Source organism: Triticum urartu, chromosome 2A (genome assembly GCF_056163025.1).
Source record: "Triticum urartu cultivar PI428250 chromosome 2A, HENAU_Tu73, whole genome shotgun sequence".
Taxonomy (NCBI): Eukaryota; Viridiplantae; Streptophyta; class Magnoliopsida; order Poales; family Poaceae; genus Triticum; species Triticum urartu.
Genome location: NC_141874.1, coordinates 128,312,610 through 128,384,698, shown reverse-complemented (window position 1 = coordinate 128,384,698; position 72,089 = coordinate 128,312,610).

Here is a 72,089-nt window from a genome sequence, read left to right as displayed (position 1 = left end):
ACAGCATGAAACAAACATATATCTATGTAGTATGGTCACTGTATGGTCTATATCATTCTAGTTTATGTTGCCAAATCAAGATAGATACAGTTCGAATCATATGTATTTAAGACAAAGCAGCATAGACAGAATATAAATGTGGGAAACTACACAGTAATAACAACACTTGTAATGTGCATGGCATGAGAACATAACTGTTTATTCAATTGAAACTGAAATCAACATAGAGCAAGTTACAACAGCAAACAGCCAAACACGTTGAAGAAACAGGTTTAAAACATACCTGTTGCGCCATTGGAGTTTCAATTGCATCCTTGAAATTTGAAATTAGTTGGTATCAGTAAATGAAGGAAATATGCCCTAGAGGCAATAATAAAGTTATTATTTATTTCCTTATAATCATGATAAATGTTTATTATTCATGCTAGAATTGTATTAACCGGAAACATAATACATGTGTGAATACATAGACAAACAAAGTGTCACTAGTATGCCTCTACTTGACTAGCTCGTTAATCAAAGATGGTTATGTTTCCTAACCATGAACAATGAGTTGTTATTTGATTAACGAGGTCACATCATTAGTTGAATGATCTGATTGACATGACCCATACCATTAGCTTAGCACCCGATCGTTTAGTATGTTGCTAATGCTTTTCTTCATGACTTATACATGTTCCTATGACTATGAGATTATGCAACTCCGTTTACCGGAGGAACACTTTGGGTGCTACCAAACGTCACAACGTAACTGGGTGATTATAAAGGAGCATTACAGGTGTCTCCAAAGGTAGATGTTGGGTTGGCGTATTTCGAGATTAGGATTTGTCACTCCGATTGTCGGAGAGGTATCTCTGGGCCCTCTCGGTAATACACATCACATAAGCCTTGCAAGCATTACAACTAATATGTTAGTTGTGAGATGATGTATTACGGAACGAGTAAAGAGACTTGCCGGTAATGAGATTGAACTAGGTATTGGATACCGACGATCGAATCTCGAGCAAGTAACATACCGATGACAAAGGGAACAACGTATGTTGTTATGCGGTCTGACCGATAAAGATCTTCGTAGAATATGTAGGAGCCAATATGGGCATCCAGGTCCCGCTATTGATTATTGACCGGAGACGTGTCTCGGTCATGTCTACATTGTTCTCGAACCCGTAGGGTCCGCACGCTTAAGGTTACGATGACAGTTATATTATGAGTTTATGAATTTTGATGTACCGAAGGTTGTTCGGAGTCCCGGATGTGATCACGGACATGACGAGGAGTCTCGAAATGGTCGAGACATAAAGATTGATATATTGGAAGCCTATGTTTGGATATCGGAAGTGTTCCGGGTGAAATCGGGATTTTACCGGAGTACTGGGAGGGTTACCGGAACCCCCCGGGAGCTATATGGGCCATAGTGGGCCTTAGTGGAAAAGAGAAGGGGCTGCCCTAGATGGGCTGCGCGCCCCCCTTCCCCTAGTCCTATTAGGACTAGGAGAGGTGGCCGGCCCCCTCCTCCGCTTTTCCCCCTCCACGAATCCTATTCCGACTAGGATTGGGGGGGGGGAATCCTACTCCCAGAGGGAGTAGGACTCTCCTGCGCCCTCCTCCTTGGCCGGCCAGCCCTCCCCCTTGGATCCTTTATATACGGGGGTAGGGGACACCCCTAGACACACAAGTTGATCCACGTGATCTATTCCTTAGCCGTGTGCGGTGCCCCCCGTCACCATATTCCTCGATAATACTATAGCGGAGTTTAGGCGAAGCCCTGCTGCTGTAGTTCATCAAGATCGTCACCACGCCGTCGTGCTGACGGAACTCCTCCCCGACACTTTGCTGGATCGGAGTCCGGGGATCGTCATCGAGCTGAACGTGTGCTCGAACTCGGAGGTGCCGTAGTTTCGGTGCTTGATCGGTTGGATCATGAAGACGTACAACTACTTCCTCTACGTCGTGTCAGCGCTTCCGCAGTCGGTCTGCGTTGGGTACGTAGACAACACTCTCCCCTCTCGTTGCTATGCATCACATGATGTTGCGTGTGCGTAGGAAATTTTTTGAAATTATTGCGTTCCCCAACAGTGGTATCAGAGCCTAGGTTATTTATGTTGATGTTATATGCACGAGTAGAACACAAGTGAGTTGTGGACGATACAAGTCATACTGCCTACCAGCATGTCATACTTTGGTTCGGCGGTATTGTTGGACGAGACGACCCGGACCAACCTTACGCGTACGCTTACGCGAGACCGGTTCCCTCGACGTGCTTTGCACATAGATGGCTTGCGGGCGACTGTCTCTCCAACTTTAGTTGAACCAAGTATGGCTATGCCCGGTCCTTGCGAAGGTTAAAACGGAGTCTATTTGACAAACTATCGTTGTGGTTTTGATGCGTAGGTGAGATTGGTTCTTGCTTAAAGCCCGTAGCAGCCACGTAAAACTTGCAACAACAAAGTAGAGGACGTCTAACTTGTTTTTGCAGGGCATGTTGTGATGTGATATGGTCAAGGCATGATTTTTATTGTATGAGATGATCATGTTTTGTAAACGAGTTATCGGCAACTGGCAGGAGCCATATGGTTGTCGCTTTATTGTATGCAATGCAATCGCGATGTAATGCTTTACTTTATCACTAAACGGTAGCGATAGTCGTGGAAGCATAAGATTGGCGAGACGACAACGATGCTACGATGGAGATCAAGGTGTCGCGCCGGTGACGATGGTGATCATGACGGTGCTTCGGAGATGGAGATCACAAGCACAAGATGATGATGGCCATATCATATCACTTATATTGATTGCATGTGATGTTTATCTTTTTATGCATCTTATCTTGCTTTGATTGACGGTAGCATTATAAGATGATCTCTCACTAAATTATCAAGAAGTGTTCTCCCTGAGTATGCACTGTTGCGAAAGTTCTTCGTGCTGAGACACCACGTGATGATCGGGTGTGATAGGCTCTACGTTCAAATACAACGGGTGCAAAACAGTTGCACACGCGGAATACTCAGGTTATACTTGACGAGCCAAGCATATACAGATATGGCCTCGGAACACGGAGACCGAAAGGTCGAGCATGAATCATATAGTAGATATGTTCAACATAATGATGTTCACCGATGAAACTACTCCATCTCACGTGATGATCGGACATGGTTTAGTTGATTTGGATCACGTGATCACTTAGAGGATTAGAGGGATGTCTATCTAAGTGGGAGTTCTTAAGTAATATGATTAATTGAACTTAAATTTATCATGAACTTAGTACCTGATGGTATCTTGCTTGTTTATGTTGATTGTAGATAGATGGCTCGTGCTGTTGTTCCGTTGAATTTTAATGCGTTCCTTGAGAAAGCAAAGTTGAAAGATGATGGTAGCAATTACACGGACTGGGTCCGTAACTTGAGGATTATCCTCATTGCTGCACAGAAGAATTATGTCCCGGAAGCACCGCTGGGTGCCAGGCCTGCTGCTGGAGCAACACCAGATGTTATGAACGTCTGGCAGAGCAAAGCTGATGACTACTCGATAGTTCAGTGTGCCATGCTTTACGGCTTAGAATCGGGACTTCAACAACCTTTTGAACGTCATGGAGCATATGAGATGTTCCAGGAGTTGAAGTTAATATTTCAAGCAAATGCCCGGATTGAGAGATATGAAGTCTCCAATAAGTTCTATAGCTGCAAGATGGAGGAGAACAGTTCTGTCAGTGAGCATATACTCAAAATGTCTGGGTATAATAATCACTTGATTCAATTGGGAGTTAATCTTCCAGATGATTGCGTCATTGACAGAATTCTCCAATCACTGCCACCAAGCTACAAGAGCTTCGTGATGAACTATAATATGCAAGGGATGAACAAGACTATTCCCGAGCTCTTCGCAATGCTGAAAGCTGCGGAGGTAGAAATCAAGAAGGAGCATCAAGTGTTGATGGTTAACAAGACCACTAGTTTCAAGAAAAAGGGCAAAGGGAAGAAGAAAGGGAACTTCAAGAAGAACAGCAAGCAAGTTGCTACTCAGGAGAAGAAACCCAAGTCTGGACCTAAGCCTGAAACTGAGTGCTTCTACTGCAAGCAGACTGGTCACTGGAAGCGGAACTGCCCCAAATATTTGGCGGATAAGAAGGATGGCAAGGTGAACAAAGGTATATATGATATACATGTTATTGATGTGTACCTTACTAATGCTCGCAGTAGCACCTGGGTATTTGATACTGGTTCTGTTGCTAATATTTGCAACTCGAAACAGGGGCTACGGATTAAGCGAAGATTGGCTAAGGACGAGGTGACGATGCGCGTGGGAAACGGTTCCAAAGTCGATGTGATCGCGGTCGGCACGCTACCTCTACATCTACCTTCGGGATTAATATTAGACCTAAATAATTGTTATTTGGTGCCAGCGTTGAGCATGAACATTATATCTGGATCTTGTTTAATGCGAGACGGTTATTCATTTAAGACAGAGAATAATGGTTGTTCTATTTATATGAGTAATATCTTTTATGGTCATGCACCCTTGAAGAGTGGTCTATTCTTATTGAATCTCGATAGTAGTAATACACATATTCATAATGTTGAAGCCAAAAGATGCAGAGTTGATAATGAAAGTGCAACTTATTTGTGGCACTGTCGTTTAGGTCATATCGGGGTAAAGCGCATGAAGAAACTCCATACTGATGGACTTTTGGAACCACTTGATTATGAATCACTTGGTACTTGCAAACCGTGCCTCATGGGCAAGATGACTAAAACACCATTCTCCGGTACTATGGAGAGAGCAACAGATTTGTTGGAAATCATACATACCGATGTATGTGGTCCGATGAATATTGAGGCTTGTGGCGGATATCGTTATTTTCTCACCTTCACAGATGATTTAAGCAGATATGGGTATATCTAATTAATGAAACATAAATCTGAAACATTTGAAAAGTTCAAAGAATTTCAGAGTGAAGTTGAAAATCATCATAACAAGAAAATAAAGTTTCTACGATCTGATCGTGGAGGAGAATATTTGAGTTACAAGTTTGGTGTACATTTGAAAAACTGTGGAATAGTTTTGCAACTCACGCCTCCCGGAACACCACAGCGTAATGGTGTGTCCGAACGTCGTAATCGTACTTTACTAGATATGGTGCGATCTATGATGTCTCTTACTGATTTACCGCTATCATTTTGGGGTTATGCTCTAGAGACAGCCACATTCACGTTAAACAGGGCACCATCAAAATCCGTTGAGACGACGCCTTATGAACTATGGTTTGGCAAGAAACCAAAGTTGTCGTTTCTGAAAGTTTGGGGCTGCGATGCTTATGTGAAAAAACTTCAACTTGATAAGCTCGAACCCAAATCGGAGAAATGTGTCTTCATAGGATATCCAAAGGAAACTATTGGATACACCTTCTATCACAGATCCGAAGGCAAGACTTTTGTTGCTAAATTCGGAAACTTTCTTGAGAAGCAGTTTCTCTCGAAAGAAGTGAGTGGGAGGAAAGTAGAACTTGACGAGGTAACTGTACCTGCTCCCTTGTTGGAAAGTAGTACATCATAGAAAACTGTTTCTGCGACACCTACACCAATATGTGAGGAAGTTAATGATAATGATCATGAAACTTCAGAACAAGATACTAGTGAACCTCGTAGATCAACCAGAATAAGATCCGCACCAGAGTGGTACGGTAATCCAGTTCTGGAAGTCATGCTACTAGATCATGATGAACCTACGAACTATGAAGAAGCGATGGTGAGCCCAGATTCCGCAAAGTGGCTTGAAGCCATGAAATCTGAGATGGGATCCATGTATGAGAACAAAGTATGGACTTTGGTTAACTTGCCCAATGATCGGCAAGCAATTGAGAATAAATGGATCTTCAAGAAGAAGACTGACGCTGATGGTAATGTTACTATCTACAAAGCTCGACTTGTCGCGAAAGGTTTTTGACAAGTTCAAGGGGTTGACTACGATGAGACTTTCTCACCTGTAGCGATGCTTAAGTCTGTCCGAATCATGTTAGCGATTGCCGCATTTTATGATTATGAAATTTGGCAGATGGATGTCAAAACTGCATTCCTGAATGGATTTCTGGAAGAAGAGTTGTATATGATGCAACCGGAAGGTTTTGTCGATCCAAAGGGAGCTAACAAAGTGTGCAAGCTCCAGCGATCCATTTATGGACTAGTGCAAGCCTCTCGGAGTTGGAATAAACATTTTGATAGTGTGATCAAAGCATTTGGTTTTATACAGACTTTCGGAGAAGCCTGTATTTACAAGAAAGTGAGTGGGAGCTCTGTAGCATTTCTAATATTATATGTGGATGACATATTGCTGATTGGAAATGATATAGAATTTCTGGATAGCATAAAGGGATACTTGAACAAAAGTTTTTCAATGAAAGACCTCGGTGAAGCTGCTTACATATTAGGCATAAAGATCTATAGAGATAGATCAGGACGCTTAATTGGACTTTCACAAAGCACATACCTTGACAAGATTTTGAAGAAGTTCAAAATGGATCAAGCAAAGAAAGGATTCTTGCCTGTGTTACAAGGTGTGAAGTTGAGTAACACTCAATGCCCGACCACTGCAGAAGATAGAGAGAATATGAAAGATGTTCCCTATGCATCAGCCATAGGATCTATCATGTATGCAATGCTATGTACCAGACCCGATGTGTGCCTTGCTATAAGTCTAGCAGGGAGGTACCAAAGTAATCCAGGAGTGGATCACTGGACAGCGGTCAAGAACATCCTGAAATACCTGAAAAGGACTAGGGATATGTTTCTCGTATATGGAGGTGACAAAGAGCTCACCGTAAAAGGTTACGTTGATGCAAGCTTTGACACTGATCCGGACGATTCTAAATCGCAAACCGGATACGTGTTTACATTAAACGGTGGAGCTGTCAGTTGGTGCAGTTCTAAACAAAGCGTCGTAGCGGGATCTACATGTGAAGCGGAGTACATAGCTGCTTCAGAAGCAGCAAATGAAGGAGTCTGGATGAAGGAGTTCATATCCGATCTAGGTGTCATACCTAGTGCATCGGGTCCAATGGAAATCTTTTGTGACAATACTGGTGCAATTGCCTTGGAAAAGGAATCCAGATTTCACAAAAGGACCAAACACATCAAGAGACGCTTCAATTCCATCCGGGATCTAGTCCAGGTGGGAGACATAGAGATTTGCAAGATACATACGGATCTGAATGTTGCAGACCTGTTGACTAAGCCTCTTCCACGAGCAAAACATGATCAACACCAAAGCTCCATGGGTGTTAGAATCATTACAGTATAATCTAGATTATTGACTCTAGTGCAAGTGGGAGACTGAAGGAAATATGCCCTAGAGGCAATAATAAAGTTATTATTTATTTCCTTATAATCATGATAAATGTTTATTATTCATGCTAGAATTGTATTAACCGGAAACATAATACATGTGTGAATACATAGACAAACAAAGTGTCACTAGTATGCCTCTACTTGACTAGCTCGTTAATCAAAGATGGTTATGTTTCCTAACCATGAACAATGATTTGTTATTTGATTAATGAGGTCACATCATTAGTTGAATGATCTGATTGACCTGACCCATTCCATTAGCTTAGCACCCGATCGTTTAGTATGTTGCTAATGCTTTTCTTCATGACTTATACATGTTCCTATGACTATGAGATTATGCAACTCCCGTTTACCGGAGGAACACTTTGGGTGCTACCAAACGTCACAACGTAACTGGGTGATTATAAAGGAGCATTACAGGTGTCTCCAAAGGTAGATGTTGGGTTGGCGTATTTCGAGATTAGGATTTGTCACTCCGATTGTCGGAGAGGTATCTCTGGGCCCTCTCGGTAATACACATCACATAAGCCTTGCAAGCATTACAACTAATATGTTAGTTGTGAGATGATGTATTACGGAACGAGTAAAGAGACTTGCCGGTAACGAGATTGAACTAGGTATTGGATACCGACGATCGAATCTCGAGCAAGTAACATACCGATGACAAAGGGAACAACGTATGTTGTTATGCGGTCTGACCGATAAAGATCTTCGTAGAATATGTAGGAGCCAATATGGGCATCCAGGTCCCGCTATTGGTTATTGACCGGAGACGTGTCTCGGTCATGTCTACATTGTTCTCAAACCCGTAGGGTCCGCACGCTTAAGGTTAGATGACAATTATATTATGAGTTTATGCATTTCGATGTACCGAAGGTTGTTTGGAGTCCCGGATGTGATCACGGACATGACGAGGAGTCTCGAAATGGTCGAGACGTAAAGATTGATATATTGGAAGCCTATGTTTGGATATCGGAAGTGTTCCGGGTGAAATCGGGATTTTACCGGAGTACTGGGAGGGTTACCGGAACCCCCCGGGAGCTAAATGGGCCATAGTGGGCCTTAGTGGAAAAGAGAAGGGGCTGCCCTAGATGGGCTGCGCGCCCCCCCTTCCCCTAGTCCTATTAGGACTAGGAGAGGTGGCCGGCCCCCTCCTCCTCTTTTCCCCCTCCACGAATCCTATTCCGACTAGGATTGGGGGGGGGGGGAATCCTACTCCCAGAGGGAGTAGGACTCTCCTGCGCCCTCCTCCTTGGCCGGCCAGCCCTCCCCCTTGGATCCTTTATATACGGGGGCAGGGGACACCCCTAGACACACAAGTTGATCCACGTGATCTATTCCTTAGCCGTGTGCGGTGCCCCCCGTCACCATATTCCTCGATAATACTGTAGCGGAGTTTAGGCGAAGCCCTGCTGCTGTAGTTCATCAAGATCGTCACCACGCCGTCGTGCTGACGGAACTCCTACCCGACACTTTGCTGGATCGGAGTCCGGGGATCGTCATCGAGCTGAACGTGTGCTCGAACTCGGAGGTGCCGTAGTTTCGGTGCTTGATCGGTTGGATCATGAAGACGTACAACTACTTCCTCTACGTCGTGTCAGCGCTTCCGCAGTCAGTCTGCGTTGGGTACGTAGACAACACTCTCCCCTCTCGTTGCTATGCATCACATGATCTTGCGTGTGCGTAGGAATTTTTTTGAAATTACTGCGTTCCCCAAGAGTTAATAAAATGATGCAAGAGCAAAGCAGTATGAACCATAGCTACGGAACCTGACCTGAGAACAATTCTTCTTCTGCTTTAAGCATTGACTTCGGGTTTGGAGTGGTGGTCCTCGTGATTTGGGCACTGCAGTTACCTTACTAACTGCTCGTGTTTGGGTGCTCTGTGGTGGAGACGGTGCTGTGTCAACGGGAACTGGGTGTCTATCTGCTGGGGTTGGGGTTAGAAGGGGTGTAGCTGGTTCTTTGTCCAACTGGGTAGGGGTACAATCTGCATGAGTGTGGGTTATGTGTGGTGGGGCTGGTTCTTGGGCAAGTACAACCGTGGTTCTATGTGCATCGACAGGTAGCATGATCTTTTCTGAAGACCGTGTTTTTACTCCCACAGATACTGCCATCACTCCCTCCAATTGAAATGGCTGATAAACAAGAAAAGTAATTGAATGTACAGACATTGTAAGATAGACAGGTGCAATGGATAGTAGGGAAGAAAACAGGGCATGAAATAATTCACATTTATGTTGTCTAAGCAAACAGAATAGCAGGACATAATTTCACATATATGATGGCTAATTAAACAGGATAGCATGACACAATTTCACATGTATGATGGCTAACTAAACATGATAGAATGACATACTTCAAAATATGATGACTATCTAAACAGGATGACATGATATAACTATATGATGTGTCTATTAAAGTGGTTGGCATGCCATAAATCACAAACATGCCGTCGATGGAAACATGATGGAATGATATAATTCACGGATAGAATGACATAATTTAAAATATGATGACTATGTAAACAGGATGAGATGATATAACTATATTATGTCTTTAGAAAATGGGTTGGCATGCCATAATTCAGATACATGCTGTCTATGTAAACATCATGGCATGACATAATTCAAATATATGATTTATATACTAAGGAAGTGAGCAGAGGGCAATCGCATATATGATGTGTCAACTAAGGAGATGGCATTCAATATTGTGTATATGATGTAAAAACTAAGCATTGCAATACAACATATGCATTATATGAGTAATATAACCCTGCCAAGTTTGAGCATACACCTCAGGGGGATAATAGGACTGGTCATCTGCCTCTGAATCCTCCTCTGAAGAGCTATCTGTAACCAGCAAGATATCAGCTTTAGCAGGTAGCATTGTCTGCTCTGAAGACCTTGTTTTCACTCCAGATTTCTCCATCACCAATTCAAATGGCCGATGCACAGGAAGAGCAGTTGAATACACAAACAATGTCGACAAAAGCAATGAGAAATACAAAAAAGGATGGCATGATATAATTCACATATATGACGCTTGCCTAAACAACATGGCATTGCATAATTCACATACATAATGGCTCCTTTAATGTTTGCTTGCACCCAACATGAAACTCATAGTAGACACCGGAGATTAACCAGATAGTAGACAGATAGTACTGATTGCTGCCCCAATATGTACCCCACAACCATTTAAAAACTCAAGTTTCAACATTAGTTTGGACCTGACTTGGAGTCTAATAGGTGAACACGACAATAATGTAGCATGTCATCATATTAAGCGACGCATAATGTAAGCAGACACGGAAGAGTGCGACCTCTCTTGCGGACCCGTGTAGTCCTCAAGGTCATCTGCTCAGTTGATGATGGTAATGCAATTGCCGTTGCTGCCGGCGGTGGGGAAGAAGATCTGAGGTGGCGAAAGATAGTCTGGAGAGCGGATCCCTGCTGTGGTGAACCCTTCCGTCATTGGAGCAGCTGAGCTGGGGTGGAACACAGCGCCGCAGGAACAGGACAAAACACACAAGGTTTTCTTTGACACATATCTGTAACAGAAGTAATTGAGTAAGGGCTTGTTTGAATTTGAGGATTCTAACAATGCAGGGATAGGAAATAGACAGGAATAGCATAGGAATGCACGTGCAAAACAGAGAATTAAAAAACACGGGATTTCTGCCAATCTGGGTGTTTGATTCACAACAATTGGAAGATCAAAGGGTGCAAAAAAGCATGGTGAGATTAAGTCAAACCACAAGAAAATGTACGGTTATAATGCTATTATGCTACTATCTCTTAGTTTTGTGCTTGATGAATAGGAATATGAAAAGGAGGAGAAGTGGAAATTAGAATTCCTACGGTTTTTCTTTGAAGGAGACACTAAAGGAACAAATCCTATTATTTTCCTTTGCTCCATTCCTTTGCACCAAATTCATGAAAAGTAGTACCATAGGAAACTTTCCAATTCCGATGTTTTTCATTCACTTTTCCTTTCAAGCACTGGCGATTCTAGTAGGCAGGCTTGAGCAAGGAAAATCCTACACTAAAAAAATGCTTTTGTGCTACTTCTATTACTTTGGACCCAGGCCACTGCCATACTAGCTCAACTCCCAGGCCCATCGACAAATGCACTGCTCAAACGCGCAATGATAAATAATGATGGCGTTCAAGAGAGTCCATCACGGATAGCTAAGTTGCCTGGTACCTCACTGCTTGTCATATAGTAGGATCAAATAATCATATTTCCCGTTACTATGAGTGCTCAGTGGACAATATATATAACATGTAGAGTAAAAAAGAGATGCAACAAGTGTACAACCTCTTTGGCGAAGCCATGTCGATCTTAGCGTGATTGGGTTGGCCGGTGAGGATGCTCCGGCTGACTTGGCTGTCAGAGGAGGGGAAGAAGATCTTAGGCGTCTGGAGATGGAGCCCGAGGTACTGCTCCGCTGTGATGGAGGGTTTCGTCGTTGGAGCAGCTCCGGTGAGTTGTACGACGCCGAGGCTGAAGCAGGACAAGAGAGACAACGAACAACGTTAACCTGAGTGGAATTCTAATAGCATCTCCAATACATGACGTAAAATACATAACCACAGAGTGCTAGATGTAAAATACATCAGCCGCTCATCTCTGAACTTAACTGTCGAAACTGAATTTAACTGTCGAAACTGAACTTAACTGTCGAAACTGAACTTAACTGTCGAAACTGAATTTTGCTGTCGAAATTGAACACACTAGCAAGGTGAGGCTACACGTCGGTCGACTGACTTTTTCATCTCTGGTCAGTCGATTTTGCAGCCGTTGGATACGAAATCAAGGGCCTGCGGTTCATCTTCAACCTCCACCCCCCTGAGCCGCCAGCCACCACCGGCCAAACAACAGGCCCCCACCGCCCGCGGCCGGCGGTGCACCGCCCCGCCCGCCCCAAAAACACTCCCCACCGCCGGTCCGCCGCCGCCCCGGCCATCCCTCTAGGCCCCCCCGTGCCGAGCTTTTTCTCCGGCGATCCCTGGGCCACCGCCGCGCCAACGCCCCGCCACCGCCGGCGACCACCGCCCCCATCCTGAACCCTAAGATAGATAGTGGGGTACCTCTCCGGCGAGCCCCCCTCCCCGCTGCGGCTGGTTCTTCCTTCACCCCGGCGAGCCCCCCCACCCCTTGAAAATCGACTGACCCAAAAGTCGATTCAGTCGACTGAAGTGTAGCTAAATCGGAGCAGCATCACAAGCAAGAGCAAGAGCGAGAGCAGCGGCGCGAGCAAGAGCAATAGCAAGAGCAGACCAGGCAGGGGACCGAGAGCAAAGAGCAGCAGTGCGAGCGAGAGCTAAAGCAGCAGCAACTCATACTGATGTGGACGTCGCCGCCGAGGGAGCGACGTCGTGGAGGAAGTGGCGTGTCGGCTCGGGACCGAGCGCCGGCAACACCGTGAGATCGAATCAAGAAGAAACTGCGGCGATTAGTGTACTACCCCTTTGGTGGCGCCGATTAGGCCGCAGCTTCATCCGAGGAAACGTTGATGATGATGCTCTTCCGGTGGTGCAGGTGAAGACGGTGGTGTGGGAATGGAGGTGGCGCGGCTTGAATTTTCGGCATAACAAGGCGCGACTTGAAATTTCGGAAGAACAAGCTTAACGTGTACCCAAAAAAAGACAATTTGCACCTCAACACGCACAACACACACAAACACCAAGGTACACGTGCATTGCACGCATGAGATTTGGCAACCAAATTATGAATAAATAGCACATTATAGTATGCAAGCTTTGAGTCATATATGCATGATGTAGATGTTCGTTTAATTCTTATAGTTCATTTCATTCAAAATAATCTAGTTTTTATAAGAAAGCTAATCTATTTTAAGATTCATGGAATTGTGTGTCATAAGACATAAAGTAAAAACAAATAATGGCAAATAATGTAGAAAAACATTTGGGCAATTATGATACGGAAGATTCTAGAACAAATAAGAAGTGCTTGTGTTTTGATGTTTGTGCATTATGCTTAAGTTCAACCATGGAGTCTTCTAGATTATACATGTGGCGAAATCTGGTGGAATCTAGATGTTATCCAACGGCCAGTAGTGCTCAAATTTGCTATCTTTGGACCATCGGATTGGCCTCATCCAACGACCATCTTTCAAAGTTATAGTTATCCGCACACTATATAAAAAATATATAATATAATATATATAGGGGTATAGATATAGATATGTGATGCGAAAGCCGCCCATCATCTCCAATTAGAATAGTGTGTCCATGCATGGATGCGACGTGGCCAAATGATGTCTGCCATCGGTATCTCAAATTCAAATCAGTCTGACCTTGTTCAATGTGTATACATTACAACATTCTCGTTTCCAAACCACATCGCGCAGATCTCCATTATATTCATGCATGCATGGGTTTCAAACATCAGGATCTCTTATTCAAATATTTGAATTCAACTTTACATTGATTATGACCTCACCTATTTTTTACACCCACACAGTAGTCTTCTCTTTATAATTGTACCACTAACTTTATCTCGTGCATGCATGCACACACACTACCAGTCGGCATTATCCATCGCATGCATGCAATCTTTTTCTTCAGGCCGGTCTCCCATGAAGGCACACACCCACACACATCCCCCTCTCCATCATATCGGGCATTCTTTATCTGTCACGCGTGCATGCGCAACGATCGATGTTCCTCTATGTATGTGTGTATATAGTTAGGTCTTTCATAGTTTTCCACACAAACTGATCAATCGATATATCCAGTGAGGTCTCACCCTCTTTCCCACGTCCACATCGATCAATCTATACCTCTCTATATAGGATTAACATATATAGCTAATACACCCACATTAATTATATATCCAATGTCCCCCTCTCATCATCCATGCCTTCCGCTTCATCTCTCAGACGCGTGCACAATGGCGAAGACAGGGGCAGTAAGGGCCATGCCCCCTCCCCCTAACATCACTATATATCGAGGCTAATATGAATGTAATCATTAGACAATTGCTGCTAAAAATGGTTTAAGTTCATGAATTGACCCTCCTCATAAAGGATTAGCAATGCTTGGTCCCCTAGCTCATTTATTTTTCATGGATCCACCACTGCGCGCAACAGCGCACGTGTTCGCCCCCTCTCTCTAAATATCGATCTCGCACTTGTGCATTCCTTCATAGTCTCCCTCCACTCGGCCCCTCACACCATCTTCTAGCCCCCACCGGATTTTGCCACATGTACAATCTAGCAGACTCCATGGTTGAACTTAAGTATAATGCACAAACCTCAAAACAACAGTGGTTCTCTTTTGTTCTAGAATCTTCCGTATCATAACTGCCCAAACTTTTTTCTAGTTGAATTGCCATTATTTGTTTTTACTTTATGCTTTACAACACACAATTCCATGAATCATAAAATAGATTAAGGGCTTCTTTGATTCAAAGGATTCTCGAAGGAATTTTGGAGGATTCTAATCATCAGGAATTTTTCCTATCTTGGTTGTTTGATTCGTAGGATTGTAAACCATAGGAATTTTTCCATATGATTCATTTGCACTATATTTCATAGGAAACATCCCATCCACTCAAACCACTTTGAAAGAATTCTGCGTTTTTTCTATGCACAATCAAACACTCGTACAATCCTATAGGATTCAAGACGACATTCCACTATAATCCCATGTTTTTCCTATTCCCGCGTTCTTAGCTTTTTTATAAAAACTAGTTGATTTTGAATGAGATGAACTATAAGAATTAAATGAAGGGCTACATTAGGCATATATGACTCAGAGCTTACATGCTATAGTGTGGTATTTAATCATAATTTGGTTGCAAAATCTGATGCGTGCAATGCACGTGTACCTTACTAGTACTTCGAGTATGTGCAAAACACGTAAATTAGAATACCAATGGCACGCTACATAGTGTCTCTCTTATAGTTCATGAAGCCACGTGACACATGTGGAGGCGTTGTCGTGACCTCCTTGCATGGATTGATCATAGCGACGTGCTGCTGGTTCCCGAAGAATGTACTCATCCTCCCTGAGCCATACTGGCGGTACATGCATGAAGCGAAGATGTGCACGCACGCCACACACGCACTCATTCCCTCTCACGCACACGCGGGTACATGGGCGGACACAATTTTATACCAAGATCCACCCCATGTGATAATTTGACGCGTGTAAAGTCGTTCACTTCATTGATGGTCAATTAATACAGCGCATGCAAATTGAGTGGACGTGTGGGCGGAAGAAAGACATTATTACTCCACTGCGTGCATGCGAGTAGTTAAATCATGGATTGCTAGTAGTACTTCCATTGGTCTCCTTCGTATTTTGTGCCAATTTTTGACAGTAACATAATATTTACACATTTGAGCAGTGTAGTACTTGAAATTTATGTTCCGCTAAACTCATCGGGAGTCGTTTCGGGCCTCGAAACCAAAACCATCAATTAATCTTTACCTTGTTCCCATCACATTCGAAAGCCTGCTCACACCTACTAGTACGTACCAAACCTAAACGTGTTCCCACTATGCAGGTATTAGTACTAGTGCTAGTACTTCGGTTATAAAAAGGGGAAGTACCTAACCGAAAATTACTCTACCTTTCCTCCTCATAAGTGCTTCTTCTTTGTCCATCGTTGCCATGGCCGGTGAGCAGAGCTCTAGGTCGAGAACTACTCGTTACAAGGGAGCGGCAACCAAGGCTACAGAAAAAAAGAGAGGGCTCGCCACCACGCAGAGACCTCAAAAGATCTCTCACGGGCAGGTGATGGCTCCCAGGAGCGCCCTAGCCGCGGAGGCGAACATGCCAAGCCGGCGGAGCTGGAGTCGTTATCCCTCGACGGCATGCCCGATCAGCTCAATAAGCACCTCAATAAGCAGAAGGAGTTCATCCAAGGCTTGATGGAGTTGCTGAAGGAGAGCCTCGACGACATGCCCGCTGAGCTCAATCAGCAGGGGGAGTTGACTGCCGGCTTGGTGATGCTGCTGAAGAAGAGCATTGCCTCGGAGAAGAAGGCGACCGGCGAAATCCTGCGACTTCAGGAGGACAAGGCGAAGCTCTGCCACGAGATCGACCTGTTGAAGGAGAAGAACACCGGCTGGAAGAAGCTGCATGAGAATAGTAGTTCCTCGATGAAGATGCTGCAGGCCCTCATCATGGAACAGAAGAGGAGTTGGCAAAGCTCCGCATCGAGCACCCGGCTGCTATCAAGGTACGTAATGCCGCCGTGGAACAGATGATGAAGGCTCGCATCGAGAAATCCCGCGTCATGGACAGAATGAAGAAGATGGTGGAGGAGACGCGCAAGGAGATGGAGGTTGTGGAGGCGATGAAGAAGCAGTTACGACTCCGCGATGAATTAGATCATTTGGGGTGATAATCTTCCTTCTTCTTTTGCTCCTGTGTTTCATCTTTTGCTTCGGGTGTTTTGTTGCACGTGTCACGTTCTCTGCGAGGCATGAATAGAACAATGGTTTTTTTGAGGGAATGAATAGAACAATGCTAACAATGAGATGAATAGCAAATTAGATCATTTTTATCGCCATATGGTACTGGGCTGCCGTGTTTCGTGCTCCTCCGTCGCAGTACTACTCCAGTGGAAAACTTGAGTATACCGCATGGTTCTTTGCTCCTCCTCGATCAGTTCGTCGGCGCATTTATACGAGCAGTCAAATAACAAGGCCCCGCCTTCCAGCAGTAATGAGCCATCAAATCACAAAGGCCCTCGCCTCTCGTGAAACCGACCAAGCTAGACTGCCCCGCCCTCTAGCCTTTTAAAAAATGTATACTTTTGTACAACAGTAGTATCGATGGATTGCGCCATGGAGCAAAACTTGAAGTTAAAAAAAAGATGGTACATATAGAGAGCGCTCGTCTCCAAATTATGCATATAGTACTATTAAAAAGGCTAGTAACAATAATGGTGTCTAGCACAACCCACCCCTCAAATAAAACTAAGAGGGTGCTTGGATATGTTTTAGTCCCATGACTAAAAGTAGTGGGACTAAAACATGCTAGCCTCACCCATGCTTGGATCCAAATACTAAAAAGTTTAAAATAAATTTAATGAGCATTTATTATTCTCCAAACCCTCCAATCCAGAACTCGCCTGTGTTAAAGGAGAGGAGTTAAATGAGTAGAGAGAGGACTAATCCACATTTTAGTAGGGGTACCCCTGACTAAAATTTTTTAGTCTCAAGACTAGTTTTAGCCCCTCTTTAGTGAGGGGTGCTTGGAACTTTAGCCTCTTAAAGAGACTATTTTTAGTCAGACTAAAATAAGTCCCTTGGATCCAAGAACCCTCTAAGCATCCTGGAATTCTTTGACAAAACTAAGCACCCTGAAATTCTTTGACAACTAAACTGCTGGCTATATGATGTTGGCCATATATATTGTACGTATATAATGTGAAGAAACGAGTGGTAGTACTATACCAACTAAAAGATTGAAATGTAAGAAATACTAGTATGTACGTACTGAAGAGTTAAAGTAGCGAGAAGAAACATAACATAGTTCTGCTGGGGGCTCAACACAACACACCCCTCAAATTAAATTAAGCACACCTGAAATTAAACTTTGCAACTATTCCGGTAGACACTGCATTAGAACCACCATGAGAAATGATGTCTACTACACAACCTTCTTTTTGTAGACGTTGTTGGGCCTCCAAGTGCAGAGGTTTGTAGGACAGTAGCAAATTTCCCTCAAGTGGATGACCTAAGGTTTATCAATCCGTGGGAGGCATAGGATGAAGATGGCCTCTCTCAAGCAACCCTGCAACCAAATAACAAAGAGTCTCTTGTGTCCCCAACACACCCAATACAATGGTAAATTGTATAGGTGCACTAGTTCGGCGAAGAGATGGTGAAACAAGTGGTATATGGATAGTAGATAAAGGTATTTGTAATCTGAAATTATAAAAACAGCAAGGTAACTAATAATGATAAAAGTGAGTGTAAACGGTATTGCAATGCGTGGAAATAAGGCCTAGGGTTCATACTTTCGCTAGTGCAAGTTCCCTCAACAATACTAACATAATTGGATCACATAACTATCCCTCAACATGCAACAAAGAGTCACTCCAAAGTCACTAATAGTGGAGAACGAACGAAGAGATTATGGTAGGGTAAGAAACCACCTCAAAGTTATTCTTTCCAATCAATCCATTGGGATATTCCTATAAGTGTCACAAACAGCCCTAGAGTTCGTACTAGAATAACACCTTAAGACACAAATCAACCAAAACCCTAATGTCACCTAGATACTCCAATGTCACCTCAAGTATCCGTGGGTATGATTATACGATATGCGTCACACAATCTCAGATTCATCTATTCAACCAACACAAAGGACCTCAAAGAGTGCCCCAAATTTCTACCGGAGAATCACGACGAAAACATGTGCCAACCCCTATGCATAGGTTCATGGGCGGAACCCGCAAGTTGATCACCAAAACATGCATCAAGTGAATCACGTGGTATCCCATTGTCACCACAGATATGCAAGGCAAGACATACATCAAGTGTTCTCAAATCTTTAAAGACTCAATCCGATAAGATAACTTCAAAGGGGAAACTAAATTCATTACAAGAGAGTAGAGGGGGAGGAGAAACATAAGATCCAACTATAATAGCAAAGCTCGCGATACATCAAGATCGTGCCAAATCAAGAACACGAGAGAGAGAAAGAGAGATCAAACACATAGCTACTGGTACATACCCTCAGCCCCGAGGGAGGACTATTCCCTCCTCGTCATGGAGAGCACCGGGATGATGAAGATGGCCACCGGAGAGGGATTGCCCCCTCCGGCAGGGTGCCAGAACGGGTCTAGATTGGTTTTCGGTGGCTACAGAGGCTTCTGGCGGCGGAACTCCCGATCAATTGTGCTCCTCGGAAGTTTTAGGGTATATGGAGATATATAGGCGGAAGAAGTACGTCAGGGGGGCCATGAGGGGCCCACGAGGGTGGAGGGCGCGCCCCCTGCCTCGTGGCCTCCTCATAAGTCCCCTGGCATGCACTCCAAGTCTTCTGGGCTTCTTTCCTTCCAAAAATGAGTTCCGTGAAGTTTCAGGTCAATTGGAATCTGTTTGATTTTCCTTTTCTTCGAAACCCTAAAACAAGGTAAAAACAGAAACTGGCACTGGGCTCTGGGTTAACAGGTTAGTCCCAAAAATGATATAAAAGTGTATAATAAAGCCCATAAACATCCAAAACAGTAGATAATATAGCATGGAGCAATCAAAAATTATAGATACGTTGGAGACGTATCAGCATCCCCAAGCTTAATTCCTGCTCGTCCTCGAGTAGGTAAATGATAAAAACAGAATTTTTGATGCGGAGTGATACTTGGCATAATTTTAATGTAATTCTTCTTAATGGTGGTATGAATATTCAGATCCGAAAGGTTCAAGACAAAAGTTCATATTGACATAAAAATGATAATACTTCAAGCATACTAACTAAGCAATTATGTCTTCTCAAAATAACATGGCCAAAGAAAGTTCATCCCTACAAAATCATATAGTTTAGTCATGCTCCATTTTCGTCACACAAGAATGCTCTCATCATGCACAACCCCGATGACAAGCCAAGCAATTGTTTCATACTTTAGTAATCTCAAACTCATAAACTTTCACGCAATACATGAGTGCAAGCCATGGATATAGCACTATGGGTGGAATAGAATATGTTGAGGGGGGTTATGTGGAGAAGACAAAAAAGAAGAAAGTCTCACATCAACGAGGCTAATCAATGGGCTATGGAGATGCCCACCGATTGATGTTAATGCAAGGAGTAGGGATTGCCATGCAACGGATGCACTAGAGCTATAAATGTATGAAATCTCAACAAAAGAAACTAAGTGGGTGTGCATCCAACTTGCTTGCTCACAAAGACCTAGGGCACTTGAGGAGGCCCATTGTTGGAATATACAAGCCAAGTTCTATAATGAAAAATTCCCACTAGTATATGAAATTGACAAAACAAGAGACTCTCTACTATGAAGATCATGATGCTGCTTTGAAGCACAAGTGTGGTAAAAGGATAGTAACATTGTCCCTTCTCTCTTTTTCTCTCATTTTTTGGGCCTTCTCTTTTTTATGGCCTTTCTCTTTTTTTATTCCTCACTTGGGACAATGCTCTAATAATGATGATCATCACACTTCTATTTATTTACAACTCAATGATTACAACTCGATACTAGAACAAAGATGACTCTATATGAATGCCTCCGGCGGTGTACCGAGATATGCAATGAACCAAGAGTGACATGTATGAAAGAATTATGAACGGTGGCTTTGCCACAAATACTATGTCAACTACATGATCATGCTAAGCAATATGACAATGATGAATGTGTCATGATGAACGGAATGATGGAAAGTTGCACGGCAATATATCTCGGAATGGCTATGGAAATGCCATAATAGGTAGGTATGGTGGCTGTTTTGAGGAAGATATAAGGAGGTTTATGTGTGAAAGAGCGTATCATATCACGGGGTTTGGATGCACCGGTGAAGTTTGCACCAACTCTCAATGTGAGAAAGGGCAATGCACGGTACCGAAGAGGCTAGCAAGGATGGAAGGGTGAGAGTGCGTATAATCCATGGACTCAACATTAGTCATAAAGAACTCACATACTTATTGCAAAAATCTACAAGTCATCAAAAACCTCGGCACTACGCGCATGCTCCTAGGGGAATAGATTGGTAGGAAAAGACCATCGCTCGTCCCCGACCGCCACTCATAAGGAAGACAATCAAATGACACCTCATGTTTCAAATTTGTTACACAACGTTTACCATACGTGCATGCTACGGGACTTGCAAACTTCAACACAAGTATTCCTAAAATTCACAACTACTCAACTAGCATGACTTTGATATTATCACCTCCATATCTCAAAACAATCATCAAGCATCAAACTTTTCTTAGTATTCAACACACTCATAAGAAAGTTTTATTATTAATCTTGCATGCCTAGCATATTAGGATTATTTAAGAAAATTATCATGCTATTTAAGACTCTCAAAATAATCTAAGTGAAGCATGAGAGTTCATCTATTTCTTCAAAATAAAACTACCACCATGCTCTAAAAGATATAAGTGAAGCACTAGAGCAAATGACAAACTACTCCGAAAGATATAAGTGGAGATCAATGAGTAGTCGAATAATTATGCAACTATGTGAAGACTCTCTCTCATTTAATAATTTCAGATCTTGGTATTCTATTTAAACAGCAAGCAAAGAAAAATAAAATGACATTCTAAGAATAGCAAACATCATGTGAAGAAGCAAAAACTTAGGATCAACCGATACTAACCGATAGTTGTTGAAGAAAAAAGGTGGGATGCCAACCGGGGCATCCCCAATCTTAGACGCTTGAGACTTCTTGAAATATTATATTGGTATGCCTTGGTCATCCCAAAGCTTGAGCTTTTGTGGCTCCGTAATTCCTCTCATATCACGGTCTCCCTAAATCTCAAAAGCTTCATCCACACAAAACTCAACAAGGACTCGTGAGATAAGTTAGTATAAACCATTACAAAAACCTTATCATACTATAATGTAGCAAATCAATAAAATTATTATTCAACATTGCATACTAAATGCCTCTGCATATTTAATAGTCCTATCCTCAAATAGAATCATTAAAGAAGCAAACATATGCAAACAATGCAAACATAACAGCAATCTGCCTAAACAGGATAGTCTGCAAAGAATGCTTCTACATCCATACTTCCCTAGCTCCAAAAATTATGAAAGAAAATTCCCACTGTAGTAAATTTATCATAGCTTAATATGCAAAAGGTTTCAACATTTTATCACATTCTAACTTTTCTAGGGAATTATTGCAACAGCGGCAAACTTTCTGTTTTCAAACAGCAACATGTGGACTTCTAAAATAGGCATAGTAAAGGCTATCAATGCCACTTTTATTGAAATAAAAGATGCAAAACATTGTTCTAAATAACAGCAAGAAAATCCTAACAAAATAAATTGACGCTCCAAGCAAAACACATATCATGTGGTGAATAAAAATATAGCTCCAAGTAAAGTTATCGATGAACGAAGACGAAAGAGGGGATGCCTTCCGGGGCATCCCCAAGCTTTGGCTCTTGGCTATCCTTGAATATTACCTTGGGGTGCCTTGGGCATCCCCAAGCTTAGGCTCTTGCCACTCCTTATTCCATAGTCCATCGAATCCTTACCCAAAACTTGAAAACTTCACAACACAAAACTTAACAGAAAACTCGTAAGCTCCGTTAGTATAAAATAAATCACCACTTCAAGGTACTATAATGAACTCATTCTTTATTTATATTGGTGTTAAACCTACTGTATTCCAACTTCTCTATGGTTTGTAAACTATTTTACTAGCCATAGATTCATCAAAATAAGCAAACAACACACGAAAAACAGAATCTGTCAAAAACAGAACAGTCTGTAGTAATCTGAATCAAACGTATACTTATGGAACTCATAAAATTCTCAAATAAATTGCTGGACCTGAGGAATTTATCTATTAATAATCTGAAAAAATAATTAACTAAATATCACGCTCCAAATAAAAATGGCAGAAGTTCTTGTGAGCGCTAAAGTTTCTATTTTTTTACAGCATGATCAACAAGACTTTCCCCAAGTCTTCCCAAAGGTTCTACTTGGCACAAAAACTAATAAAAAGCGTAAATCCACATATAAACAGAGAATAGATGAATTATTTATTACTAAACAGGAAAAAAAATCAAGGAACTAAAATAAAATTGGGTTGCCTCCCAACAAGCGCTATCGTTTAATGCCCCTAGCTAGGCATGATGATTTCAATGATGCTCACATAAAAGATAAGGATTGAAACATAAAGAGAGCATAATGAAGAATATGACTAACACTTTTAAGTCTAACCCACTTCCTATTCATAGGGATTTTGTGAGCAAACAACTTATGGGAACAAGAATCAACTTGCATAGGAAGGTAAAACAAGCATAACTTCAAAACTTTAAGCACATAGAGAGAAAACTTGATATTATTGCAATTCCTGCAAGCATAAATTCCTCCCTCATAATAATTTTCAGTAGCATCATGAATGAATTCAACAATATAACCATCACCTAAAGCATTTTTTTCATGATCTACAAGCATAAAATTTTTATTACTCTCCACACAAGCAAAATTCTTCTCATGAATGATAGTGGGAGCAAACTCAACAAAATAATTATCATGTGAGGCTTAATCCAACTGAAAACTAAAATCATGATGACAAGTTTCATGGATATCATTATTCTTTATAGCATACAAGTCATCACAATAATCATCATAGATAGCAAGTTTGTGCTCATAATCAATTGGAACGTCTTCCGGAATAGTGGATTCATCATAAAATAAAGTCATGACCTCTCCAAATCCACTTTCACCAATATAATCATCATAAATAGGAGGCATGCTTTCATCATAATAAATTTGCTCATCAAAACTTGGGGGACAAAAAATATCATCTTCATCAAACATAGCTTCCCCAAGCTTCTGTCTTTGCATATCATTAGCATCATGGATATTCAAGGAATTAATACTAACCACATTGCAATCATGCTCATCATTCAAATATTTAGTGCCAAACATTTTAATGCATTCTTCTTCTAACACTTTGTCACAATTTACCTTTCGATCATACTCACGAAAGATATTAAAAAGATGAAGCATATGAGGCAAACTCAATTCCATATTTTTTGTAGTTTTCTTTTATAAACTAAACTAGTGCTAAAACTAGAAACAAAAAGATTCGATTGCAAGATCTAAAGATATACCTGCAAGCACTCACCTCCCCGGCAACGGTGCCAGAAAAGAGCTTGATGTCTACTACACAACCTTCTTCTTGTAGACGTTGTTGGGCCTCCAAGTGCAGAGGTTTGTAGGACAGTAGCAAATTTCCCTCAAGTGGATGACCTAAGGTTTATCAATCCATGGGAGGCGTAGGATGAAGATGGTCTCTCTCAAGCAACCCTGCAACCAAATAACAAAGAGTCTCTTGTGTCCCCAACACACCCAATACAATGGTAAATTGTATAGGTGCACTAGTTCGGCGAAGAGATGGTGAAACAAGTGGTATATGGATAGTAGATAAAGGTATTTGTAGTCTGAAATTATAAAAACAGCAAGGTAACTAATAATGATAAAAGTGAGTGTAAACGGTATTGCAATGCGTGGAAATAAGGCCTAGGGTTCATACTTTCGCTAGTGCAAGTTCCCTCAACAATACTAACATAATTGGATCACATAACTATCCCTCAACATGCAACAAAGAGTCACTCCAAAGTCACTAATAGTGGAGAACGAACGAAGAGATTATGGTAGGGTACGAAACCACCTCAAAGTTATTCTTTCCAATCAATCCATTGGGATATTCCTATAAGTGTCACAAACAGCCCTAGAGTTCGTACTAGAATAACACCTTAAGACACAAATCAACCAAAACCCTAATGTCACCTAGATACTCCAATGTCACCTCAAGTATCCGTGGGTATGATTATACGATATGCGTCACACAATCTCAGATTCATCTATTCAACCAACACAAAGGACCTCAAAGAGTGCCCCAAATTTCTACCGGAGAATCACGACGAAAACATGTTCCAACCCCTATGCATAGGTTCATGGGCGGAACCCGCAAGTTGATCACCAAAACATACATCAAGTGAATCACATGGTATCCCATTGTCACCACAAATACGCACGGCAAGACATACATCAAGTGTTCTCAAATCTTTAAAGACTCAATCCGATAAGATAACTTCAAAGGGGAAACTAAATTCATTACAAGAGAGTAGAGGGGGAGGATAAACATAAGATCCAACTATAATAGCAAAGCTCGCGATACATCAAGATCGTGCCAAATCAAGAACACGAGAGAGAGAGATCAAACACATAGCTACTGGTACATACCCTCAGCCCCGAGGGAGAACTACTCCCTCCTTGTCATGGAGAGCACCGGGATGATGAAGATGGCCACCGGAGAGGGATTTCCCCCTCTGGCAGGGTGCCGGAACGGGTCTAGATTGGTTTTCGGTGGCTACGGAGGCTTCTGGCGGTGGAACTCCCGATCTATTGTGCTCCTCGGAAGTTTTAGGGTATATGGAGATATATAGGCGGAAGAAGTACGTCAGGGGGGCCACGAGGGGCCCATGAGGGTGGAGGGAGAGCCCAAGGGGGTGGGGGCGCCCCCTGCCTCGTGGCCTCCTCGTAAGCCCCCTGGCGTGCACTCCAAGTCTTCTGGGCTTCTTTCCTTCCAAAAATGAGTTCCGTGAAGTTTCAGGCCAATTGGACTCCGTTTGATTTTCCTTTTCTTCGAAACCCTAAAACAAGGTAAAAACAGAAACTGGCACTGGGCTCTGGGTTAATAGGTTAGTCCCAAAAAATGATATAAAAGTGTATAATAAAGCCCATAAACATCCAAAACTGTAGATAATATAGCATGGAGCAATCAAAAATTATAGATACGTTGGAGACGTATCAAGCAACGACACTGCCACCTTACTCAGAGTCCTCGTCCACGTCCTCGACTTCGTCCTTGTCCCTCTTCCTCTTGGCCGATACTTCTTTGCTTGAACCGCACACTTGGCTGTTGCTCTTCATCCAACCCTTGTAGATATTGAAGCAAAGGTAGCCATCCATTGCAGCGTAGTGGATGTGGTCTATATCTAGTACATTCCGCTGCCATGCATGACGATGAAACGTGTATGGAGGTTTCTCCAGTTTACCGTACGAAGGATGAACCATGGCTCCTGCCAGGGTTAGCATTGAAGGCTGACAAGAGGACACCAGCCGATTCTTCTGGAGGTCAAAGGGGTTGCCTACAACGAGACCTATCCGACATAGGACATCCCTGTCATTCTTCAAGTCTACAGTAACGAATTTCACTATTTTCACTGTTTTGTCCTTGAGAAAGTTCTTAAAATCCTAGCACTCAACGTCGGCATGGCATATGTGGTAGACCAAGCAAACATTATGTACGCAAACCTGGATCACGGCGGGATTCTTCCTCTTTTCGTCCTTTAGATCCTTCTCTGGTTCCAGGACTGTGGTGTACTCAACATCTAGCCCAGCGACCTACTCATCATCTGAGTTTTCGAACATGTGTCTGGAGCGAGAAAGGCATCCTTTCACCGTTGTGGAAGAACGGGTGTAGATGACGTCGAACTCATCGCCGGTGATGGTTCTAACCTTGTACTCACCGCCGATCATGGAGATTTGGGACGCCATGGATTTGGGAGGAGGGTTAGGATTAGTGGAACTGCCGTAATGTGAATGGACGAGGCGACTAGGAGCGAACTGCCGTAGTATTGAAGGACGTGCGGGGACGAGTAGGAGCGAATTGCCAGCGTGCGAACGACATGGTAGTGGCTTTCCATTCTCCCATGATACGGGCTTCCGAGAGCCCTTGGATCTGAGATCGAACGGTTGCATGGCGTGATTCTAGACCTATGGGTGAATATCCTATCCTGGAGGGTTATTCTGCAAATTTTTAGCAACTTAGCATGCGACCGCTTGATCTCAGATCCAAGGGCTGCCAACAACCCATATCATGGTCGCGCCTACCACGACCGTTGCATCGCTCACGCGGTCGCGCCCTTGGAGATTTAACATGGTGCGTTAGGCTATCTGATGTTGGCATGTCATACATAGTCATCACTTAGTCACTCATACTACAACAAGGTTGGCTATAAGGTTGGCTATAAGTGTATTTTTTTACTCCTCTCTATCTCTTTCTTCGTAATGGAGGTGGTCTGGAATCGGGAGACTCATGCTGGTCGTAGCGCCGCAGTTAAAATGATAATGGCAAGTCAAATCACGGGGCCCCACCTGTCCAGCAGTAACTCGCTGTCAAATCACACAGCCCTACGTTTGCAGTAGCCTACTCCCTCATATTCTCGCTTCTCTGTCGAACTGACTAGGCGGAACTGCCCCACCGCCTACTGCGCAGGAAAAGCCCCGCCCTCAACTTTTAAATAGTATACAGTATACTAATTTTGTATCCATGGATTGCGCCTGCGCCATGGAGCAAAGTGTCTAGAAAACGGCGGTACACATGTACGGAGTATACAACATGCCCGTCGCGTTCGCGTCGCACCCTAGACGGTCGGTTGGTCTGGCATGCTGCTCTCCGAATGGAACACGTGTCATATAGGCAGGAGCCTCTGCGCTTGCTTGCTAGTGTTGCTCTCTTCAGACTGTCTCGGCCTCTCCAGATCTAAATACGACAGCGGTGGCCTCTCTCTCTCTCTCTGCTCACCGCTGGTCACAGATCCAGCCGGATCCTCTCCACCGGGGAAGGTGAGAAGGTGCAACGTTCACGCGGTCGTCCTCGGCGACGGCTCTTACCCACTGCTGGCGCGTCCTGATCAGCCTGCCTTTCCGTTCTCTCCCAAGCACCACTGGCGAGGGAGGGCCTCCGACCCCTTCTTCCTCGCTGTTGTAGTGTGGGCAGATCTGGCTTCCCGCCGCCCACCTAGCGACATCCCGGCGACCATCAGGTATAACTTCCTTCGAAACCGGCCTTGCTCTACTTCCCGAGCTCCTGACGTCGCTGCATTTGTATCTTTTACTATTTCTCAGGCCCCCTCATAGATAGGATCGATCGGCTGTTCAAAAACCACCTATTTTTTACGTTTAAGAGGTAAAACTAGTTCATGCACTCGAATCTAGTACTACTTGGTTCAAACAAGGAAGAAAGGGGGTGGGGGTGGGGGAGGATTTGTTACCTGAATCTAGGACTTGGTCAAAAGAGGAAATAATGGGGGCGAAAAGTAGCAGAGACTGGCTATCCAACTGGTCTCTAGGTCTAATAGGGAAATAAAGGGAAATGCAGTACAAACTCAATATAAACCCGATCTACTGGTTGAAAAAGGAAACAAAGTGGGGACTGTGGGACAAGTCAACAGAGTAAGTCCAGCACTAGATTTGCTAGCCTCGCACAGTATAAGGTGGCTATACCGAAAAAAAATGGGACCAACCCAGATATCCCGTTCTGATGTTTGTTGCCCCAAGCCACTCTTATGTAATGCCACTGGTAAAATGTAGCAGTCGCACTGTTAAAAGTAAGTACACGTTAAACCAATGTTGTTTTCAATGTAATGCCTCCAGTAATATGAATCAATGGCACTTCTTTACATATCCTGCTAAAATTTCCCATTAAGATAAGTTGGTTCTTTTTGTTAGAAATGCAACTTTCCTGGTCCGCCTACTCTCTCGTGCACAAAGTAATGTCGTATTTAACGGTTGTCATAGTTAATCCTAATGCCCACACTAATATCTAGCAATGCCAGTGCTTTAGAAATTGCTACTGTCCTTGTAGGATTGCCATTCAGATAAGGAACATGCTTCTTTTCATTTGATGTATGTTTCATCACTTGTTAGTCACCCTCCTTTCCACCTTTTTTGTGCAAACATAGATATACATTTCACGCTCGATCTTAGTTGAACTGCACAAATGATATCCAAATTATAGTTGACCATTCCAGGAGCTTCACAACCAACCTTGATGTTGCTCAATTTTATTGCAACTAATGAAGAAGAAGCTCTGTGGGTTTTGTTTTCTGATGGAAATGGAACCGGGGCTGGAGCCCTTTTCTTAAAAAATTTGAAGAAGAAGCTGCTAGCTCACGGGACATTACTTCATTTTAGGTGAACTGCACCAAAAGGTCCCATGAATTGAATCATCCATGTTGGTGACTGAAAGAGCCAGCTTCAGCATCCCAGTCTAAGCACCCCCGGCCTCCATCCTTGCGACGCACAGTACACCTCATTTGCCACCTGCTCGACCCTAGTGTCGCTGATAAAATGAAGTAATAATACAGGTAAAATAGAGTGAGTGTCATCTCTATCATTTCATTTCCAATGTAGATAAAGAAAGTGCTTTTGTTTGTTAATGTATGTTTCATCAACTAGTCCCATTGTTAATGTTTAAGCGTTTCTGTAAACTGGGGTGCTCAATTTTAGTTGATATGTACGAAAATAGAGATTTGAATGTCTTAAGGCGCCTGTAGCAACCCGACCCGAATGGGTCAAGTCTCTGTGCTTACGTGACATCCCTGGATCAGTATGCTGACACACACAGTACTCGAAGGATTTATAACAGAGGTAAATCACATGTATAAAGTAACGTAAATACTATTACCTCAATCCAATATAGTGGAAGCAACAAGGTTGTGGATTCCCATCAACACCAACGGCAAAGTTGAGTGTAGATCGTAACCCTAACTTATCACTTACTCGTCGTAAGAAAATCCTGCAACATGAGACGTTGCAGCCCGAAACGGGTCAGTACATTGAATGTACTGGCAAATTCACACCATAGAGAATAATGAACAATGGCTATCACTACATGCATATTTGGCTGGTGGAAAAGCTCTATGGTTATAAGGTTTTTTCGTAAAGCCAATTTTTCCCTACTGCAAAGGAATAAATTTTAATTAACTATCATGGTGGTTGTGAAACATTGAGAATGGTTGACAGCATTCTCAATCCCAATTAAAAATAATTAAAACCCAATAACATTAATTAGAGGTAACATGTTGAGATTCACTCGATATTCAAGTACTAGATACTCAAGTTGTCCATAACCGGGGACACGGCTAATCATGATTAGTTTGTAAACTCTGCAGAGGTTTGCACACTTTTCCCCACATGACTCAATCGCCTCCGTTTGTTTTCTCGCACTACATGGTGTTTGAGAAACGGATGACCGAGACATAGTCTTTCAGAAGCACTAGCACCTTACATGTGGGGTAGACCGGTACACCTACATCCCCTACATCAGCTAGTCCACCCCGTAAGAGTTCGCACAACTTAGTCAACTATGCCAGAGCCCATAGTAGCATGTGGCTGCACACGGAAGTTTCTAGCATGAAAGATCTTATGATCCCTTTGAGACTGGGTGGCGGTCCAAAAAAAAAACAGGCAAGTCCTGATAGACATCAGGTGCCTCAATCCACCCAGATGTGTGTTTAAGTTGCCACCTTAGATAAACCATTAAAATTATCAATCTCACATCTGTCATGGATATCACTCACCCAATCCACGTCTACTAGCATAGCATGGCATAATAAGCAACGTAGAAGTAACTCCCAAAGGTTTCATAATAATACAGGTAATAGGTACTACCTCATCTACTTCCCATCCCATAATTTAATTAGATCCTAATCATGCAATGTGTGAGGATTGATCTAATGCAATAAAACATGGGTTGTAGAAAAGGTATGATCAAAGTGTGAACTTGCCTGCAATGTTGATGAAGATGATTCGCACTCAAAACTCGTGATAGATCTACTCGTCACACTCCGGTCAATCTATCGTAAGCAAACAATAGTAACCACACAATAAGTACTCATCTAATGCACAAGTAAAACTCGAACGAGAGAACGAACCAGATAGTTCAACTTAAGAACTCCGGTTGCAAAGAAAGAACGAGCCGAACAAACGGTGAAAAACAAACGGCGAAAGAAAACAACTCGGTTCTAGCAAGTTGAAACTAGGTCAAATTTTACTGTAGCAAAAGCTTGTTCAAGTTGATTAGACGGAACGGCGGTTTCGAGATGAAACTCCAGGCGCTTGAATCACCTGATTCCGATAAACGAGCGAGAAGATAAACTAGAACGAAGATCGGATCTGAGATCGCGATCGCGGAATAAATCCGACGAGAAAGAAAACAAAGAACGGTTAAACGAACGGACGTTCGTTGACCTAGAATAATCGGTGATCACGTTCGTTGAGACGAACGGTCCGAAAGAAGAACGAAAACCGATCTAGGGTTTTCGGAAAAAGAGATCGAAACGAAAAACCGATCTAGAACACCGGAACGGTTTGGCGAAGAAACGAATCAGTAGAGAAGAAAAGAATCGGAATGGTTTATAAGAAAAACCGAACCGAGGGAAAGAAGAGACGCGGCGCGGTACCACCGGCGAACGGCGGTGACGGCGGCGTTGACGCAGGGCGGCGGCGGCGCGGTGACGCATGGCGGCGGCGGTGTATGGCGGCGTTGGGCGCGGCGGCGATGCACAAGGGCGGCGGCGCGGGTGAGGGGCGGGCGAGGCGGCGTGGCGCGGTTGAGGGGCGCGGCGGCGGTGAACAAGGCGGCGGCGGCGGTGACGCAGGGCGGCGGCGGCGCGGCAACGTGCGGCGGCGGCGGTGACGCAGGGCGGCGGCGGCGCGGCAAGGTGCAGTGGCGGCGGTGACGCAGGGCGCGGGCGGCGGCTTAGGGCGGCGGCTTAGGGCGTCGGCGGGTGAGGCGCGGCGCGAGTGAGAGGCGCGGGGTGGGGCGCGGCTTGGAGAGGAGAGAGGGGCTTGGGATTTTGTGTGGGGAGAGGGGGGGTGTGGGGGTATTTATATTGGGGAGGGGTGAGGACACTTGGGGTAGGGGACAAGAAATAGACTAGGAATAGGAAAAAGAGTCCTAAAAAAAAGAAAAGTAAACGGAACAAGGAAAGAGTAGGGGCTAACCTAGTCCAAAAAGGACTAGAGGGAAGAGGCGGCGCAGCGGCCTGGCTGCCTGCGCCTTGCGCGCCTGGCGCAGGGGAGGCTGGGGGCGGTGGCTTGGCTTGGGCCTTAGGCCCGGCTGGCCTTTGCTCCAGATTTTTTTAACAGATTTCGCGCGCAGAGAGAAAAAGAAAAACTAAAAGGGCTCCAAAATTCTAAAAGTAAATTTTCCCCGACTCCTAAAAATGAGCCGAACAAAATGAACTTTTCTCCGGACCTAAAAGGCAAATTTTTGAAAACACGCATTTTTCCCTATCCAAATAAAATGCGAATAAACACCGGAAAGCAAAATTTTGATTTATCCATTAGATCTTCATTTTTCCTATATTTTGGGAAAGTCATATTATTCCCTCTCTTATATTTTTTTTTGACGTCGGAAAATTATTGAAGATAAAATAAATAAACCAAATGATCCTCTTTTCCAATTCGAGAAAACTCTCAAATAAGAAAATAACGAAATCTCCAACTCTCTCCGAAGGTCCTTGAGTTGCGTGAAATTTCTAGGATCGACCAAAAAGCAAGAAAATAAGATATGCATGATGATCTAATGTATTCCAATTTAAAAAAATAAATTCAAAAGAACTTTGAATTTAATTCTTTGAAACTCCCAACTCATATTTCATAATTTGAAGAAGTCATTTTATCTTCTCTCGTGAAAATCATTGAGTTGCTTAAAGTTTCTGAATTGGAAATATTTTCAAATGAAATTCAAATATTTTCAACACCCCTTGTCATTTAAATAAATGGAAGAAGTCATGTCATCTTCTCTCCGGGGTTTTGTGTTGAAAATAATTTGAATTCACGAAGATCAGAAAACCAATATGAAAGTTTGGGAAAGTCCTTTTATTCCCTCTCATTTAACTTTCAAAAAGAATTCGAATTTCACTCAATTCACGCAATCAATCAATCTATCTATGTGTTTATAACATTCCAAAATTTAGAATTTTGGGATGTTACAAACCTACCACCCTTAAAATGAATCTCGTCCTCGAGATACGGAGAGGCTAGCAAGAAATAGGTTAGGGTTTGGGGGTCTCCTCAAAATTCCATCAATCCTCACCGGGGTCTGGGGTGCTACCACCCTTAGAAGCATGGTTACAGTTCCATCAAAACTCATAGACTTCATCCATATTGTTAACAGTGTCGGTCTTCTCAGATCCTCGAGAAAATTCCTTCTCTGAGTTCTTCCGGTAGTGGCATAACCTTTTCCTCAATTCTTCTGTCTTTCATCTAGGTAAGGTTCTTCCGAGACTGGGTCTTCTTAGCTGAAGGGTCTGGCGCCAAAACTAAACAGCTATCGATATCTCATGGTGGTCAACAATTTATGGTTTCTCCTGTAGGAAAAGGGTCTGGGTTGATCCTCACCGTATAACCTACGGTTGGCAAAAGCTGCCTTGTACAGGGGAAAAATACCTATACCATTCTAAGGCTTAAACAAGGTTTTTATCGTCGTCTCTCTACTATAGGTAAGTCACTCAGATTTACCATCCCATATAGCAAGGCGAATAATAAGAGTAAGTCGGTATGGTGATCAATCCATCCCGCACCCAAATCATTACCCTGTATACAGTTTAGCGAATCTCGCATTCTAGCACTCGGTCATCCTCACAAGCATTACAGAATTTCTCTCATCGACGAATCAAGTTCGGATATATCCTTAGATTCTGTAAGCCAAACAACCATCTATCGTTCCTTCACAACTCTCAGGTTTTGCGTTACTCCTATAAGATCGTCTGTCGATAAATTCGTAACTTCTTCCAGGGTTTTTCCTTCAGCAAGAGTGTGCTTGCTTCTTGGCAGGTCCTGGGGCCTGTGGGTTATGGCCCATCTCATCACTTGTAGTCCTTGAACTTATCATCGGGCAACAGATCATTATTCCAACTTCCAACTTCCTAGTATTCTTAAATCCATCCAAGTGTACTGTCTTCCTTCCTTCTATTGGAACCAAACTAGGACATGTTTACTCAGACTCATCATGGAGTTTTCCATTGATCCATATTTCCAACATCATACCTCCTTTATATCCATTAGTAATTTATTTCTTCATCCTCATGGAATATCCCTCATACCGAGATAAAAACTTATACTTATGAAGTCCATACCCTACTTCGTGGAACATCATTATCCTTTCTGCGGTCAAGCATCCTTACAAGGGAATATTGGCCATCTCTGCATGGCACTTCTTCAACTGGGAAACGTGAAATACATCTTGAACTCCTAACAGTCCTTCGGGTGACTCAACTTGTAGGCCACTTCTCTCATACGCTCCAAAACTCGGTATGGTCCTACAAATCGCGGGGCTATCTTTACCTTAACTCCAAATCGTTTAACTCCTCGTAGAGGAAACACATGAAGACATGCTTTGTCTCCAATATCATAGACTACCTCCTTGAGTTTGTGAGTCTACATAACTCTTCTGCCTGGACTGAGCTACCTTCAGTCTATCTCGAACCAACTTAACATTCTCTTCTGACTCCTTTGATCACCTTTGGTCCAAACAACTGTCGGTCTCCAACTTCATCCCACATACTCTTGGGGTATCACACATATCGAGACAAAACTCATATTCATTTTGTCTGAAATCCACTCAGTGGAGTATCCTTATCTTTTCCAGGGGTCAAGGGTTCTTACAGGGTACTACCACCCTTAAAATGCTCCAATATTTTTTTATAGACCATATTTCTCATATCCTCAAAAATGGTCAAAATCCTTCTTCATAGAGTAACAACTCATAAAATCCAAATCAGTACCAACACTGCTAACTTTATTGATTCTCAAATGTTTACAATCTCTCGCTTCTCCATTACATGTCTCAACTCAACACCTCAATAACAAGGAAAATGTCCTCACTACTATGACTATATTCCTTCTGTTACAAACTCAACTATTTATCACAAGTCTCCTTCTCCTTCGGACAATCTCTGGCAAAGTGCCCTGCTTTATTACAACGGAAACATATTACATCTGACAAGTGTCGAGGTTTCCTTTTTGGGCAACTGCTGAGGTAGTGCCCTGACTCCTTACACCTATAACAGGTGATATGACTTAGGTCCTTCCTGGAATCCAATCGTTTTCTCTTTCTGGACCTTTCCATACCAATCATGGCTTCTATTTCCTGTGGGTCATATTCTACTTCCTCTATCGGGAATTCTACTAGATCCCCATTCATACAATTCTGGGAGATGTGTCCTTCTTCTCCACATGAATAGCAAGACTTGGTACATGGTTTAATTGGTTCCTCTTTGGGTGTGTCCTCCACCTCTTCCTTCATCACAAGTTCTTTTAAAACTTCCATAAGGGCTCCTATCATTGCTTCTTTATTCTGTTGTACGGTCCTTCGTACCATGGGGTAAATGTGACACTGAGTAGGATAGTGGGTAGTCCCTTCACACAAGAAACAAGTGATCTGCCTAGTTGGGCATTCTTCAACGGGGTGACTTCCTTCACAGTTAGGGCATTCATCCTTGTGTTCTTTATGGTTGTGTCCGATTTCTCCACAAATCTTGCATGCACAAGGTTTCTTCATATCCTTTCCATAAGGCTTCAACTTCTGGGACACAAACCGAGACTTTAGCAAAGTCAACTTAAATTCCATCCAAGTGGTTACTCCTTGCCATCCATTGATGGGTTGATACATCCTCCACCAAGTAGCAGCACCTCTTTCAAAGCATTGAAGAGCATGCTGGGCCATATCCTTTCCGACTATAGGGTTGTTCTCCATATGATCCTCCATGTTCTGAATCCATCGGTCTGTCTCCCATTGACTCGTTGGTCCAGAAAATACAAGCTCATCTCCATTCATCCTCTATTAGGTCCATGGTTTTTTGGGGTGAGATAAGAGAGATCAAGAGGGATACACACAATGCAAACAAAAGTTTTGAAAAGACAGATTTTATTTGTGGCTGTCGGAAAAACAACAAACAAATGACAGCTCACAAGCATCGCATCTAACGTAGGTATATAACAGGGGCTTGGTCTTCTAAAGGTCAACGTCGTCAAACTCTTCAAGTCTATCTTCGGTGGCTTCTTCCTGATCATGCTTGTCTTTCTGAAGTTCTTTTGCCAGATCAATCTCTGTTGACGTGAAATCTCTCGTGACATCTTTTAATATTCCGGAGTTGCATTTCAAACTTCTAGTTTCAACATCCTTCACATGAACCATGGTCATACTGTCCTCCAGTTCCTGACAATTCTCCGGTATCTTGAGGTTGTAGCTCCTCCAGCTTGGCTACTCTCATCTTCAGGATCCTGAGTTCCTCATGAAATACTTACTTGTCTAATACGACTCCCTGGAGCTCCATTTTAAACTTCTTGATGTACTACTCCAGATCCTGGTGATACACCATCTAAAGTTAAAACTTCATCTCTTGCTGATAGGTGCTCCATCAGCCTTCTACCATCCAATCATTCCATGCATATGCATGCTTAACTCCGCACGGTGACAACAGTATCAATGGTGATGACATCACGGATAACCGGGTTTCTGCCCTTGTCATTGCCATGAGCTATCTTGCCATAATTGATATCCCTTGCCTTAGGGTTTTCTTTGACAAAACTTCGAGTTCTCATACTCCTTGTTTCAGTCTTTCTTCGATACACCTTGATCTCGGGTATTGGCAACTTCCATAGTCTGCCAAGTTCCATAAGGGTAGCCTTCCTAGGTCATACAAATCTGGGGATTCTTCAGAGCCTCCAATTCTCCTAGTCTTTAGAGTCTTCAACGTTGTAGTTTCCATTATCATAATGTATGGTAAAATCCTCTTCATTCCGAATGGTCTTACTTGTCTGATATCCTGTACTTCTTGGAGTGGTCTCATCAGTCGAATCTTCGTGGGGTCAAAAAGGGGAAAGGGGTATGGTCTCACTAAAGGGAATTTTTGAATAAGCTCAGAAGAGAAGAGAGGTAAAAGATCTTTTTGAAAGGGAAAGTTGTAGAGAAAAGTCTTTGCTATGGGCTTGCCAGTTTCTAGGGTCACGTCCTACAGTCAACATGTGCTCTGATACCATCTTGTAGCGACCCGACCCGAATGGGTCAAGTCTCTGTGCTTACGTGTCATCCCTGGATCAGTATGCTGACACACACAGTACTCGAAGGATTTATAACAGAGGTAAATCACATGTATAAAGTAACGTAAATACTATTACCTCAATCCAATATAGCGGAAGCAACAAGGTTGTGGATTCCCATCAACACCAACGGCAAAGTTGAGTGTAGATCGTAACCCTAACGTATCACTTACTCGTCGTAAGAAAATCCTGCAACATGAGACGTTGCAGCCCGAAACGGGTCAGTACATTGACTGTACTGGCAAATTCACACCATAGAGAAAAATGAACAATTTCTATCACTACATGCATATTTGGCTGGTGGAAAAGCTCTATGGTTATAAGGTTTTTTCGTAAAGCCAATTTTTCCCTACTGCAAAGGAATAAATTTTAATTAACTATCATGGTGGTTGTGAAACATTGAGAATGGTTGACAGCATTCTCAATCCCAATTAAAAATAATTAAAACCCAATAACATTAATTAGAGGTAACATGTTGAGATTCACTCGATATTCAAGTACTAGATACTCAAGTTGTCCATAACCGGGGACACGGCTAATCATGATTAGTTTGTAAACTCTGCAGAGGTTTGCGCACTTTTCCCCACATGACTAGATCGCCTCCGTTTGTTTTCTCGCACTACATGGTGTTTGAGAAACGGATGACCGAGACATAGTCTTTCAGAAGCACTAGCACCTTACATGTGGGGTAGACCGGTACACCTACATCCCCTACATCAGCTAGTCCACCCCGTAAGAGTTCGCACAACTTAGTCAACTATGCCAGAGCCCATAGTAGCATGTGGCTGCACACGGAAGTTTCTAGCATGAAAGATCTTATGATCCCTTTGAGACTGGGTGGCGGTCCAAAAAAAAACAGGCAAGTCCTGATAGACATCAGGTGCCTCAATCCACCCAGATGTGTGTTTAAGTTGCCACCTTAGATAAACCATTAAAATTATCAATCTCACATCTGTCATGGATATCACTCACCCAATCCACGTCTACTAGCATAGCATGGCATAATAAGCAACGTAGAAGTAACTCCCAAAGGTTTCATAATAATACAGGTAATAGGTACTACCTCATCTACTTCCCATCCCACAATTTAATTAGATCCTAATCATGCAATGTGTGAGGATTGATCTAATGCAATAAAACATGGGTTGTAGAAAAGGTATGATCAAAGTGTGAACTTGCCTGCAATGTTGATGAAGATGATTCGCACTCAAAACTCGTGATAGATCTACTCGTCACACTCCGGTCAATCTATCGTAAGCAAACAATAGTAACCACACAATAAGTACTCATCTAATGCACAAGTAAAACTTGAACGAGAGAACGAACCAGATAGTTCAACTTAAGAACTCCGGTTGCAAAGAAAGAACGAGCCGAACAAACGGCGAAAAACAAACGGCGGAAGAAAACAACTTGGTTCTAGCAAGTTGAAACTAGGTCAAATTTTACTGTAGCAAAAGCTTGTTCAAGTTGATTAGACGGAACGGCGGTTTCGAGATGAAACTCCAGGTGCTTGAATCACCTGATTCCGATAAACGAGCGAGAAGATAAACTAGAACGAAGATCGGATCTGAGATCGCGATCGCGGAATAAATCCGACGAGAAAGAAAACGAAGAACGGTTAAACGAACGGACGTTCGTTGACCTAGAATAATCGGTGATCACGTTCGTTGAGACGAACGGTCCAAAAGAAGAACGAAAACCGATCTAGGGTTTTCGGAAAAAGAGATCGAAACGAAAAACCGATCTAGAACACCGGAACGGTTTGGCGAAGAAACGAATCGGTAGAGAAGAAAAGAATCGGAATGGTTTACAAGAAAAACCGAACCGAGGGAAAGAAGAGACGCGGCGCGGTACCTCCGGCGAATGGCGGTGACGGCGGCGTTGACGCAGGGCGGCAGCGGCGCGGTGACGCATGGCGGCGGCGGCGGTGTATGGCGGCGTTGGGCACGGCGGCGATGCACAAGGGCGGCGGCGCGGGTGAGGGGCGGGCGAGGCGGCGTGGCGCGGTTGAGGGGCGCGGCGGCGGTGCACAAGGCGGCGGCGGTGACGCAGGGCGGCGGCGGCGCGGCAAGGTGCGGCGGCGGCGGTGACGCAGGGCGGCGGCGGCGCGGCAAGGTGCGGTGGCGGCGGTGACGCAGGGCGCGGGCGGCGGCTTAGGGCGGCGGCTTAGGGCGTCGGCGGGTGAGGCGCGGCGCGAGTGAGAGGCGCGGGGTGGGGCGCGGCTTGGAGAGGAGAGAGGGGATTGGGATTTTGTGTGGGGAGAGGGGGGGGTGTGGGGGTATTTATATTGGGGAGGGGTGAGGAGACTTGGGGTAGGGGACAAGAAATAGACTAGGAATAGGAAAAAGAGTCCTAAAAAAAGAAAAGTAAACGGAACAAGGAAAGAGTAGGGGCTAACCTAGTCCAAAAAGGACTAGAGGCAAGAGGCGGCGCGGCGGCCTGGCTGCCTGCGCCTTGCGCGCCTGGCGCAGGGGAGGCTTGGGGCGGTGGCTTGGCTTGGGCCTTAGGCCCGGCTGGCCTTTGCTCCAGATTTTTTTAACAGATTTCGCACGCAGAGAGAAAAAGAAAAACTAAAAGGGCTCCAAAATTCTAAAAGTAAAATTTCCCCGACTCCTAAAAATGAGCCGAACAAAATGAACTTTTCTCCGGACCTAAAAGGCAAATTTTTGAAAACACGCATTTTTCCCTATCCAAATAAAATGCGAATAAACACCGGAAAGCAAAATTTTGATTTATCCATTAGATCTTCATTTTTCCTATATTTTTGGAAAGTCATATTATTCCCTCTCTTATTTTTTTTTGACGTCGGAAAATTATTGAAGATAAAATAAATAAACCAAATGATCCTCTTTTCCAATTCGAGAAAACTCTCAAATAAGAAAATAACGAAATCTCCAACTCTCTCCGAAGGTCCTTGAGTTGCGTGAAATTTCTAGGATCGACCAAAAAGCAAGAAAATAAGATATGCATGATGATCTAATGTATTCCAATTTAAAAAAATATATTCAAAAGAACTTTGAATTTAATTCTTTGAAACTCCCAACTCATATTTCATAATTTGAAGAAGTCATTTTATCTTCTCTCGTGAAAATCATTGAGTTGCTTAAAGTTTCTGAATTGGAAATATTTTCAAATGAAATTCAAATATTTTCAACACCCCTTGTCATTTAAATAAATGGAAGAAGTCATGTCATCTTCTCTCCGGGGTTTTGTGTTGAAAAGAATTTGAATTCACGAAGATCAGAAAACCAATATGAAAGTTTGGGAAAGTCCTTTTATTCCCTCTCATTTAACTTTCAAAAAGAATTCGAATTTCACTCAATTCACGCAATCAATCAAACAATCAATCAATCTATCTATGTGTTTATAACATTCCAAAATTTAGAATTTTGGGATGTTACAGCGCCTCCTTGTACTACCGCTGTACACTGATGTTCATCACTGGCATAAGGTGTATCTGGGAGACTTGGGATGTTGTCCAGTATGAGGCGTACCGTATGAGGCATCGCAGGGCCCATCTCGCCCTCGCAACATGGCATACTATGATACTATCGCAATATTTTCTTCTATTTATTTTGTGTGTTTCATCAACTAGTGCCACTATAGTGTAATCACGCTTTTTCATTATTTGTGCAAACAGGGTTATTCAGCTGCATTTTGGTGGAACTGCACAAATGTATGTATGGAACTAGCATATATGCAGAGTGCGAGGTGGTTTTGCAATGGAGAAGATCAGAAGAGGGAGAGGCGAGATGGTCGTTTTGGAATGGAGATGATGGAGAGGAGAGGAGGTGGTTTTGCAATGGAGAAGAGGGAGATGAGCGTGCGACAGCGATTTAGGATTGGACGAGAGGGCTGGCGCGCTGTGACTGGATCAAAATCAAAATCAATTTACCCTTCAATTAAGAAAGCGACCCCACATTAACTAGTCTCCCTTTTATTCTGGGTCATAATTGACCATGATTTTCGCACATAAAATATATGTTATATGTTGCAAAAATAATATAACTTGAAAGTACATTCAGATATGAACCAAACGATACAATTTTTGGTGACATGCATTCACATTTTGCTTGTCAAATACAGTATGTGGTCAAACTTTGACCCAAAGTACGCAAAACAACAAAAAAATACTTCCAAGACCAGCGCCGCTCTCCCGCTCTTCTCCTCTTAAACCACCGCCGCTCCTCTCCTGTTCCAATCTAAATGCAGCGTCGCTCCTCTCCTCTACCATTTCAAAACCACCGCCCCTCCTCTCCTGTTCCAGTCCAAAACCAATGTCGCTCCTCTCCCGTTCTAATCCAAAACCAGTGCTGCTCCTCTCCTCTTCCATTCAAAAACCACCGCCGGCGAGTGAAGGTGCTGTTGAGAAGTAGATCGATGGAGGAGTACAACTGATACGTGAGGATCGCAGACGGCGACCCTGTGAAGCTAGCTAGGATGTTGGAGATACAGTCTTGGTTTGACAACAAGGACCAACTAGCGGCGACGATGACATCCATGGGCAAATATCTGCAACAGAGCGAAAAGGCGGCGATACTCCCGGAGGGAGTCGCGCTGGAGTACATAGAGCTGCTCCTCTGGGCCATGGAGCAAACAGATTCACCGAATCCGATCGTGAGGGAGTGGTGGTGGGAGTATCGATCCCAGATGGAGCATCCAGCAGAGATTGAAGGATCGAGCATCTACAAGGTGCCGTTTGTGAGGGTGTCCTGCCAGGGCGAGCCGGTGGAGTCTTCGTCGACCGAACCCAACTTCAAGAGGAGAAAAGCAGTTGGCCCGACGACGCTTCCACGCCATCGTCTCCCTCGCCGTTCACATCGTCTCACGGGGCGGCTGTCTGCCGCCGAGGAATAGGAGGGGGCTGCCCCCCAGCCCAATAGTCGGGCAGGTTGTGAATTGTCAGGAGGAGCTTAGGGTTGTCAGTATTTGCAGGTTGTGAATTGTGTTTTGTGTTGTGTATTTTGAGAGTACTTTCAGATATGAACGTCTTTTGAATTTCAGATTTGCAGTATTGAGCATATGAAGTATTTTATGAATTCTAGAGATCTATTTTTAGCACTTAAAAAATGTAGTTTCATAGGAGTATAAAAGTGCAGACAATGTGATTCTCAGAGAAGAAACTGCAAGTTCAGTTTCAGATAAGAAAGTGCAACTTTCAGAGGCAGAGCATTTATATTAACATAGCCTTTTCAAATAGGGTTAACATCATGTTGGAAGTTTTATTCATGGTCGAAAATGGAACTACCAGCCAGTTAACATCATGCTGGTCAACATTCATGCATAGCACATCTTTTCATATGACGCACAATCAAAGTGCCCACACAATGTCGAGTGTGCGAAACACAGAGAAAACGAGGGACGAAGTTTTGGCAAGTGTTGGACGTGGTTTTGGGCTTCCCCGTCTAGGCTTTCATTTTTAACATGCGCAGCCCACGACCTCGGATGGGAGGTCCATAGGCCTGTTTGTATTTTCTTAGGGCCGTCATGTATCGACCGACCTATGGACCTCCCAACCGAGGTTTTATTTTTGGCAGCCCAATTTATGTCTTTTTTTTGAAGAAAATGCAGAGGTCTGTTCTATTTTTCTATATAAGAATAGGAACGGCAGGTCCAACTTATGTTTCCCTTCTAACTATATTATATATATTTAAATTATTTTATATGTTATTATATATTATTTTTATTGTCATCATATATTTAACAGGTACTTACATATGTAAGAAAACAATATCCCACATCTTATTAACTTATAAAAAATAATTTCTTAACAAATAGAATCCTGGATTGTTTTGGCACGAAAATCCTAGTGATTGTGTACAAAAGCTTGGTAAGATTTAAGGACGAATGTAATAATATCACTTATTATGTAAATATATTTATAACAAAATGCTCAGCCCCTTTTTAATTTTTGATAACATTGCTGGCCCAACCCAACATTATAATTAGAATTAGGCCAGCAAAATCGTGTATTTCGAGAAAGTGCAAATGGCTTGTAATTTTTTAGGAAATAAAATAAATGGGCCGCATGGACGCTACATTATTTGTTCACCCAGCCTAGCTAATGGATGTAATTCAAAAAAGATCAAATTGACTGTAAATTCTACCGCGCAAAAAAAGGACTGTAAATTCTGAAAAAATGGGTTGAATACATGCCACATTTTTGGAGGCTGAAATGTCGGCCAATAGGTCGAAGCCAACACAAGTCGTTGTCAATTTAGTCAACAAATGATTCTGACATGTTAGCCGTTGGGTTTACATCCAACGACCGACATCCATCTTCAATCTCTTGTCTTCTTCCTCGAGTGCCGCCGGGACCACCTCTCGCCTCCTGCTGCTAGCAGCTCTGCTTAGCACGCTTCGCTATGAAGCGCTACTCCACCGTTGGCCAGGCCATGCCTCCACCCCTCCACACCTCCTATTCTTCTCCACCGACTGCCGAACCACACCGCACCAGAACCAGTTAACCCTCGTACACCTCTCCGTCTGCGACTCTACTCCCGCGTCTTCCCATCTCTGGCTCGTTGCTGTCCGGGGCCTCGCCATCGTCCACCACCTTGGATGCGCTCGGCGCGGAGTGGTCAACGTGGTCAATGAACGACACCATCGGAAGTAGACTGTGCGTGGAGAGACTGACAGTTGGGTGCACGGCCGCACGCAAGGAAATGCCTCCTTATTACGCGCAAAATAATGATTCCTCCACCTGACATCTGGGACCCACCGGAAGGGCCTCTGTATTTCGCGAAAATAACGTGCCCCCCGCTAACATGTCGGACCCACCAGCTATCTTCGCACGCAAGGAAGTGCCTCCTTATTACGCACAAAAAAAATGAATATTCCCCCTGCCAGCTGGAACCCAGCATAGTGGGAGGCTGACTTGTGGGCCTACCAAGTTGACGGGGACGGAGGGCTTTGTCAACTTAGTCAATATGAACGATTCTAGCTCCTGTTACCATACGATGTTCATCCAACGACTATAGTGCTTCTTCAACCTCTGGTCTTCTTGCTCCAGCCGCACAAACCAGCGCCGGTCGTGCCGCGTGCTCCTGCCTCCCGTGGCCGGCTGTGATGCCACGGAGGCCTCACCCCCCTACTACTCCCACCGCTGGCCAGGCCATCCCTCTACTCACCCACACCCCCTGTTATTCTGCAGCGACAGCAGCCTCACACCGCAACCAAACCGGTGAACCCTCATACTCCTCTTCGCGTGGGCATCCACTGTTGCGTCTTCCCCAGCTCTGAGTCGTCCCCTTCCTAGTCCTCGCCGTCGTCCACCGCCGTGGTGCTCTTGGCGCGGCGTGGTCAACGTGGTCAAGGAACGACTTCCATCGGACATGGACTGTACGTGGAGAGGCTGACAGCTGGGTCCACGGCCACAGCAAGGAAGTGCCTCCTTATTACGTGCAAAATAATGATTCCTCCACCTGACAGTGGGGACCCACCGGACGGGCCACCGTATTTCGCGAAAAAAACATTCCCCCCTAACTGCTGGGACCCACTAGCTACATCTTCGCACGCAAGGAAGTGCGCCCGAGCAAAAAAAAAGATTCGCCCCCCTGACAGCTGGGACACACCAGCTACATCTTCGCATGCAAGGAAGTGCCTGACAGTCGGGACCCACCTGGTCGAAGCGTACGTAGCGTTGTCATTCTGGTCGCGAACGTATACGTAGATATATACTGGTGGATGTAGAGGCGCGCACATGTCGTAGTAGAGGCGCACACGTAGCATGTACACGTACGTACAGCGGCCAGGGTGCAAGAAAGAAAATACGGCCACATATATGTACATACGGGCGGGGTCTCGAACGCCTACTCGCGCATACATACGGCGAGGGCTCGTGTACATGGCTGGGTCGGAACGGAGAAACATCATCGTCGTCGTGTTCATGGGGAGGCAACGGAATGCATCGTGTTCATGGGGAGGCAACGGAATGCATCGTGTTCATGGGGAGGCAGCGGAATGCGTTGTGTTCATTGGGAGGCAACGGAATGCGTCGTGTTCATCGGGAGGCAACGGAACGCGTGGGAGCCAACCGGCTGGGTCGGAACAGAATGCGTGGTCGTGTTCATCGGGAGGGCTTGGACGGAACAGGCGATGGAAACGAGGCCTAGCGTACCGCAGAACGGAGGAAACGGCCTTGTGTTCGACCGGCCACGTTCAAAACGGGATCCTGTTCATCGGGAGGGGTCTGGCGTACCGCAAAACGGACGAAACGGACCTCCTACGGTCGAAATGGGGGTCATGTTGATCGGGAGGGGTGTGGCGTACCTCAAAACGGAGGAAATGGACCTCCTACGGTCGGAACGGGGGTCGGGGTCATGTTGATCGGGAGGGGTGTGGCGTACCGCAAAACGGACGAAACGGACCTCCTACGGTCGAAACGGGGGTCCTGTTCATCCGGAGGGGTGTGGCGTACCGCAAAACGGGACTCCACGGGATACTGTTCATCTCCACCGTCGACCTCCTCGAGCCTCCACGGGCTCCTGTCCATCCAGCCTCCACCGCGCGCTACTCCACCAGTTACTGTTCAACCACCCCTCCACCGTCTACTGTTCATCCAGCCCTCCACACCACGGGGTCCTGTTCAACCACCCCTCCACGGGCACCCCTCCATCGTCTACTGTTCATCCAGCCCTCCACCACACCATGGGGTCCTGTTCATCCAGAGGCAACGCCATCGCTCACTGTTCATCCATCCCCCCCGCAACACTCACTGTTCATCCCAGAGGCAGCATCGATCGGGTTCAGTTAGCAGCAGTAGCGGAGGAATCGCTCAATCGGGTTCGGTTAACAGCCATCGATCGATCGCTCGGGTTCAGTAACGCGTAGCCTGTAGTGCAATCGCTCGGGTTTAGTTAGAGCCCAACGCCTCGCTCGGGTTCAGTTAGAGCCAACGCCTCGCACACACACGCGTACGTGTATGAGAGAAACACGCATCGCTCGGCCCCCGACCTCCCACCGTAATCGGGAACTCCCCGAAATTTTCCTCGCCCTCGCTTCTACCACGGTTTTTTCCATCATGGACGGCCCAAAGAATGTCATGCAGCTGCGTCTCCGGCCCGCCCAGGATGAAAATCCTATTTTCTGTCATGACATTTTGTCCTAGAAGTAGGATCCCACCACATCTATGATGATACCGGGTTTTGTCACAATTATCGTGATAGAAGTGTCATATGTATGACAAAAAAATTTCGTTCGGCCCAAAATGTCACGGATGTGTCTTTTTTTTGTAGTGGTTGGATGGGATCTATCATGTAATCGAGTTAGTTTTGTTAGGGTTTGATCCCTAGTATCCACTATGTTCTGAGATTGATGTTGCTATGACTTTGCTATGCTTAATGCTTGTCACTAGGGCCCGAGTGCCATGATTTCATATCTGAACCTATTATGTTTTCATGAATATATTTGTGTTCTTGATCCTATCTTGCAAGTTATAGTCACCTACTACGTGTTCTTGATCCTATCTTGCAAGTCTATAGTCACCTATTATGTGTTATGATCCGTTAACCCTAAAGTGACAATAATCGGGATACTTACCGGTGATGACCGTAGTTTGAGGAGTTCATGTATTCACTATGTGTTAATGCTTTGTTCCGGTTCTCTATTAGAAGGAGGCCTTAATATCCCGTAGTTTCCGTAAGGACCCCGCTGCCACGGGAGGGTAGGACAAAAGATGTCATGCAGATTCTTTTCCATAAGCACGTATGACTATGTTCGGAATACATGCCTACATTATATCAATGAACTGGAGCTAGTTCTGTGTCACCCTAGGTTATGACTGTTACATGATGAACCGCATCCAGCATAATTCTCCATCGCTGATCCATTGCCTACGAGCTTTCCATATATTGTTCTCTGCTTATTTACTTTTCCGTTGCTATTGCTATCATCACTACAAAATACCAAAAACATTGCGTTTACTACTGTTACCTTTTTCTACCGTTATCACTACTATCATATTACTTTGCTACTAAACACTTTGCTGCAGATATTAAGTTTCCAGGTGTGGTTGAATTGACAACTCAGCTGCTAATACTTGAGAGTATTCTTTGGCTCCCCTTGTGTCGAATCAATAAATTTGGGTTAAATACTTTACCCTCGAAAACTATTGTGATCCCCTATACTTGTGGGTTATCAAGATCGTAGAGGCTAAACCCTAGAAGCTAGCCTATGATTATGATTGTTCTTGTCCTACGGACTAAACCCTCTGGTTTATATAGAAACCGGAGGGGGCTAGGGTTACACAGAGTCGGTTACAAGGGAGGAGATCTACATATACGAATTGCCAAGCTTGCCTTCCACGCAAAGGAGAGTCCCACCCGGACATGGGACGAAGTCTTCAATCTTGTATCTTCATAATCCAATAGTCCGGCCAAAGGATATAGTCCGGCTGTCCGAGGACCCCCTAATCCAGGACTCCCTCAAGCCCCCCTCCACCCATTTCGTACCATAATCAAGAGGAAGATAACTGTTCTGAGGGGGATTCAGAAGCAGAAGACCACTCCTATTTACCCCATGAGGTCTTCGCTCTAACTTGGCATGCTGATGTTGGTAATATCATGTACATGGTGCCTTGCATTGCTTACTGTATACATCAAAGATGTCATCTGCTTAGTTTGGACATGCTTTGTGTCAATGCCATCTGTTTAGTCTCTTTATCGTATATGTGAATCATGCAATGCCATCTTGTTTAGCAAGGCATCATATATGTGAATTTTGCAATGCCACCGTGGTTAGCCAGTGATTTTATATGTGAATTATATCATGACATCATTTTTTTTATTACGTGTTAAATTTGTCAACAATTTTAGTACATTCAATTACTCTTCCCGTGCATTAGCCATTCGGCACGGTCATGGAAAAATCTAGAGTGGAAACAAGGTCTTCAGAGCAGACAATGCTATCTGACAAAGCGCATGTCTTGTTGGTTACAGATAGCTCCTCAGAGGAGGATTCAGAGACAGATGACCAGTCCTATTTCCCCCCCCCCCGAGGTGCATGCTCTAACTTGGCAGGGTTATGATGCTCATATCGTCCGTACGATATCTTGCATTGCTATGGCATTTGCTTAGTTTAGACATGCTTTGTGTGAATGCCACCTGTTTAGTGTCTAATTACCATATATGTGAATTATGCAATGCCATCTTGTTGCAAGACATTATATATGTGAATTATGCAATGCTATCTTGTTGCAAGGCATTATATATGTGAATTATGCAATGCCATGCTGTTTAGCCAAGCGTCATATATGTGAATTATATCATGCCGTCCTTTTTTTGTATTTCTCATTGATTTTTTCGACAATGTTTGTATATTCAAATGCTCTTCCTGTGCATCAGCCATTTGAATTGGTGATGGAGAAATCTGGAGTGAAAACAAGGTCTTTAGAGCAGACAATGCTACTTGGTGAAGCAGATATCTTGCTGGTTACAGATAGCTCTTCAGAGGAGGATTCAGAGGCAGATGACCAGTCCTATTGTTCCCCTGAGGCGTATGCTCAAACTTGGCAGGGTTATATTACTCATATCATGCATATGTTGTATTGCAATGCTTAGTTTTTACATCATATACACGATATTGAATGCCATCTCCTTAGTTGACACATCATATATGTGATTGCCCTCTGCTCACTTCCTTAGTATATAAATCATATATTTGAATTATATCATGCCATGATGTTTACATAGACAGCATGTATCTGAATTATGGCATGCCAACCCATTTTTCTAAAGACATAATATAGTTATATCATCTGATCCTGTTCACATAGTCATCATATTTTGAATTATGTCATTCTATCTATGAATTATATCATGCCATCATGTTCCCATCGACGGCATGTTTGTGATTTATGGCATGCCAACCACTTTAATAGACACATTGTATAGTTATATCATGTCATCTTGTTTACATAGTCATCATATTTTTCAGTATGTCATTCTATCGTGTTTAGTTAGCCGCCATAAATGTGAAATTGTGTCATGCTATCCTGTTTCATTAGCCATCATATATGTGAAATTATGTCCTGCTATTCTGTTTGGTTAGACAACATAAATGTGAATTATTTCATGCCCTTTTTTCTTCCCTACTATCCATTGCACCTGTCTATCTTACAATGTCTGTACATTCAATTACTTTTCTTGTTTATCAACCATTTCAATTGGAGGGGGTGATTGTCGGTGTCAAAACCGGCGGATCTCGGGTAGGGGGTCCCGAACTATGCGTCAATGATAGATGGTAACAGGAGACGGGGACACGATGTTTACCCAGGTTTGAGCGCTCTCTATGGAGGTAGTACCCTACTTCCTGCATGATTTATCTTGATGAATATGAGTATTACAAGAGTTGATCTACCACAAGATTGTAATGGCTAAACCCTAGAAGTCTAGCCTATGTGGGTATGGTAAGGAGTATATGTGTTGTCCTTTCCGGAAAATCCCCTTCGGTTTATATAGACACCGAGGGGATCTAGGGTTTACATGGAGTCGGTTACATAAGAAGGAATCTTCGGTCGCCAAGCTTGCCTTCCACGCCAAGTAGAGTCCAATCTAGACATGGTGCAGTCTTCGGCCTTCATGTCTTCACAACCCATCTGTCCGGCCCATGGACAACAGGCCGGACGCCCAAGGACCCCTTAGTCCAGGACTCCCTCAGTAGCCCCTGAAACTGACTTTCAATGACGAGGAGTCCGGCACGCTGATTGTCTTCGGCATTGTAAGGCGGGTTCCCCTTTCTCCGAACTCCAAGATAGTCTTCGAATGCAATGATCTATACTGACCTGTTACGCACACCATACACAACCGCAGAGAGAATATAATATTTGCACGAATCTAATCTATTGACAGCTTTTTTCAACACGACATCGCGTCTGTCCGGTTATAATTTCAAACCGTTTTTCGTCTGGCGCTCCACGTCTTGAGACGCGGTTGCCATTGGTACGTCTAGTCAAAGCAGAGATCGTGTCCCTTATCACGGGATTCTCATCAATGCGGGCATGGGTAACCCAACCGTGCCGTTTGTACAGCCCTTGGGAATAGGCGAGTTTTTAGGACGAGTGGGGAGGCGCTCGATATTCACAGCCTTTATAAGGGGATAAGGACACTCTCCCTTTACCCACACCCTTCTTCATCTTCAGTCCTTCCATCCTCGAGCTCTAGCGCCCAAGCTTTCAGCTTTTCCTCGTTCGAGAAGGCATTCCAATCATGTCCGGATCCGGAGCTGGAGGCAAGTGGATGGCCTCCTCCGTTAAGAATAAGGACATCACGGAGCTCCGGGAGGCCGACTATCTAGCCAAGGAGATTTCTCACCGACTCCCGACAAAAGGGCAAATCGTCCCTACCCCCGAGCCCCATGAGAGGGTTGTGTTTCTCACACACTTCGTCCGTGGGCTGGGATTCCCTCTCCATCCATTTGTCCGTGTATTGATGTTTTACTATGGGTTGGACTTCCATGATCTGACCCCCAACTTTATCCTCAATATCTCCGCATTCATAGTTGTGTGTGAAGCCTTTCTCCGCATCCCACCTCACTTTGGCCTATGGCTGAAGACTTTTAATGTAAAGCCAAAGGTGGTGCGAGGCCAACAGGCCGAGTGTGGAGGTGCCATGGTGGGCAAGATGCCCAATACCACCTGGCTTGAAGGCTCCTTTGTAGAGACGTTGAAGGGATGGCAATCGGGGTGGTTCTATATCATCGAGCCGCGCGACGCCAACTGGGCGGCGGCTCCCAAATTCCGATCCAGAGTCCCGATGCGGCTTACCTCCTAGCAGGAGAAGGGCCTGACCTGGGGATCTTTGGAAGAGATCACGGGGCTCCAAACGTGCCTCCAGAATATGATAACCCTGAAGATCAACCTCGTTGATGTGATGCAGGTCATGCTTGTACGCCAGATCCTTCCATGTCAACGCCAGACCTGTTATTTGTGGGAGTTTGATCCGGCCGAGCACCAGATGCTGCTAAGGCTTTTCGGCACGACACACGAAGATATTTGGAAGGTGCTCTTCAAGGGCAGTGAGACGCCGCCACCCTTGACCAAAGATCGCGGGCTCAACTTTAAGCGCTGAGCCAATTCGGTAAGCCATCAAGGTATAGTCTTTAAGGACACACTTCGAGGAAGGATACTAAGCCTTCTTATCAATTTCTTTTTCAGGCTTGGGTTGACCTAGCATGACGGATTAATAGTCCGGCTCCGCTGCCCGAAGACAAAGAAACCCCACTCCTTACGGAGATGCTATTTTCGGCGCCTTACGACGTGCCGAAGAAGAAGGTCAAAACCACGGCCAAGGGGACCAGGAGTGGGCTTCACCGAAGGAGCACCTTGGTCATCTCGTCTGACTATGAGATAGACCCCTCACCCGCCGATGATGACGATGAGGAGGGAGGCGACTCCCCTCCTGCGGGAGGAAGGGAGAAAAGGGAGGCCTCCATGAGTTTGGAGGCGGAGGCACCCAAGAGGGGGAGAGGCTCCCTCGCGGATAACTCTGCGTGGTATGTTGATAGCAGTCTGGAGCGACCTCGCCGGACCAAGCCTTGGGCCGCCTCGTGAGTACCAGAATAAAAAACATCTAGACTTCTCGGTTTGTAATATTGATACATCTTAAACCTTGTCATTGCAATCCGGCACACGATGGCTCCCCGCGATCCTCGACGGAGGATTCGTTGGACTCGAAGGAGATGGCTAGCATGTCTCCGCCACCTGCTCATTCCATCTCGCCCAAGGGTGATGACGAGGTGGTGTCCAAAAAGACTTTCCCAGGCCGGGGGAAGATTCCGGAGACCATCCGGGTGACGTCCCCGGATGACTCTTCGATCGCCGGACATACGAGGGAAAAAGTCCCCACGGGGACTGGTGACGGGGCCCAAGTTCCCTTCGGGCCTCAGCCAGATACCATTCCGAAGATCTACATGGCTCCGGGGTCCAGCGAATGGCATTCCCCTCAAGGAGAGAATGTGTCTGTTCCACCGGTGACCTCTGTCCAACCAGAGGCGCCGGATAATCTGTTGGAGGCGCTACGAGGCGCCTCTATCGTGGATGAGCATCGTGTCCTTATGGACATGGTAATAGAGAAGGTTCAGTTTGTCAAAAGTGGACTGACCGAAGCTTGCACTAGCCTTCTAACCGGCTTTGAGGTGAGTAATGTGATTGTAGGAAAAATATCACCGTATAGACAGTAGCCCCTGATGCTCTGTTTGGTGTTTGGGAGGAAAATCCAAACAGAGGATCGAGAATAAATATCATAGGAGTCTAACATGAGTTGTCTATGTGAAGAAGCAGGTATCACTGCAGGCTGCCACTGCTCGTGCTGCAGAAGTTTCCGGACTAAAGCGAAAACTGGAGCGGACCGAGGAGGAGCTCGGCCTCATGAAGAAGCAGCCGGAAGATAGCCAAGGTATGCCGTAACCTGTGGGTACAGTTCGAAAAAAATGAGTAGTCCAGCCAGACTAAAGTGTCATAAACTTTATTAGTGGCCACGACTGAGGTGGCGGCCCTTAAGAAGGCGCTATCCGAGGCCGAGGACAAAGCGGCCAAGGAACGCGCCTCGTGCGAGGAGCACGAGGCCTGGGTTGGCGAGGCGCAGCAACAACTCTAGGGCGCGATAGAGAGGTTTGAGTCCTTGGAGCGCGATTGTAAGGTGCAAGAGTCTGAATTGGCGAAGGCCCGCCAGAGTGCGCAGGATGAACGAGCCGAAGCCCGGAGCGCCCTCCAGGAAATTCAGGCGGCCAAGAAGATTACGGCGGGTAAATCTTTCACCATGCATAGCAAGTGTGTAGAAGAGACGTTCCTTATACTTATCCTGAATTTGGATTTTCCAGGGGCGTTTACAGATCTGCCGCACAATGTGTCAAATGCTGCCGAGCATTATAGAGCCAAAGAAGGGATGTCTATGGAGAAGCTATTCTGGTCCCAATATCTGGGATCCGAACATCCGGTGCCCTTCAGCGACCAGCTAAAGCAGTTGGTCGAGCTGCATAAGTTGGCGGAGCTAGCCATGAAGGACCTGATAGTCCGGCTGTGGCCTGCCGATCCTATACCTAGCACCTACTTTGGGCTTGTGCGGCGGCTTCTGAGTGCCTTTCCGTGGCTTGAAGCCGTGAAGCAGTCGGTCTGTATTGAAGGTGCGCCGTATGGCCTTTGCCTGCGTTAAGACGCATTGGGCGAAGCTGGATGCCAAGAAGCTAATGACCGAGGGGCCGTCGGAGGGCAAAGAGCGTCATCGGCCCGAGCACTATTTTGATGGTGTCCTGGAGGGGTCCCGCCTTGTGGCGGAGCAATGTTCGAAGGATATCACATTCCCATGAGAACATGTGTATTACCTTGCCCTGTAATATGAACAATGGTGTTATGTAGTATAATGCTTATGATTTAAATTTACCTCATGTGCGGCCGTTTATTAACTCTGAGGGTTGACCAGTCGTCGGCTTCTGCACCCATGTAGATAGTACGGGGGTGTTCGGGATAAATCTAAACACTCTTTACTCCACATTCTGGTCCTTAAAGGAGGTGTTTAGTGCAACGAACAAGGCAATCCGACTATGCGGCCTTTACCGCCCTCACTTAGCCATAGGAGTTTGACAATTAAGAAAGTTGGCGAAGCCCCTGGTATTCGGAAGACTGAACTAGGGGCGCTATGCACGCCTAATTGGGGGAACTGATTCTTCGCAAGAAGCAGAAAAGAATCTCTAACGATTTGGAACCTCTCGAACAACTGACCGGCTCTCGCCGCATCATGACAGTCAGTTTTCGGCTTTCTCTACTGAGGTGCTCGTCCGGAAGAACCGGGACACAATCGCAGTAGTTCTCCCTTTACTACCCTAGCCGATATAGCGGAACGTAAGGTAGCAAGCATAGGAGCCGGGCAACCCAACTATTGAACAAAGACATGATTCGGAGCCGATGCATATAATGCTACAAGTTCGGGGTGCCGAACTATACTATAAAAGTGTTCGGACTTTTTTTTGCCGTAGTGTTGGGTGTAATGAAGCCCCTGGCATAGTAATACGTACCATGGTGTACGTGTGCAGTGAGTAATTAATACCGAGGTGAGTAAATGGAAAAAAGAAATAATAAGCTGACGCTACCATGTATTCACCATTGTGATGTGACTAGTACGTCAAGGCGTACTTTGTACAAGTAGTGCGATAAGCAAGTAGGGCTATTTAATATGCCGTAACCAAGGGCGAGCTACGTGCTAGTATGAAAAGCAAGTATGGCAATCATTTAGTAGAGACCACATGGGGATTCCCTTGTAAGCCAGAGCTCCTTGACCCCTTGGTGTGTTCTGCAAGCGGGTTGTCCGCATAGACCTCCAAAAGAGAAGAAAACCCGTAAAAAAGAAAAAGTAAAAGCGTGCGAATCCCAGGGTCGGTCGAGCCGTACAGTGGATCGCGAACGAGTTATGCTTCCGTCAATTCCCATGGGGTTTTGAGTGCGTAGTTTATGTACGCGCAGTATTAGTGCCATTGCCTCATCGGGGCTGGGACGAAGGTCAAATTGCTAATTCGGCTCTTGACGAGACGAGCTGTCCTGCTGCAGTGTGGTCTGGACCCTCTTGATGATGTCCAGGGGCTCGGCAACCGGATTATAATGCTGCTTGAGAAGGCCGCTCTGTACTTCTGTTGCTAGGGTGGTAGTGTGCTCCTCTGTACGGAGGGAGCGTTCTGTGTTTCCATTTACTGTAATGATGCCATGTGGGCCGGGCATCTTGAGCTTGAGATAAACGTAATGTGGCACCGCATTGAATCTAGCGAATGCGGTTCGTCCGAGCAGGGCATGATAGCCGCTGCGAAATGGGACGATATCAAAGATTAGTTCTTCGCTTCGGAAGTTATCCGGGGAACCGAATACTACCTCCAGCGTTATTGAGCCCGTACAACGGGCCTCTACGCTTGGTATGACTCCTTTAAAGGTAGTCTTCGTGGGCTTGACCCGTGAGGGGTCGATGCTCATTTTACGTACTGTATCCTGATAGAGTAGGTTGAGGCTGCTACCACCGTGCATTAGGACTCGTGTCAGGTGAAATCCGTCGATGATTGGGTCGAGGACTAGTGCGGCTGAACCGCCGTGGCGAATGCTGGTTGGATGATCTCGGCGGTCAAAGGTGATCGGAAATGACAACCACAGATTGAATTTCGGGGCGACTGGCTCTAACGCATAGACGTCCCTAAGTGCGCGCTTGCGCTCCCTTTTGGGGATGTGTGTAGCGTATATTATGTTCAGCATTTTGACTTGAGGGGGAAATTTCTTCTGGTCCCTAGTGTTCGGCTGTCGGGGCTCCTCGTCATCGTCCTCGCTCTGAGATTCTCCTTCCTTGTTTCTACTGTTGACCTTGCTGGCTTGTTTAAAGACCCGGCAATCTCTGTTAGTATGGTTGGCCGGTTTGTCTGGGGTGCCATGTATCTGGCAAGGACGATCAAGCATGCGGTCCAAGCTGGATGGTCCTCCGCTGCTCCTTTTATAGGGCTTCTTTCGCTGGCCGGACTTGGAGCCACTGAATTCGGCGTGAAATGTAGTGTCATCGGCGTTATCGCCATTGCTTCGGCGTTTGTGTCTGTTGCATCGGAGCTTGCCGGTGCTATTTTTGGCCACAGAGGGGCCTGTTTCGTTGGCTGTGTTTGTACTGCGAGCCAACCAACTATCCTCTCCCGTGCAAAAGCAGGTCATAAGTGCCGCGAGGGCTGCCATGGATCTCGGCTTTTCCTGGCCGAGGTGGCGGGCAAGCCATTCGTCCCGGATGCTATGCTTAAAGGCCGCTAGGGCTTCAGCGTCCGGACAGTCGACGATCTGGTTCTTTTGGGTTAGGAACCTAGTCCAGAATTTTCTGGCTGATTCTCCAGATTGTTGAACCATGTGGCTTAAGTCATCGGGATCGGGTGGCCGGACATATGTATCCTGGAAGTTGTCGAGGAAGGCCTCTTCCAAGTCCTCCCAACTGCCGATGGAGTTCTCAGGCAGACTATTTAGCTAGTGTCGAGCTAGTCCTTTGAGCTTTAATGGGAGGTATTTGATGGCATGGAGGTCATCTCCTCGGGCCATGTGTATGTGAAGAATAAAATCTTCGATCCACATTGCGAGGTCGGTTGTTCCGTCGTATGATTCAATATTGACAGGCTTGAACCCCTCGGGGAATTCATGATCTAGCACCTCGTCTGTGAAGTAGAGATGGTGTGCGGCGCCTCTATAGCGGGCCGCGTCACGACATATCTCCGACGACGTCCGTCTGTGGTTATCGGCCCGGGTGTGATTAAGTTTGTCATGTCCGAATAGGTGGCTGTCGTCCCGAGTATGGAAACATCCTTGCGATCCATATATGGATCTGTTGTGTCCTACTCTATTGTCCAATTCCTGCCGAAGATCGTATGTATGGTCCTGAGCTGGTCTATCCCTGTTTTTGCGAGGCGGTGGGGCGGGCTGCTATTCGGCCTCAGTTGCCGCTTTATCCCGACCGTAGGGTGGCCGTTCAGCCGCCTTGTCCCGACCACATGGTGGTCGGTCCGCATTACGTGAGGGAGATATGTGCTCCGGCATCTCCTCATCGAATTGAGGTAGTAGTCTGCGTTTCGGGTAGCTCTTGGTTGGGCGGTTGAGGCCTTATTCCTCGGCTGTCAGGACATCAGTCCATCTGTCGACGAGCAGGTCTTGTTCAGCTTGAAGCTGCTGTTGTTTCTTTTTCAGGCTCCTTGCAGTGGCTATGAGCTGAAGCTTAAAGCACTCCTGCTCGAGAGGATCCTCAGGCACGATGAAGTCTTTGTTGCCAAGGCTTGTCTCCTCCTTGGAGGGTGGACAGTAACTATCATCCTCTGAGTCATCTTCTATGGCCTGTTCATCAGGGTTGTCTTGCCTGCTGTCGTGTTCCTGTTTGGATGTAGCCCTGACAGGGTCTTCATTGTTTTCGGCGTCACCCGAAGTACTATTTTCTCCGGTGCCAGTGTTGCTATCCTTTGAGCGGTGGGGCTTGGGGCGGCGTTTGGGCCGCCGGCCCTTGGACTGTGTCTTGGAGGTTTCATTCGCATCTGGTTCTTCTTTGTCGTCGCCAGATCCTTTAGGTGTATCAACCATGTACACGTCGTACAAAGAGGTAGCCGTCCAACGTCCAGTGAATGGTTGTCCTTTCTCCTTGTCGGCATCGTCGTCCATACCGTCGATGTCTTCGGAGCCATAGTCAAGCATGTCGGTTAAGTCATCGACGGTGGCTATGAAGTGGGTAGCGGGTGGGAAGCAAAATTCCTCATCATCCGCCTTTAGCTCGAACCGGACATAGTTCAACTGTGAGTCCTTCTCCAAGGACAAATTCTTTAAAGATTTTAGCACGTCACCCAAAGGCGAGTGCTGGAAAACGTCAGCGACGCTGAACTCGAAGATCGATAACCGATCTAGCTCAGTGTCCGCGGGCGTACACAGTCCGGAACTTATAGCCGGAGACGAGTCCGAAGTTCCGTTAAAGCGAATATTGTAGGGCATCGAGTCCATGTGCGGCTCCAACGCCGCGGACTCTGCGGCCTCGGATGGCTGGATATGCTTAGGTTCTAAGGTCATTGCAGCCGCGGGAACCATCTCCTGGGTGTGATTCGATGACATATTTAACTCACGTTCATCGGGATGAGGGTGAGTGATCACCGCGGGTTCAAATCCCTCGAAGATCAAGTCTTTATGGATATCCACGACGTAGTTTAAGCTTCCAAATATGACCTGATGGCCAGGGGCGTAGCTGTCGATCTTCTCCAGATGGCCAAGTGAGTTGGCCCGCAGTACGAAGCCGCCGAATACGAAGATCTGTCCGGGGAGGAAGGTTCCTCTTTGGACAGCTTCATTATTGACGATTGAAGGGGGAATCGAACCTTTTGTCGACGGCACAGTGGAACTGTCAATGAAAGCACCAATGTCAGTGTCAAAACCGGTAGGGGGTCCCAAACTATGCGTCTAGGATCAATGGTAACAGGAGACGGGGGACACGATGTTTACCCAGGTTCGGGCCCTCTCTATGGAGGTAATACCCTACTTCCTGCTTGATTGATCTTGATGAATATGAGTATTACAAGAGTTGATCTACCACGAGATCGTAATGGCTAAACCCTAGAAGTCTAGCCTATGTGGGTATGGTAATGAGTATATGTGTTGTCCTTTCCGGACTATCCCCTTCGGTTTATATAGACACCGAGGGGATCTAGGGTTTACATGGAGTCAGTTACATAAGAAGGAATCTTCGGTCGCCAAGCTTGCCTTCCACGCCAAGTAGAGTCCAATCTAGACATGGTGCAGTCTTCGACCTTCATGTCTTCACAGCCCATCAGTCCGGCCCATGGACAATAGGCCGGACGCCCGAGGACCCCTTAGTCCAGGACTCCCTCGGTGATGGCAGTATCTGTGGGAGTAAAAACACGATCTTCAGAAAAGATCATGCTACCTGTCGATGGAGATAGAACCACGGTTGTACTTGCCCAAGAACCAGCCCCACCACACATAACCCAGACTCACGCAGATTGTACCCCTACCCAGTTGGACAGAGAACCAGCTACACCCCTTCTAACCCCAACCCCAGCAGATAGTAACCCAGTTCCCGTTGACACAACACCGTCTCCACCACAGAGCACCCAAACACGAGCAGTTAGTAAGGCAACGACAGTGCCCAAAGCACGAGGACCACCACTCCGAACCCCAAGTCAATGCTTAAAGCAGAAGAAGAATTGTTCTCAGGTCAGGTTCCGTAGCTATGGTTCATACTACTTTACTCTTTCATCACTGTATTTACTCATACCAACTAATTTCAAATTCGAAGGATGCAATTGAAACTCCAATGGCGCAATAGGTATGTTTTGAACCTGTTTCTTTAATGTGTTTGCTGTTGTAACTTGCTCTATGTTGATTTTAGTTTCAATTGAATAAACAGTTATATTCTCATGTGCACCTTACAAGTGTTGTTATTGTTGTGTAGTTTCCCACACTTATATTCTGTCTAAGCTGCTTTGTCTTAAATAGATATGATTCGAACTGTATCTATCTTGATTTGGCAACATAAACTAGAATGATATAGACCATACAGTGACCATACTACATAGATATATGTTTGTTTCATGATGTTATCCCGTCCACCTTACTACTGAACTGGTTTACCAAAACGAGTTTCATATACTACATTGTAAACCTGTGATGTGTTTGTTTGTTTCTCTTTTAGAATGCGGATAAAATATTGGAGAAGAGTACCCCGTTATGCAATGGTATAGGAAGTAATGCAGATAAGGTTCAAGATAGTGAGACATCCCTATTGGTCTCCAAGAAGGTTGATAAAAACTATATTGAAGACACTGAGACAACCCCAAAGTCCTGTCTTGATGTAGTGTTCTACTGCTGGCACCAGCTCTTCAAACTTGTTGCCTGAATCAGTTCGGCTTCTTGAGTCTCAACTTCAAGTTGAAAGACATCGATCAGATGTTATGTGACAGGAAGCCGAAGGACTGAGGAAGTCCCTGCAGAATTTAGATGCATACTTTCTGGTGCAATAGCAAGTGCTGGAGGATTTAAGCGCCAACCAAGAGGAAGTTAATAAGCTTGCTAAGAATCTTGCCAGCATTATGGGTACCCAGGATATTGTTTCTTGAGCTCTTCTGAAGTGGTTTCAGTTCTGGACTTGTTTTGCTGCGGCGTTTATATGCTGCTTTGTTCCCTATATTTGCACTGGTGGCGAACTTTGATGCCCCAGTGGATGTAATATGTGTAATAGCCATGATAGCATAGTGTAAGTTTCATGCCTATTTATTTCCTTATTGTCTTGTTTATTTGTTTTCTTGTAGTCAGTGCAGTTCTTTTTCCGTGGTTTGCTAGTGGCCGCAATAGCCTATTTTTTAAAACTAGGCCACATTAACCATGGGCTACATATTTACTGTAGTTAACATGGGCCTCCTATGGGCCGTAGAAACAGTGGGCCTTCTAAGGGCCATAGAAATAATGGGCCTTCTACGGGGCGTAGAAACAATGGGCCTTATACAGGCCATAGACACAATGGGCCTTCTACAGGCCGTATCATCAATGGGCCTTCTACGGGCCGTATGATCGGTTGGCCAAACATGGGCCAATAACAGACCACATTATGGTCGTAAATGGGCTAGAGTTGAAATCGTCCGTTCATGGGCCGACCATAACGGGCCGTCGTTAATCGGCTGTATTTGATGATGCCATGAAAATGGCCCAACGTATTAACGGGCCACAAACGGGCCGACTGTAACCACGGGCTGAATTTGGCCCACAAGCAGAAAATGACAGTAACGGGCCGAAAGTAAACGAATGCTGGAAATGAGCCCAAGAATAAATGGGCCCTGAGAAGGCCGAAAGATAATATGGGCTGGAAACGGCCCAACGGTATAATGGGCCGTTAATGGGTATAAAGTGATACACTGTTCATTACAGGCCGGTTTTACCACGGGCCGTTAATGGGCCGAGGGTTACTAAGGGCCTCATATGGGCCGAACGACGTCATGGGCCATACATGGGCCGAAAGTTAAAATGGGCTGGAATTATATTGGACGGCCCAGATGACGCTACTGGGCCTAATTCAGATAGGCCGTAAACGGGCCCTAGGTTAGCGGGCTGTAAATGGGCTATATGCGAACATGCCGTTAACAGGCTTGCCGTGGGCTGGCCCGCCACCTTTTGACCAAGTTAAACGGGATGGCCTTTTCACAGGAATGGGCCTCTATTGGGCTGTGCCACATGTCGACGTATCATAGGCGCTTTGGGTCCAATGAGTGGATGACATCTGTCCCAGCGGCGAGCCGACACTTGCTCCCTCTAGCCAATGATGATTTTACATGTGGAAAATCCCCATTGGTCGGGGCTGTTAACAGGTTATCGGATCCAAAACCGGACCCGATAGCTTAACGGCGTTCCGTTACGGTGGATGCCACGTGTGGTCACCCTTGACGAAAGCACTTCTGTGACGCGCGATTTATCGTCATGGAAGTGGACACTTCGGTGATGATAATTTTGGTAATGTCATGGAACACTTCACGACAGCACAGGTATGACTATCTTGATTCTGTCATAAATTTGTCATGGATGTACATGCATTGCAGAAAACGTGACCTACTGTGAGAAACACGTATCATCACGGAAGTGTATTTTTTTGTGGTGGTATCCGGAGTCTTATGTGTGCCTATGATGAGAAGTTAGTTGTAGCAACACATTACTATTCGCTATTCTTCCCTATGTGTCTGGCGTTTCTGCCGATTATGAATATTATATCTGTTGTTTATGTGGTCTGTGGTGTATACTTGATGTTTATGATGATAGTGTTGCTGCCGGTTATGATTAATGCTTGACGTTTGTCCTTTTGTTTGAATTCTTTTGTTGCTACAACTTTTTTACCCTTCTAAGTATGTTAAATTGAATATTCATTATTCTTTGCTCGCCACATGTTGCTTATCTTTTCCTTCAGTGGATAGTGTGTCATTGTCAGGTATGGCTGATGTTTCAAGTTTACATGTTTTCTGTTGCATGATATGCTGATGCATATGTTTTACGCCTTCTTTTCCTTTCCATTCAGCTAATGGTATGAGGTTGCTTGCTTGTTGACATGTCACATGCTCCGGTTGCTACTCATGAACAAGGTTATGCGCGGGTTGTTGCTCGTGCCTGAGGTTCTGGAACTGATGATTCTGGCCATGATCGTGGTAATGTAGCTCTGCTCGTGCCTGGCGATGCCCTCCCTGGGCCTGTCGCCGGTTGTGGTGGTGCTTGAGCCAGAGGTGTTGGGCGTGGTCATGTGATGACCCACAAGTATAGGGGATCAATTGTAGCTCTTTTCGATAAGTAAGAGTGTCGAACCCAATGAGGAGCAGACGGAAATGACAAGTAGTTTCTGGTAAGGTATTGTGTGCAAGTGCTGAAATTGTAAGTAGCAGAGTAGTTTGATAGCAAGATAATTTGTAACAAGCAAGTTACGATAACAGTAACAAAAGTGCAGCAAGGTAGCCCAATACTTTTGAGGCAAAGGACAGGCCAAAATGGTCTCTTATGATAAGCAAAGCGTTCTCGAGGGTACATGGGAATTTCATCTAGTCACTTTCATCATGTATGTTTGATTTGTGTTCACTACTTTGATAATTTGATATGTGGGTGGACCGGTGCTTAGGTGCTGTTCTTACTTGAACAAACCTCCTACTTATGATTAACCCTCCCGCAAGCATCCGCAACTACGAGAAAAGTATTAAGAATAAATTCTAACCATAGCATTAAACTTTTGGATCCAATCGGTCCCTTAAGAAATAGCGCATAAACTGGGGTTTAAGCTTCTGTCACTCTCGCAACCCACCATCTAATTGCTACTCCACAATGCATTCCCTTAGGCCCAAATATGATGAAGTGTCATGTAGTCGACGTTCACATGACACCACTAAGGGAATAACAACAAACATCCTATCAAAATATCGAACACATATCAAGTTCACATGATTAATTGCAACATGATTTCTCCCGTGACCTTAAGAACAAAAGTAACTACTCACAAATGATAAACATGTTCATGATCAGAGGAGTATTAAATAGCATAATGGATCTGAACATATAATCTTCCACCAAATAAACCATATATTAATCAGCTACAAGATGTAATCAACACTACTAGTCACCCACAAGTACCAATCTATAGTTCCGGTAACAAGATTGAACACAAGAGATGAACTAGGTTTTGAGAGGAGATTGTGATGTTGAAGATGTTGATGGAGATTTCCCTCCCCAAGATGGGAGAGTTGTTGATGATGATGATGATGACGATGATTCCCCCCTCAGGGAGGGAAGTCCCCCCAGCGGAATCGCTCCGCCGGAGGGCAAAAGTGCTCCTGCCCAAGTTCCGCCTCGAGGCAGTGGGGATTCGTCCCGGAAGTCTTCCCCTTATTTTTTCTAGGTCAAAATGACTTATATACTAGAAGATGGGCATCGGAGGTGGGCCGAGGAGGCCACAACCCACCAGGGCGCGCCTGGGGGGCCTGGCATGCCCAGGTGGGTTGTGCCCACCTGGTGACCCCCTCTGGTGTTTATTGGCTCCAGTATTTCTTATATATTCCATAAAAAATCCCTGTGAAGTTTCAGCTTATTTGGAGTTGTGCAGAATAGGTAGCCTGACATAGCTTTTTCAAGTCCAGATTTCTAGATGCCGGAATTCTCCCTTTTGGTGTGTTCCTTGCAAATTATGAGAGAAAAGACATTAGAATTACTCCAAAAAGCATTATTATGGATAAAAACTATTGGGGAACGCAGTATTTCAAAAAAATTCCTACGATCACACAAGATCTATCTAGGACATGCATAGCAACGAGAGGGGAGAGTGTGTCTACGTACCCTCGTAGACCGAAAGCGGAAGCGTTAAGTAACACGGTTGATGTAGTCGAACGTCTTCGCGGTCCAACCGATCAAGTACCGAACGCACGGCACCTCTGTGATCTGCACACGTTCAGCTCGGTGACGTCCCTCGTACTCTTGATCAAGCTAAGTATGAGGGTGAGTTCCGTCAGCATGACGGCGTGTTGACGGTGATGATGAAGTTACCGACGCAGGGCTTCGCCTAAGCACTACGACAATATGACCGAGGTGGAAAACTATGGAGGGGGGCACCGCACATGGCTAAAGATCAACTTGTGTGTCTATGGGGTGCCCCCTCCCCCGTATATAAAGGAGGGGAGGAGGAGGCCGGCCGGTCACAAGGGGCGCACCAAGGGGGGAGGAATCCTACTCCGAGTAGGAGTAGGTTTCCCCCTTTTCTAGTCCAAGAAGGAGAAGAAGGGAAAGAGGAGAGAAGAGAAGGAAGGAGGGGGGGGGGCGCCCCCTTCCCCTTGTCCAATTCGGACTGGGCAAGGGGGGGAGCCACCTCTGGCCAGCCCTCTCTCTTCTCCACTAAGGCCCATTGTGGCCCATTAATCCCCCGGGGGGTTCCGGTAACCTCCTGGTACTCCAGAAAATACCCGATACACCTCGGAACCATTACGGTGTCCGAATATAACCTTCCAATATATCAATCTTTATGTCTCAACCATTTCGAGACTCCGCGTCATGTCTGTCATCTCATCCGAGACTCTGAACAACCTTCGGTACATCAAATCACATAACTCATAATACATATCGTCATCGAATGTTAAGTGTGCGGACCCTACGGGTTCGAGAACTATGTAGACATGACCAAGACACATCTTTGGTCAATAACCAATAGTGGAACCTGGATGCTCATATTCGCTCCTACATATTCTATGAAGATCTTTATCGGTCAAACCGCATAACAACATATGTTGTTCCCTTTGTCATCGACATGTTACTTGCCCGAGATTCGATCGTCGGTATCATCATACCTAGTTCAATCTTGTTACCGGCAAGTCTCTTTACTCGTTCCGTAATGCATCATCCCGTGACTAACTCATTGGTCACATTGCTTGCGAGGCTCATAGTGATGTGCATTACCGAGAGGGCCTAGAGATACCTCTCCGATACACGGAGTGACAAATCCTAATCTCAATCTATGCCAACCCAACAAGTACCTTTGGAGACACCTGTAGAGCATCTTTATAATCACCCAGTTACATTGTGATGTTTGATAGCACACAAGGTGTTCCTCCGGTATTCGGGAGTTGCATAATCTCATAGTCCGAGGAACATGTATAAGTCATGAAGAAAGCAATAGCAATAAACTAAACGATCATACTGCTAAGCTAATGGATGGGTCTTGTCCATCACATCATTCTCTAATGATGTGATCATGTTCATCAAATGACAACACATGTCTATAGCTAGGAAACTTAACCATCTTTGATTAACGAGCTAGTCAAGTAGAGGCATACTAGGGACACTTTGTTTGTGTATGTATTCACACATGTACTAAGTTTTTGGTTAATACAATTCTAGCATGAATAATAAACATTTGTCATGATATAAGGAAATATAAATAACAACTTTATTATTGCCTCTAGGGCATATTTCCTTCAAAAACATTATAAATAACAGTAAGAAAACATGATGCAAAATGGACGTATCAACTCCCCCAAGCTTAGACCTCATTTGTCCTCAAGCGAAAACCGAAATCGAAAAACATGTCCACATGCTTTGAGAGAGAGGTGTCGATAAAAACAAAATACAGACATAGAAGCATCATGTTGATTATTATAACAAAAACAAAATTAAACATAGGACTTTTATTATAGAACTTTTATCATATACTTCTCATGAATAAGTAATAGTTCATCACACAATCGAAGTATAAAGCAAAAACTCTATTAGAAACCAACAAACTATGTTCTCAATCAAGTTTGCAATGACAATTCATCATCTTTCCAGGAAGGGTCACGTGTCGGAGCCTTTAAGCAAGTCCACATACTCAACCATCATATAGTCTTCTATTATTGCTAACACTCACCTCGTACCCATGAACAAAACGTTTCAGCCAGACACATAGAAAGATAGGGGCTTATAGTTTCGCCTCCCAACATACTCACCTCAAGGGTGATGTCAACAATAATAACTCATGCTATCTATATTCAACTAGACATATGTGCCTAGATCTTTCCTCACCACATGATGCTTGCCAAAAGAGAAAAATAAAAGGAATAGAGAGAAAAACTTTGACTCTTTGCATAAAAGTAAAAGATAGGCCCTTCGCAGAGGGAAGCAGAGGTTGTCATGCGCTTATTTGTTTCTATGCTCAATACCTTAGTGCAAGAGAACGTCACGTTGTATTGCCCCTTAAGATGAAAACCTTTATTATGCAGTCTGTTGCTTTTATTCTTTGTCATCCAAGTTCATACAACGCTCAATTTTCTCTAACACTAAATGATCTTACACTTTTAGAAGCAATTTTTTATTGACTTTTTGCACCGATGACAACTTACCTGAGGGATCTTGCTCAATCCCTAGGTAGGTATGGTGGATACTTGAAAAATATTTGGGTTTAAGGGTTTTTGGATGCACAAGTAGTATCTCTACTTAGTACGGAATTTTTGGCTAGCAAAGATAGGGGGCAACCATCACATGTTAAAGGATCTATGACAATATGACTTCTATGTGAATATAAACAAACATAAACCATTAGGTTGTCTTCCTTGTCCAACGTCAACAATTTTGGCATATAATATTTTGATGAGGGCTCACAATCACAAAAGATTTCTAGGATAGTATATCTATATGTGAATCTTCTCTTCCCTTATTAATTATTTAATGAGTTGCATCATTGACTAATGCTATGTTTTTCAATCTCTAATAAAAATTTATACATATACTTTTCCTTATGTGGTGCCATCACCTACCATAGGATTAGTATATAGTCTTATTGATTTATTTCCTTTCTTCATGTATTTCTTTCCTCTTTTTCTTTCTTTATTTCTTTTCATTATTTGCAACATGAAATTAAAGAAAGTAAAAACTCAAACTAACTTTATTTTATAACTTGCAGATGATTACAAAGATATATCGCCAAGCAAACTTTCAAAGAAGAAAGGATCGAACTAAACTTTATTTCATCTAAAAAGCTAATGATCGAACTAAAATAAGTAAAAGCAAAAACATAGTGGGATGATACGATACCGGGGCACCTCCCCCAAGCTTGGCGGAAGCCAAGGGGAGTGCCCATACCTGATACTCAATTTTATTTTGGTGTTGAATAAGATGATGGTGGTGGTGAAGGAGGGATCTTGTCCTCGGATTTCCATGGCAATGGTGGTGGTGAGGAAGTGCGGGGTTTCCCTTTTGCTTCCTCCAGCTTCTGACGGAGAATAATTTTTTCCATCATTAACTCACAATTATCTATCTCAAGTTTTATTATCCTCTTGCATAACACCTCCGTGCTCTCATCCTTGAACCGGGAAGGAACCGATTCATCTTCTTCTTCTTCGGAGGTCCATCTATAGTGCTCCTCATCCCCATAGGACTTGGGGTTTGCGATGGGTTCAGCAACATAGCTCTCGCCCTCGAAGTTTTGGGAGGACATAATGTCGGATGTAACAGAAAACAACAAGAAAAGAGAATTGAGGATTTCTTCACAATACGGTGATCAACAGGTTCAGGAAGTATATATAGATTTTTTTATCTTGGAGGACAAGTATATGGAAGAAAAATGGAGTAGGGAAGGTGTCCCAGGTGGGCACAACCCACCTGGGCGCGCCAGGCTTGCCTTGCGCGCCCTGGTGTCTTGTGCCCACTAGGGGACGCTTCCTGGAAGCTTTATTATGTCCAAAATTTTAAAATATTCCAAAACTGATAAAAAATATTTTTGCGGATTTTTTGGAGTCCATTTACTTACCGTATCACGTACCTCTTTATTTTCACGATTCTGGAGTGCTCCGGAAGGACTCTTTTATGTGTTCTTCTGGTGTCAAAGTTTGTATAATATTACTTTCAACATTGATAGGCGTACTTGAGATATAATGCTTTATTCATTGCCCATTGACAAACTTCGGGTTAGTATCTTCAGAGTTATTTATTTTGATGGCTCCAGACTAGTAAACTTCCTCGATGATGTATGGGCCTTCCCATTTCGAGAGGAGCTTTCTTAAAAAAAAAATCTAAAACGAGAGTTGTACAAAAGAACATATTCTCCAAATTTAAACTCATGCTTTTGAATTCTTTTGTCATGCCATCTTTTAACTTTTTATTTGAATAACTTTGCATTTTCATATGCTTGGGTTCTCCATTCATCTAAGGAGCTGATATCAAATAACCTCTTTTCACCAGCAAGTTTGAAATCATAATTGAGTTCTTTAACTGCCCAATATGCTTTACGTTCTAACTCAAGAGGAAAATGACAAGCTTTTCCATAAACCATTTTATAAGGAGACATACCCATAGGATTTTTATATGCTATTCTATAAGCCCAAAGTGCATCATCTAATTTCTTAGACCAATTCTTCCTAGACCTATTAACAGTCTTTTGCAAAATTGATTTTATTTCTCTATTGCTAAGTTCAACTTGACCACTAGACTGAGGATGATAGGGTGATGCAACTCTATGGTTAACATCATACTTATCAAGCATTTTACGGAAAGCACCATGAATAAAGTGTGAACCACCATCAGTCATTAAATATCTAGGGATTCCAAACCTTGGGAAAATAACTTCCTTAAGCATTTTAATAGAGGTGTTGTGATCAGCACTACTGGTTGGAATGGCTTCTACCCATTTAGTAACATAATCAACAGCAACCAAAATATGTGTATACCCATTAGAGGAAGGAAAAGGTCCCATGTAATCAAATCCACAAACATTAAAAGGTTCAACAGCAAGTGAATAATTTATAGGCATTTCTTGACGCTTACCGATATTACCTCTTCTTTGACATTCATCACAAGAAGAGACTAACTTACGGGCATCCTTGAAGATAGTAGGCCAATAAAATCCAGATTGCAATACCTTGTGAGCAGTTCTATCTCCAGCATGATGCCCTCCATAAGCCTCGGAATGACATTTCCGTAGGATTTGTACCTGTTCATGCTCAGGTACACAACGCCTAATAATACCATCTACTCCTTCTTTATAAAGATGTGGGTCATCCCAAAATTAATGTCTTAAATCATAGAAGAATTTTTTCTTTTGCTGGTATGTAAAGCTAGGTGGTAAATATTTAGCAATAATGTAATTAGCATAGTCAGCATACCAAGGAGTACCATTAGCAACATTTATTGCAGCTAATTGCTCATCAGGAAAACTATCATCAATAGGTAGTGGGTCATCAAGCACATTTTCAAGCCTAGACAAATTATCAACTACGGGGTTCTCAGCTCCTTTTCTATCAATGATATGCAAATCAAATTCTTGTAACAAGAGAACCCAACGAATAAGTCCTAGTTTAGCATCTTTCTTTTCCATAAGATATTTAATAGCAACATGGTCTGTGTGAACAGTTACTTTGGAATCAACAATATAAGGTCTAAATTTATCACAAGCAAACACCACTGCTGAGAATTCTTTTTCAGTAGTAGCATAATTTATTTGAGTACTGTCTAGAGTTTTACTAGCATAGTGAATAACATTTAGTTTCTTATCAACTCTTTGTCCTAGTACAGCACCAACAGCATAATCACTAGCATCACACATAATTTCAAAAGGCAAGTTCCAATCAGGTGGTTGAACAATAGGTGCAGATATTAAGGCTTTCTTGAGTGTTACAAAGGCTTCTAAACAATCATTATCAAAAACAAAAGGAATATCCTTTTGCAAAAGATTAGTAAGAGGCCTAGAAATTTTAGAAAAGTCTTTGATAAATCTCCTATAGAAACCAGCATGACCTGGGAAACTCCGAATACCTTTGATGTCCTTAGGACATGGCATTTTCTCAATTGCATCAACCTTAGCTTGGTCCACTTCAATACCTCTTTCAAAAATTTTTATGACCCAAGACAATGCCTTCATTAACCATAAAGTGGCACTTCTCCCAATTCAAGACAAGATTTGTTTGTTCACATCTCTGCAAAACTCTCTCAAGATTGCTTAAACAATCATCAAAAAACTTCTCATAAACAGAAAAGCCATCCATGAAAACCTCAACAATCTTTTCACAAAAGTCAGAGAATATAGCAGTCATACATCTTTGAAAGGTAGCAGGTGCATTACATAAACCAAAAGGCATACATCTATAAGCGTAATTTCCAAAAGGACAAGTAAAGGTAGTTTTTTCTTGATCAGGTTGAGAGACCGGTATTTGTGAAAAGCTAGAGTATCCATCTAGAAAGCAAAAATGTGTGTGCTTAGATAATCTTTCAAGCATGTGATCAATAAAAGGCAAGGGGTAATGATCTTTTCTAGTTGCTTTGTTTAATTTTCTATAATAAATTACCATTCTATAGCCTATAACAATTCTTTGTGGAATAAGTTCATTTTTATCAGTAGGGACAACAGTAATACCTTCTTTCTTAGGGACACAATGAACATGACTTACCCATCTACTATCATCTATGGGATAGATTATACCTGTTTCCAGAAGTTTTAAGATTTCCGTTCTTACCACTTCCTTCATTTTTGGATTCAATCGACGTTGGTGATCAACAATGGGTTTAGCATCAGGTTCCATATTAATTTTATGCTGACATAGGGTGGGACTAATGCCCTTTAAATCATCAAGAGTATATCCAATAGCAACCCGGTGCTTCCTTAGAACTTTCAATGATATTTCTTCTTCATGTTCTGAAAGGTTAGCACTCATAATAACAGGATATATCTTCTTTTCATCGAGATAAGCATATTTCAAAGTGTCTGGCAATTATTTTAATTCAAACACAGGATCACCTTTAGGTGGAGGAGGACCTCCCAGAGTTTCAATAGGCAAATTGTGTTTAAGCAGAGGACGTTGTTCATAGAAAACCTTATCTATTTCATTTCTTTCATGTATATGTAAATCATTTTCAAGGTCTAGCAAATATTGTTCTAAAGGATGACCAATTAATTCATCCTTACTAGGCAATTCTTTTTCATGATGATTTCTACTAAACTTGGAAAAATTAAACTCATGAGACTCATCACCAAAGCTAAAACCAACAGTTTGTTTCTTACAATCTATCTTAGCATTAACTGTATTGAAGAAAGGTCTACCAAAGATAATGGGACAAAAGTCATCTTGTGGGGAACCAAGAACAAGAAAATCAGTAGGGTATTTAATTTTCCCACACAAGACTTCAACATCTCTAACAATCCCAATTGGTGATATGGTGTCTCTATTGGCAGGTTTAATAGTAACATCTATTTCTTCTATCTCAGCAGGTGCTATTTCTTTCATGATTTCTTCATATAAAGTGTAAGGAATAGCACTCAAACTAGCACCCATGTCACATAAACCATGATAACAATGATCTCCTATTTTAACTGAAATAACAGGCATGCCAAAAACAGGTCTATGTTTATCTCTTTTATCAGGTTTAGCAATTCTAGCAGCTTCTTCACAGAAGTAAATAGCATGCCCATCCATATCTTCTTCTAAGAGATCTTTGACCATAGCAATACTAGGTTCAACTTTAATTTGTTTATCAGGTTTAGGTGTTCTAATAAAGCTTTTGTTAACCACAGTTGAAACTTTAGTATGTTCCTTAATCCTAACATGGAAAGATGGTTTCTCAATATAAGCAGAAGGAACAACTGGATCAACATTATAAAGTATAGTTTCCTCTTTAACTAGTACTCGTTCTTTAATTTCTTGTTTAATAGGTGGGTGATATTTAAACCACTTCTCCATAGGGAGTTCAACATGAGTAGCAGATGATTCACAAAAGGAGGCTACTATCTCAGAGTCAAATCCATATTTAGTGCTAAACTTTTGAAAAGCATCGGTATCCATAAAAGATTTAAGACAATCATACTTAAGTTTAATACCCAACTCTTTACCTTCGTTGAGTTCCCAATATTCAGAGTTGCGTTTAATTCTTCCCAGAAGATCCCACCGGAATTCAATAGTCTTCTTCATAAATGAACCAACACAAGAAGTATCAAGCATGGTTTGATCATTATGAGAATGTAACATCCCAAATTTGCAATTTGGAATGTTATACACTAGATCATCATGCATATCATATTTACTTGCATCTTGGCCGATCCTAGAAATTTCACGCAACTCAAGGACCCACGGAGAGAGTTGGAGATTTCGTTATTTTCATATTTGAGAGTTTCTCAAATTTTGAAAAGAGGATCGTTTGATTTATTTGTTTTATCTTCGATAAATTTTCCGGTGTCAAAATATGAGAGAGGGAATAATATGACTTTCCCAAAATTTAGGAAAATGAAGATTTAATAAATAGATCAATTTTTGTTTGCCGGAGTTTTATTTTCATTTTATTTGGATAGGGAAAAATGCGTGTTTTCGAAAATTGCATTTTAGGTCCGGAGAAAAGTTCATTTTGTTCGACTCATTTTTAGGAGTCGGGGAAAATTTACTTTTTTAGATTTGGAGTCCGGTAGATTTGTTTTTCTGTTTTTTTTCTTTCGAGCGCGGAACCGTTTAAAAAAAAATCCCAGCGACTTGGGCCAAAGGCCCAAGCCGCCGCAAGCCAAGCCGCCGGCCAGGAGGGACAAAGGCCATCGCCGCCCCAGGCGCAAAGCGCCAGGGAGCCGCCGCCTCTTTCTTTTAGGAAATCCTAGTAGGACTTTTGTCCTACTTCCGTATATTCCTTTTCTATTTCTAGATCTTTTCCTATTCCTAGTCTAAT